At 38.2% G+C, this 72,089-nt stretch overlaps 1 protein-coding gene and 1 pseudogene across 2 annotated transcripts; both read right to left on the reverse strand.

Annotated features, from left to right (window-relative positions):
- Positions 1 to 6,872: 6,872 nt before the first annotated feature.
- On the reverse strand, positions 6,873 to 40,154 carry Sepsecs (Sep (O-phosphoserine) tRNA:Sec (selenocysteine) tRNA synthase). Of its 2 annotated transcripts, none has more exons than XM_071614195.1 (11): positions 39,956 to 40,154; positions 38,870 to 38,992; positions 36,991 to 37,132; positions 36,294 to 36,452; positions 35,310 to 35,463; positions 31,403 to 31,505; positions 22,351 to 22,480; positions 22,128 to 22,219; positions 10,487 to 10,580; positions 8,866 to 8,956; positions 6,873 to 7,489 (listed from the first exon to the last, which is right to left on the reverse strand). In XM_071614195.1, exons 1-11 carry the CDS (start codon positions 40,067 to 40,069, stop codon positions 7,183 to 7,185), a joined length of 1,509 nt encoding a protein of 502 aa, XP_071470296.1. In that variant the 5' UTR covers positions 40,070 to 40,154; the 3' UTR covers positions 6,873 to 7,182. The 2 variants fall into 2 exon arrangements, with proteins under 2 accessions (XP_071470296.1, XP_027801334.2); XM_027945533.2 differs by lacking the exon at positions 38,870 to 38,992 and adding an exon at positions 39,043 to 39,197 and having other exon boundaries at positions 36,991 to 37,109.
- Positions 40,155 to 53,931: 13,777 nt separating this feature from the next.
- On the reverse strand, positions 53,932 to 54,083 carry LOC114100897 (U2 spliceosomal RNA; annotated as a pseudogene).
- Between the last annotated feature and the right edge of the window lie 18,006 nt (positions 54,084 to 72,089).

Genomic DNA, 72,089 nt, shown 5'->3' on the forward strand with positions numbered 1-72,089 from the left:
AGCCCCCCAAGTGAAGCTGCCTGCTGAAGGACACTGCCTTCGTGACACCTGCCCCCTAGCCTGACTCAGAAACTGGCTGAAAAGCATAACTTTGGCTCAGACAGGAGGGTGTCAGCGGAGCGGCTGGGAGCAAGGCTTCCTTGCAGGGAGATCTTTGTGTCTGCCACCTCAAGGAAAATTTTTGGAGAGAGATGGAAAATTACTGAATAGTTTCAATTACACACGATGGGATTTCATACGTAGCTATATAAATATTTAACAATACCTACTGAATCATTCATAAAAGTATTTGAGAATGCGTCGTGTGGCAGGTGAAGTTTAGGTGCTTGGGATACATGCGTAGAAGACTCTGCTTTGATGGATCTTCTGGTCTAGCATGGGGGACACACCAGGTGACATAATGAATATGTAAATTGCATAGCATGTTGGACCTCTGGTCCCCAGTGTGGTCCATGAGGCCCATAAATAATAGTACAGGTATCACCTAAGGATTTACTAAAAATGCTGGCCCTACCCCAGACCTACTGAATTCCAACCTGAATTTAAATCAGAATACTGAAACGGAGTCCTCACCGTCAATTAGGGTTATGGTTTGGATATGAGGTGTCCACCAGAAGCTCACCTGTGAGACCATGCAGGTTTGGAGGAGAAATGATTGGGCTGGAGCCTTAACCTAATCAGTGAATTCCCTGATGGGATGAACTGCGTGGTAACTGGAGGCAGGTGGGTGTGGCTGGGGGAGGTGATTCATTGGGGGCGTGGCTATGGGTATATATTTGTACCTGGTGAGTGGAGTCTCTGCTTCCTGGCCATCACGTGAGCTTCCTCCCTCTGATACACTCTTCTGCCATGATGTTCAGTCTCACTTGAGCCTGGAGGAATGGAGTCTACTGTTTATGGATTGAGACCCCTGAAACCATGAGCCCCCCAATTTTTTTCCTTCTCTGCAGTTGTTCTAGTTGGGTCATTAAGTCACAACAGTGAAAAAGCTGAATTTGAAACAGTGTTAAGGTCAGGGAGACAGCTACAGTATTTAAAAGGGTAGTCTTTGAAAAGGAGGAAATTTAATAAAAACTGCAAAGGAAGTGAGTTAGCCAGGCATGTGGGTTAAGAGGCCCAGGGAACAGCCAGGGCTGAGGCTCTCCAGGTGTCCTGGAGCTGAAAAGGTGGCTGAAGCCGAGGGGCAGGAGTGAGACGAGTCGGCAGGATGAGGGACTGGGTAGCACGGGTGGTTGCACTGAGAAGAGACCGCACAAGGGCCAAGGTAGAGGCAGGGAGACCTTTTGTGGGGGGAGGAAGAAGGCACTAAGCCACATAACCAAGGAACACTGGTGGTTCAGAGCTGGCTGGTTACAGGAAGGAGAAAGGGCTTGACCCTGGGTACAATTCCAAGGCAAATATGACACGACTACTTGATCAGATGTAGAGTGGAGGATAATTCCCAGGTTTGGGGCCTAAGCAGTGGAAAGATCAGGAGCATGAACAGCTGGCATCCAAGAGACGGTGATTAGGCAGTTGCGTACAAGCAGAGGGATCAGGAAAAAAGGTCTGTTCGAGATATAAATTTAGAGCCCCGACCAGCTGTCCTACCTAAAGTTCTGGAAGAACAAGGCTAAAGATACCGAACAACTGTTATGCTTATAAGTCTACTGACTCCAACAAAATCCTTGCTGCCAGATAACACAATCCCCGCGGCACCACTGTGATACGAACTTGTTCTGTGTATCTCTCCAGGGTTCAGATTTGAAGTTTCAGGTGCATAGTTGTTGCACTTTAAAAGTGTAAGTGTGTATGTGTATGTTTTCATCCTCAAATTTAAATGCAAAACCAAAGGAAACTCATAAAAACAAAGTAGGAAAACCCTGAAAGTTACATTTTTTTAAAAAAGGTCATCTGAAGTCAACTATCAATTTTTGAAATTTATTTCCACTGGAGTATGGACAACATTCATCGACGACTTCCCTCAAAAAAGTTCTCTGGAATAAACAGATGATAAAGAAGACATTTTTACTTAGATCTAACACTGCTTAGCAGAGTATCACAGCAGTCAACAGTACTGACTCCCACACTGAGTTAATCACTCCAAGTGTTATTTCACTCAACCCTCAATCCTATAAGGCGGTGTGCACTTCACATATCATTGATGGGAATGAGATTCAGAGGGGTCATATGTGAGCTCGCGTGGTAAGTACCAGTACAGAGATGTGACTCCCAAAGACACCACCTCCATAATTCGAAAAGCAAAAGAGGTGGTGGCTCAGCAGTAGAGCGCTCGCCTAACATGTGCAAGGCGCTGGGTTCGATCCTCAGCGTCACGTAAAAATAAATAAATAAAGGTACTGTATCCTACTAAACTAAAAAAATTATATATTAAAAAAAAAGAAATCTGAAGAAGTTACACTAATTAGTTTATTTTATTTTCAAATAAAAATATTTCTTTTAGAAAGGTTAGATACTATTAAGTGTCCAACTTTATATAGTCAATCAGCCCTTTGCAAAATGTCATCTCCTTCCTTTTAAAAAAATAATTCAAGCTGGGTGTGACAAATGCCAGTAATCTTGGCAACTCAGGAGGCTGAGGCAGGAGGATCACAAGTTCAAGGCCAGCCTCAGCAACTTGGTGAGGCCCTAAGCAAATTAGCGAGACCCTGTCTCTGATAAAAATAAAAAATGGGAACATAGTTCAGTGATTAAGTACCCCTGGGTTCAAACCCTACTACCAATCATCATCAAAATAATTCAGATCCCAGCCGTATATCAGTAGAGGTCTAACTTTTCTTGCTGATTTCTGGGCAAGTTGATACTGATGACAAAATCAAACAACAGGCAAGTAATTTAGTGTCAGTTATTTGTACTTTTATGTTTTATCTGTAATAATGACTAGGTAGAATAATATGAGGTACTATTAGTGTTTATTAAAAATTAATTTCATGTAATAAATTATACAATTCAATTTTATATTTAAACAGTCTACACCAAAAATATCCCAGGAAACATTTTCTTCCCTTTGATAAGACATACAGTTAGCAGGCTGACATCAGCTTCACATTCTCATGGCTAAAACTGCTCCCAGTTGTACAGTGGAACATCACCTTTCCTCACACTGCTCCAGAAGCCCATGTTGACAGCACCTGACACAACAGAAGAACATTTCCAAGTTCTGCTGAAGGCCTCAGTTTGAAATGTAGAATATGAGGTGGAAAGTGACAAAGGCATTCATTAGCCCTCGACTCACCATCTTACACTGTACATAATGGACAGAATGAAAGTAAAAAGCAAGGCACAAGAGGACAAAGTAGGTAAGTCAGACCCTGGACTAGACTAGACCACAGGAGTCACAAAGCAACCTGACAAAGGGAAGACTGCTGCAGGGACTCTTAAAAAACAAACAATAACAACAACAAAAAAAAACCTGTAACAACATATTCAATCAATTCTTATCATCAAACTTTTCGGAGGTCTGAAATGATTTCTAATGAATTCAAAACTGGATTTTTCTAAAATTGCAAAAATAACCTCAGGCTCATGAATGTAAAACATAACAAAACCACGTGAGAGCTTGGCAGAAATTAGAACAAGTTAGTGGGAAAAGTAAATCCAATTTTTATGTGCAGCAAAATGTGTGTGTATTCCAAAAACTTCTCTTGAGTATAAGAGATTCGTGGATTCTTTTTTATTGCTGTTGCTATTGTTTTCAATTGTTGATTATGAAGGGACACAGAATTTAACTCTCAGAATGAGCTAATTCATTATTAAAGCAACATCACCAGTAAAACAACAGCGGCAACAAAAACACCTTTGTTTAATTTAAATTTCACTAAAATCTATGGAAACCACAGGCAAAGTCTAAAAATAAAAGCACATCTAAGCTCGGGTCTCAATGACAGTTCTTATTATGAGTTGTTAAAGAGAACCACTGCAGAATTATGTAAATTAGAATTTAATTTATATTTACCATTCTGTTCATCAAGTGCCTATTGGCTAAACAGAATTGCATTCAATAATTCATATCCTGCAACTTAATTCAACTAACACAAAAAGCTTAGGAAGATTTATAGTTGAACATGGGGTTCCTGAGGCTGGAATCACATATCATCCCCTTATAGAAAGACTCATCTGCAAAGGATCGAGAGCCAAAGTAAGAGCATGATTTAAAGCCCCTCTCCCTGCTCTGTAAGTGACCAAAACAAGAGTTCATGTTATTCCATTTTCTTTTCTGGGCAGACTCCTCCAATACAGCTCAGTGACTTTAAAACCCCAACTCCCAAATTTTAACCTGATGGCCTTGTTAATAAGGGACCACAAAGACAGGAGATAGAAAATTCTTCCCTATTGGCCCTGACACAGTTCAAGGTAACAGATTATGAGGCTAGCAATTTATAGAAAGTTATGTATACACTTTTTAAGACTTTTATGTAGGTAGAAATGGGAGAGGGAGGAAGATGACCCTGGGGTGGGGGCAAAGGAAGCCTGAAGAGACAGAAGCAACATCATCCCTTCAAACACTTGGTGAGTTCTGTGACCTCAGGGTCCATGTGAAGTCAGCTGGACCAGACCTGGAATTTCAAAAACACTTGACAAGGGAGGGGGCGGTTACAGTAAAAATTGCAGTTGATTTTGTGCATCAGGAACAAAATGTTTTAGCCTATCTATCACTCACCCATGGGTTCATGTAATTTATCTTCAATTAGTTATTATCTATTCAGCAGCTGAAGCCTAAGAACTGCTGATGCACTGCAGATGAAGAGATGTGCTCGACCCTTGACTCTGGCCTTTCTTAATCTAAATGATGACCACACGGTATAGATCACTCGCTCTACAAAGCAGTTTTGGCTCACACGCAGGGCATGCTGCACTGCCAGCACTTACATCTGCAGCATCGCTCTGGTCCCATCTCGGACTCCAAGGGTTGGTTTGTGCCTGGTTCATCTTTGTTGGTTCTACAATTTAGTCCCAAATTCACACAGAAAACATTATGTAACTTTGCAACCCAGTATTTACTCCTTTGGAATGAGTTCTTGTAATTGAAATGCGTGAAACCCCCAAATATTATAGATTTTAAAATAACCTTTATAATATTTATATGAGCTAAGTATTTCATCTAAACCCAGTTTTGACTTTTAAGGCTATCAAACCAGTGTCTGAAGCATTCTGACTTAGACATTAAAGGGAGTGGCCTCTGCCCAAGTTCGTGTTTAAAAGGATCTAAGATAATGCACACATCACCAACATACCAGGAAACTTTCTCGAACAGTTGACATCACCAAATCAGGAAAACTACAACCTGTGAGTCAACACAGTGTCTCCCACTGTAGTTTGAATGTATGCTGAAGGGGATGTTAATAAGTAGTATCTTACTTTAAAAACAGGTTTCTCTTTGGATTAGGACATAGTCAAACTGAATTAATCTTTACTAAAGGAGTTTTCTAGAGCTTTCAATATGCCATGAGCAGGTCTACAAAAGTGTTTCCCAAATTATTTGTCTACAGGACCTTCCCCCCTCCACGTCCCCCCATACACACCACCCCCCCAGCATCTCTCAATTGAAAAAATGCTTCACAGAACAGGTTTTGGGAAACATGGCCTTGGCAAGGTAGTGTATTCAGAGGCTTCATCAACTCCTTAGGCTTTGAGACATTAGTCAATTTCTTAAAATTAATAAAAATCATTGTTAAGTCAATAAACCTGGAATTTTAGACTCAGAATATGAGCATATGGGCACAGAAAAGAGTAATACATCCATTTATCATACAACATAACTTTTACCTCCCTAGCAAAAATATGTTACAAAATACCCTTGGTTAGCCAATCTTGATGGTGGCTGAGCACACACCTGAGCAAACTAATCAATATACAAGTTTGTTTAAAGCAAAAACAGCAAGTGAAATAAAGTTTTCACTTGCCCAAATGGAAAAATGTGCAAGTTCCATAAAGAACAATTTATAATGACATGTTTAGAACTCGTTACCCTAGTTATCACTTAAGGTTCTCTATGCAGTATAGTTGATAAAATTTCTAGAGCTAGCTTCTTGGAGGACAGTCATGTGTTGCTTAATGATGGAGATGTGGTCTGAGATCATTAGTGGAGCTGTTAAGTGAACATGAAAGTAATAGTTACACAAACCAAGATGGCTGTGGGCTTGGTGGAATACTCTTGTAATCCCAGTGACTCAGGAGGCTGAGGCAGGAGGATCACAAGTTCAAGGCCATCTCCAACAATTTAGTGAACCCGTTTCAAAATTAAAAATGAAAAGGACTGGGGATGTAGCTCAGTGGAAAAGTGCCTCTGGGCTCAATCCTCAGTACCACCAAAAAAAAAAACCCCAAATGGATATGATGTCACTAGGTAATATAATCTTATGGAACTACTATCTAACATGTAGTCCCTTGCTGTCGTCATGCAGCACATGACTGTAACTACTGCATAACTAAGGTTGTTATGGAAAACTCCTCTACATTTGAGGATTTCATGGATTTCAGAGTATTGTGTCTCAACTTCAGCATCACTGACATCTTAGACTGGTTAATTCTGTTCCAGGAATTGATGCATTCATTACAGGATGCTGAGCAGCACCCATGGCCTCTCCCACCAAATGTCAATAATATCCCACCAGCTGCAACAACCAAAAATGTCCCTAAACATTGCTTAGATATAAGCAAATCATCCCCAGTTGAGAACCGCTGCTCTGGCATCTAAATAGAAGTTTACGTCTTGCCTCTGCTCCTTTGATAAGGTCTCTTACAGGCACGCTGTGACACCTGAGGGAAGGTTCAATAACAGCAGCATTAGAGATTCTGTATGATCAGAAATATAAGTGATTTGTGAATACTGGAGAATGGTTAGGAAGAAGCACTCTACGTTTCAAAGAGAATTAGAGGTGATTTTACAGTGATTATATTTCTATGAATTATCTGAACCATGATGCTTAATTGACAAATATTCTAACAATTAGAAAAATGCTAATTGCATATTTTAACCTGTCAAGAATCAAAAAGATTGAGGCAGTCTAAAAATAAAAAACAGCAACCATCAAGAGCTAACTCAGACCACAGTCTAGTCCTCAACTGAATATTCTCTATAAAATTCTCAATTCAAAAATTTCAGTTCCTTTCTTTAAACTGCCTTTATGTACTGTAGCCATACCATTTCTTTCAAATTATCAAAAAGAAACATCTCACACATCATGAAGAAGTATCCTGATACGTATCAAGAAGTACATTATCTAGTTTTAAAGCCATTTCTTCAATATCCACATCTTTAGTTTTGTCATAATTGTCAACTACAGATACATCGCTGTCCTTCTTTCCTTCTTTCCTTAGTGTCTTTAAACATCTGTCAAGTCTTTTTATGAACAAGTCCACATCCTGTATCTTCATTCCGATGGCTGCTGCAGCATTGAGGTAAGCACAAGGGTAATTATCTGTATGGGACATAAAGCCACTGAAAGTGTAGCCACTCACAGTTTGCACAGACCCAAGAGGCACAACCCTGAAAGGGAAAAGATTTATCAATTTAATGTCTGGTGATGTTAACAGAATGTCACCCATGAACAAGATATTTGTCTTACTAAGCCGTTCATCTATTAAGAGGCTTAAAAACAGCAATAAATCATGGCCTATGCAAATGGATTGTCAGCCTTAAAATGAAATTATATAATACACTGCTATTTTACATTAAAAAGTCCTGCCTGATGATTACTATTTATTTATCATCTATAAAAGAACAACAAGCTCTAGGAATCTCAAACATTTTTACATCTTCAAAGTAGAAAAAGAAAGCAAATTGTTTTTGTGCCAAATCTGGAATCTGAATTCATACATAGACACTTTACGTCAAACCACTTTAACTGTAGTGTGTCCCCTCAAAAAATCAACAAACTAAAATTCTAACTATCTGATCAGTGCTATGCAATACAAAGCTTTACAGCAATGAGCCAGAAGAAATGATGTAACCACTTACAATGGGGTGCAGATCAGCAAACTGCAATACTGAGCTCTGGCCCATGCATTTACTAAGCTTGACTTCACAGGCATACGAAGATAAAAGCAGATTTCTAATCTTTTACCTTTTTTTTTTTTTAAGAAGTCAATAAATTAAGATCAACCTAAATATAAAGACAAATACCAGCAATACTGAAAGTCAGGTCAAGAAAAACATTTTGGAAAAAGCATTTGTCAAAACTGTATTGCATACAGATAAGAGTTTATCAAAGTATAAGCTAAATTAATCTAAGATTTTCTTCTTTCAAAAAAGCTGTCCTTTGATGTGAAATTTCTACCCTCTGGTAGAGTGAAATTCTTTAACAGAAGTATGTGAAGAAAAGCATTTAGAGCAAGATACTTATTTTCAAGACATTTTTCTCTGACTTCAACAAATTTATCATGCTAAATGAGATTCATTTTCATGCTAAGTATATATTAGAGGAAAAAAGTACATGTTTCCAAGGCAGTACTTAGGCAAGAATTCCATAACCCTTTTTAGTTTAGGAAACAGCCATTTCTTTAGCAAAATTTCACTTGAACTTAGTAATGACTTATTTCTAATATCATATATGATATCAATGAAAAATCATCTAACAAAGGAAATAGGCAAAAAACTGTAGAGAGAAGAATGAAACTGTTTCTATATACTATTAAACAAGATTCATATCTTTCTGGGACTATTTCAAGTCTAGAAAGTCTTCAGGTGCAACTACTCTTCTTACAGATTCTCTATCTCATCATTCTTTGAGTACACAATGAATTCTCAGGCATAGTTTAGCATATATTTAGGAGGGGGGGGGCTACTGTAGAAGAAAAGTATTTTATTAGACTTAACTTGGAAAGCCATTAAATATCCTAAGTATCTTTTAAAATTACTCTTACCTGGCTCCAGAAACCTGTCTGGTAAAAAGCATTGAGCCAAGCTGAGTGACAGCTCTATCCTGGTGTTCATCTAGTGTCTTAAGTGTCACAGCTGAAAAAGAAAAAAAATATCCCTGTAAGCTCTGGTTTACTAGCACCAAAAAAAAAGATACTTCTTATTCAGTGTCTGTCAAGTGGCACATCACTTTAAAATGCACTTAATAAGGGATTTGTTTGAATATCATACAAACACAGTTTTATGTGAATTAATATGGTCACAACCAGGAACAGAATTTCCACATTGCCTTCCCCAAAAGTGAGTTTTTCCAACTCAATAGATGATGCAATGACAAGATTAGTAATGGTTGTTTATTCAAACTCATCCAAGTTTTAATAACTTGTAAAATGAGAATATGGGAGATTGTTTAGTACATATTTAAGACTGTAAGATCAACTTCTTATGGAAATGATCCTTCTGAGAGTATGGGGGTAAACTGTGGACATGCCTGAAGGCTGACTTACTAGATACTTTACAAACATAACCTCGACCAATTTTAACAATTTTGCATGTGAGGGATAATTATCTCTATTTTAGAGATAGGGGAAAAACTGATGAGAGGCTAGCACACAGCAGAATTGATATTCTGATATCCCAAACCAGCTTCTGCCTACCAGCAAGGGATTGGGATAATATTACGTTGGTGCCCACAAAGGTTTTCCATAGAAGCCTATTCTTAAAAAGGCTGCAGTTGCAAATGATTCACTTTCCATACTACTATGCTATATAAATATACATATATATTCACCAATTAAAGGGGTAATTATGAAGTTTGTTAGTTAAATGCATAATTCTATATTACCATTTTCTCTTTATACAGATTAAGCTGGGCATGGCGGCACAGCCTGTAATCCTAGCAGCTCGGGGGGCTGAGGCCTGAGAAGGATTGCGAGTTTAAAGTCAGCCTCAGTAACTTAGCAAGACCCCAAGCAACACAGTGAGACCCTGTCTCTAAATAAAGAAGATCTAGGGATGTGACTTAGTGGTAAAGTGCCTCTGGGTTCAATCTCTGGTACAAAAAATAGATAGATGGATGGATAGATACAAACACACACACGCGCGCACTATGTAAGCTAAATACAGATTTCTCTTAAGTAATAACATTTTTAAAATAATAAGAAAAACTTTAATTTCTGATATGTTGATATTGCTAAGTGGAGAGAGTTTTACTTATTTATTTAAGTCTGTGGTACTGGGGATCAAACTCAAGGATTCTGTTATACTAGACAAGTGTTTCACCACTGAGCTTCACCCCCAATCCTGGAGAAAGTGTTAATTATTTAGAGTTATTACTAGTGACCAAGGTATTTTGGTTAGAAGCAAGACTTAAATTATTACTTTATGTTTATTCACTATAAGTATCATAGTGAAAAAAAGGATTCACTGATCCTGATTCAGTGGATAGATTTTATTTTTGAAATAATTAAAGCATTTCTAAAGGTTAAATTTTTTAAATTTACGAATTAATACTGCAATAAATTCAAAATAGCATGTAGACAAAAAGAGTTCTTTTGCTGTAAAGACCGATTTCTTCCTAAGGAAGGATAAGAAGTAGGGATTTTCTTTTTGTAAGGAAAAAATTACCTAATGAAATGGGATTGTGAGGTGTCTGCAATAATCTTTCACTGTAGGCTTCTGACAACTTCTTTAGTTGACTGGACAAATATGAAAACATTTCCTGCAATAACAAAACGTCACATTTAAAACAAATCGAATAAATATTGCAACTCATTAGTTGTATTAATACGAAATCTGAGTGTATGAAGTGTGTGCTATAAATTACTTCATTATGTGCCCTCCTTTGCCACATATAATGAGATTCAAAGCTGCCATAACCATCAGAAACCATAGGATTTAGGTAAAGGCAAAAAAAAAAAAAAAAAAAAAAAAAATCCCAGCCCCCTTCCTGCCCATACCAAATCCATCTCTTCAGAACCTCCAGAGGTACCCACTCTAGTCTAGGACCCAATCAACTCCACCCCTTGACATGGCAGAAGAGTCCATGTGGTTTCTCTGCTTACTCCTCTGCCCCCCACAATCTTCTCTATACACAGCCAGAGTGGCTTTCAAATGCATAAACTAGTTCCCACCACTCCTCTCATGACTTTCTCCTGTAATCATAAAAACACCACTCTCAACTCCAAGGCCCCACATGATGTAACCCAGCAACATAACCAACCCAGTGACTGTCATCCCCCACTCCACTGTCCACCATCCTCCTTTGCAACCCTTTCCTGTCTGACCTTTATTATTTGCTTCCCCCACATTTCCCAGATAACTCCTTAAGTGGCCCAAAACCTTTTGTCACATCCTAAGGAGACCTTCCTTTGTTACTTCTTTATTAAAATAGCTCGACTTTCCCCACCCTCAATTCCCAATCTCCCTCTAATACTATTATCTATTTTGTTTTCTTCACTATACTTACTACAATCTAAAATTATCTCATTTATTTGCTTATTTGAATATTGCCTATTACTACCTATCAGAATGGAAAAACTCCTTGGAAGTACGAGCTTTTTCCACCATTTCCCCAATACCAAGTGAAATATGCCAGGCTGTAGTATGCAAGTTAAGAGGTAAGTGAAGTGAGGTTACCATGGTGGTGTTGGTGGTGGGTTGTTTTTTTGTTTGTTGTTTTTGTGGTGCTAGGGATTGAACCCAAGGCCTCAGACACACTAGGCAAGTGTTCTACCACTGAACTATATCCTCAGCCTTAAAAGTATTTCCTTTAAATCACATAAAGTTAAAAATTGTCCTAGTCCAAAGTAAACTGATATCCTATAGCTGAAAATATAATAAAAATGTCTGTCTTGTTAGTGTAAAATGTCCCATATAAAGTGGGACAAATACTTAAAAATAAATTTTAAGTTGGCAATTATTTGAACCAAAATTTTACTCTGCTTTCTTCATATGGCCTTGGGATGGGTGTTCAAATGAAAACCTGCCCAAGTATATCTGCAGGTGAATCAACCCATTTGCATTGGTCCTCCATCCACAGTTAAATCATATAAACTTGAAAGATATACCAAACAGCCAAAGCCAACAGAGTACCCAAGTAGAGACAGCAGGAAATCACACCTCTGCAACCTCAAAGGCCATAAGAACTTCTTCTGTTTGAACTCTTATCTAAGAGTTAGATACTCTAGCTGGGCCCCAAAAGGCCTTTTTCATGTCTAAAGCACCTGGATGACTAACTCCATCTTTTATTAGGTAAAAATTAAAAGAACAGGAAAATTCCTTCCAATTATTAGTCTATTTATGACCACAAACATTTTACCCTTGTCAAGAGTGTACATTTTATATTCTCACCTAAAATACATTAAGACAAAAATCATTCTTAAATTTTAGGATACTTTATAAAGATTAATTCTAAAACAGGTTAACATATACAACTGCCACACTTAATGAAGCTATCAGTAATTATTACTATTACATGTGATAAGACTTTCTCTTTTGCCATTAAGAAAAATATAGAGAAATATTTAAGGAGGCAAATATTATTTTCAGAAATGGGAAAAAAATGTTATAGGCATCTCTTCTTAGATAAAGATTTCTTGGTTCCATCTTACACCAATATTCCAAACTCCTTCAGAAGGTGAAATATAAAATATTTAAATGGAAACAATATGTCAACAGTTTTTAAAGCAATTGGAACAATTCATAATTTTTCAGTACCATGTGAGTCTTAACAAAAGGTAGAATTCCTGGGTTTCACTTATATATTTTCAATTACTATAAAGTACCTAGGTCACTAATTTAAGTGCTCTGTATATTTTTTTTAACACTGTCACATGTTTTCATTTAGCTATTAAATGCTGATCTTATTCATCTATTATTATTCACTGAAGTCTTAATCTGCATCTAATTCTCCCTTACTCTCAAATTCATCAATCTCTCTTAAGCAGAAACAAATCTGACAGCTGGGAAATACCCTTTTCAGACCACTGTGTGTGTCCCTTCCAACACCAAAACCACCTCCGCCTTTCATTTATCCTTAAGCATTTATGAATGAAGCAAAGTTTTCTCCAGTTTATATATTTTAGTGGTAAAGACCAATTTAAAATATCATTCTATCTGGCTAGGTTACCACATTAAACACCAATGTGGTCACATTTGTAAATTAAGAGGAAGTTAATGAGTACTTAGTTTGTATTGAATTAGCTATTTCTGAAAAAAATAGGAACTGTTTCCTTAGTAACCCCCTAGAGTGTGCTTTTAAACTTACTGATGCATACATGACTATTAAAAAACTGAATTTGCCCAATGTTCAATTTCTAATACTCTAATAAATTAATTTTAGCCAGTTCCATCAATTGATAATACTGCCAAAATTCAATTTTAACTATAACTAATATTACAATTCTTTAGACTACAAAGATAACATTGAGGTAACCAAATCATACTAGTATGAGAGTAATTAGATTTAAAAAGAAGAGCATTTTCAAATCAAGTTTACATTCAACAGAAAATATTTATAGTATCTCTACACTGTGTAAAGGGTTATGATCGGCAAACCAATAAACAAAGAAGCTTTAAATATTTTAAAGGTACAATGCATTGAATTCTACAATATTCCATGTACTAAGGTCCTAAATGCTCTCCTATTAATATCACTACATGTAAAAAATATCTTTTAGGAAATTGTACTATTCTACTACACTAATACTTAGCTAAGCAGTTTTTTACCTGATATATTAAAGGTACTACAGAACCTGCACTATTTTTTGCTACGATTAAATCCATAACTGACATTTATTACAAAATACTTCTATAAAGGAAGAAATTTATAAGCAACCCAAGCAAATGTATATAGAAGGATCTTACTTAAAAGAAATGAAATATTATTGATTTTCTATGTCCTTTGTGCTGTATATAACAATTTTAAAAGACTTTCACTAGAGATAAACTGAACTGTATGCCTAAATGCTAATGTCAGCTATATTTCTAGAATAAAAATACAAAACTTACACCATAGTTCAAGATGTTAATGGAAAATAAGTTGAATTATATTAAGCATTATCTTTCATATGGCCTTTTGCAAGCTGATTTGCAGTCATGAAACCCGACATCCAGACTATCCCTCCCCATAATCCAAAGATGTGCATAACAGCTAAATATTAAAGGAAAGGGTCTCAAGTGATGATGTCTTTTGAAACATACTGTTTCATATTCTAGGATAAAATAAAAATGGTACTTCAGATATTATTTCATTATCTTCTAGAACGGATAATAAATCAAAACAGAAACTTGACGTGTAGTCTAACATCTCGTTGATGACCTGAACACATGGATGGAAGACACTGCAGGTACATTTTCACACACACTGATGTCCACATTTGAGGCAAACAGTACTAAATATGATGTACTGTTGTCCATGGCTGGCCAGTGCCAAGGATCCGCAAGGGCTTGCCTCTGAGGCAAAAACACTGCTCAAATGGTTGAGGCTTCATATCCAGGCCTGAAATCTGACACTTTTGGATATTTAACTGTACTACTTTTAGAGCTGCAAATTTACTCATGTTTCCAAATTTTGCTCTGTTACAGGACACTGAGGTTGTATCTGGTGCTCCCTTAGAACTTAGTTTGTCCTCCAAGCTTCAGCTCACAAATTCTAGCCTCTGAAGCAGCCATTCAGCTGTCATTCTTCTGTACTTGGCCAATTCAGCAGATGTTTGCAACAATAAATGATTACCTGCCTGCCCTGTTCAGCAAAGCACTTTTATAAAAGGAAAGCTAAGCAGAATAATGGTTTTCTCTGGAAGCAAAACAAAGTGAGGATAAACTTCTAAGCCAGATCTTTCTTTTTGCATAGAAAAACTCAAAAGAAACAGTCTCTTAAATTTTAACCTCTTTCCTTAAAGTTGTCTTTTCCATTAAAACTCCTGGTCATCTCTCCCCTCAATGAAGCAGATGTGCTGCTCAGGAAGGGCCTAAGGGCAAAGAGGCTCAATTCGCACACAAAGTCCCACTTTCTCTGATCCTTTCACCCTTCAAAAAGGAAAGCTTGAGAAGAAATGGCTTCAAGCTGAGTTCTTGTCTGTCTCTACTGTGAAAAAGATAAAGCCTTTCCTGAAGAGAGATAGCTAGATGAAATAACCTCTAAAAATATCATTGTGGTGAATAAGGGCACAGAATAAAAAGAAATGCGAAGTTTTCCTTTAACACTCCTTTTTTTAGTAGGCATAACACCAATAATATAAAAAGGAGCTCACGGTGATGGTATATAAATAGCTCTGGCTGGAGCAAAATAGCTTTGCCTCAGCTTCTCCAGAGCTGAACCAATAAACTATCACGATTAAATTTTCACAGTTCAAAACCAAGTCCATTTATACACAAAGAGGTTTTATTTCTGCAACAAATCCAATAAAGAAACAATATTTATGCTACATATATGCAATTATGGTTTATGGAGGACATCCACATTTTTCAACAGAAAGACCTACCTACTGAATGAAGTTGTTAAAGAGCTAAGTTTTATTTATAACAACAGTTCTCAAACAAGTATTTTAACACTTAGAAAACTACTCTTATAGATAATCCGTTCTAAATAAATTCTACACATAGAAGTTTAAATAAAACCAATTATTACATTAGAGAGGCTTTGAGGCTTTTTTATACCTCCACTAGACAGAGTAGGAAGGTCACAAGATCAATCATCATCTTATGGCTCAATACCTTGCTTGGAGTGATCGATCACTCCCTGGGCACTGAACAGGTGACTGCAATTGGGAGAAGACAGTATTGAGAAAGCAAGCGCGAGGGCTGGTGCATCACCAGACCTTGGTCTCCACAGCAGGTCTGGTACTCAGCTCTGTGCTCAGTCCCTGGGCAAGTGCTGAACCCCTCTAGCCACAATTTCATGTATAAAATGGGGATAGTCTTACCTCAATAAATTGTGGTGGAAATAACGAATATAATCAACCTAGCACAGTTGCTGACATACAGCAGACATTCATACAAACCTCAGTTCTCTGCCCACCTACTTTTACCTTAGTCTCAAGAGCTTTCAGGATAAAAACAAAAACTGGGGCTGCGATGATGCTCAGTGGTAGAGCACATGGTTAAGAGGCATGAGAACATGGGTTCAATCCCCAGCACCAAACCCACAACCCTAACATTACCTGGCAGATCTCCTCTAGATATGTGCTAACACACAGGAGTGACAGTGATGTTCTTGTCCTGTCCCTATTTATTCTACTCTACTACCTGTATCTAGATAAAAGGAAAAGAACAAAGCTCTGAGTGTTACAAAGAGGTTACCTCTTGACATCTGAGATGAAGCCATCCAATCCATGAATACCACTTGAACATGAAATCCCTCCCATAGTGTTTACTCAACGATAACAAAGAAGAAAGTCCACGAAAAGCTGAACTGCGATGCCTGCTGGGTCCCTCAGTAGCTGAGCTACATATTCTTGCAGGTCCTTCTCAAAGCAAGAGCATTTTCACTCATGCTAAGCAAACTGTACACACACTGGGTACCACTGAATAGCTGAATGTTTAAAAGTCAAACCCTAAATATGAAAAGACAAAAGAACCAAGACATAAAAGAAATTCTTACGGTTTCAAGAAGGTGACAGAACATCCCTAACACATCAACAATTCTAAAATCCTGAAATGAGAAAAGTAGGCAGGAGATACTATGCCCAGAGGTACAATGCCTGTTAAACACCATTTAACTCATTTCTTTCAAGCAATTTACCTAGGTCCATATAAGCAATGAAATACTTCCTCTATGTAAAACAAGGGACAACTAAGAAATATTCCACTCAGGTGTCCCAAAAACTCTTTGCCAGTTCACTTAACAAGCATCTACTTGTTATTAAGCATCTGATGAGCATCTACTATATATCACATAAAGGATACTAAGAACAGAGGGACAAATGGCAAACTCCATGGTGGCACTAGTCTACCAGATCACCTGGATTGCTTGATGAGTAACCAAGTTAGGCATTTCATTTCAGATAATGGCAGATTTTTAGACGTGTGCACTCAAACTATCACTTTAATGTGCTAATTAAATAATTTTAATACAAAATTACTCAAGGTTTATATATATTACACAAATATTTCATACTATTATTATTCACAATTTAAATTCAAGAACAAAAGCAAGAAATACTAAACAGCATGCATATTTAGCATTTTAAAATGACAGCATGTAAAAGTCATTTTAAGGATTTTTAAAGATTTTTAAAGCTATCTATATGATAAAGTGTATTTTAAAAATGATTAAAACTGTAAAATGTTCTTATCAGGAAAAATATATTCCACTTATTTCGTTTGAAAATGGATCTTAGCAAAATTTGCCAAATAATCAATATAAAACAAAAAGTAACTAAGAAAAAATACTGTAGAAGATAAAACAGATAACAAGTTACATTTTCAAGCTTTGATATTTAGGATAATTAAGTGGTCTATCTAAAATGCCATAAACTATTATCTATATAAGTATTAAAATGCTGTGACACTGCGTGTTTCCAAGTTTCTATTATACATACAAATGACCTGTGTATGCCCTAAAACAACAGGTTTATAATTTGGGTGTGTATCACAGGAGGGAAATCTGTTTAAAATGCAGCTGTCTGAGCCCTACTCCAGACCTACTGAATCTGAATCTACCCTAAAAGAAAACTAATATTTACAAAGTGATCCAAAACATCAACCCTCTGGTGGGTGCACAATACTTTGCTTTCTAGTCACAGTTTAAAATACCCTTTCAAGTTCTACAGTTGTGCTGGCCAACAATGCTAGCTTACGAACACAACATGAATATTAATAAATAAATGTACAAACTGATTTTTTTTTTTTTTTTTTTGGTACCAGGGACGTTTAACCACTGAGCCACATCCCCAGCTGTTTTGAGACACAGTCTCACTAAATTGCTGAAGCTGGCTTTGAACTTGCAATCCTCCTGCCTGAGCCTCCTGAGCCACTGGATTACCAGTGTGTGCCACCACACCCAGCACAAATTGCACTTTTGCAGAATAGATATCACCTCTTCGGAGAGGTCTTCCAGAGTTGCTTTGCAATGGATGTTCTCATATATGCTGCTTTTCCTTTCAAAATTCTCATCAGATCTATAATTGTTCATTTAATATCCAGACTTCCCCTAAACTATAATTTCCATGAGAGTATAAACTGTTTCAGTTTTGTCTGTGAGTTTAACCTTAGGGTCTATGCATAAATGTTTGAATTAATAAATGCATAAGCAGGGCCAATACTGCTAAAGAAATGTGGGATCAAATTATAAACAGTCAGGATGGCAGGCTAAGGAGTCTGACTTCTGTCTTACAAATAACAGAAAACTGAAAGCAGAGTAACTTGAAGAAAACTATATTTTAGAATATTAATCTGGTATCACTCTACAATATGACATGTAGTCATACTGCAAATTAAAGTCAACATGACAAATCAGCCACAACTGAGGATCAGGAGAAGAGTTAGCAGGCCATTGTAGCCATCCTGCCAGGATAGTGTAAGGGTGTAAGTGAGGGAGTAACAACAGCAGAAAGGGACAAGATGTGACATGTTGAAATCATTACAAATGGCTTAATGACACAAGGAGTTGAGGATATAGGAAGAATCAAAATATCAGTGTTGGAAATCTAGTTTAAAACAGAAAAGGGAACTTATTGGTTCATCTAACAACTGTCTACAGGAAGGTATGGCTGGATCCACAGTCTCAAATGCTTCACTTCTCTTTTTCCCTCTCATGTTCTCTAGTCTCAAGAAATCTCTTTTGGCACAGCCAAAATCATGGCAGCTGATAACCATAAAACCATCCTTAAAACTTGCTATGTGCAAAGCAAGAGGCCCTTTATCCCTGGAGGATCCATAAAACTTACTGGCAGGACTCATCTTCCACATACCTACTGATGAACCAAGCTAGCCGCATCACATGCCCACAGCTATGAAAGAGAAGGAAGGAACACTGTGACTGATCCACCAAGACTACCTGCATCAGTGGGAGCTGCTGCCCAAGCATAGCAATTCTACATGCGCAAATAACATATATTCCCTCTAAAATATAACTGTACTTTATTTTGGCTGGAATAGCTAAATTTATTCATTGTTTTTGCCTCCTTTAGATTTTAGTAGACCTAACTCTTCAGAGTCATAGCTATATGTAGCTACACAGCTACCAGCTAGCAGGCTAGACTATGCAAAAAGGTAGTAGAGTCTAAAGGTTAATATGGAGAATAAGAGGCCCAACTGCCTAGATTAAATCTAATTTCACAATTTATCTCACTCATGGTACTTCTCTGTCCCATTTCCTGAGAAAATGAGGGTGATAATAAAACTTACCTCACAGAGATATTGTAAGGATTAAATGAAGACGTGAAAATGCACTTAGAAGAGTGCTTGCCACATAGTAAATGCTCAGTACTAGGTGTCAGTATTTCATATGCCCATAATGTATGTGCACATATAGATATTCACAGAGATAATATAACCCTGCACCAAGTTACACTAAGAAGGATGTTACGAGAAACTTTTCTAACAAATGGTCAAATCTTAATCTCACCCTAACTGACTGGATCCATGGTATTAGTTTCCTCCTGGAAATCCTCCCTTCACTTGGCTTCTAGAACTCCATGCTCTTAGGTGGTTTTACTAATCAACTGACAGCTCCTTCTCAATCCCCTCTGCTGTTCCCTTTTCTCTTCCCAGATCTTTTAATGTCAGAGTCACCAGAGCTCTGTTTTATTTCTACAGCACTATTCACCTTCAAGTAAACCTTAGAGTTTGTGCTTTTATGTTGTTTGCTCATTGCTAATCACCCCATGTGCAACATGTGCTCCAAAAGAGCAGGCTCTCTTGGTCAGTGAATTAAGTATTTACTCAATGAAACACCCCACACTCAACTTCACTGACAAAATTTCAAGAAACATTTCACAGAAACATTTGTCCATACTTTAGACCATGCTATAAGTGGGCTTGTCACTGGGGCAAGGAGGCCTGAGATGGATGGAAATGAATATGAGGCTCCATCATCTTAAAAAGAAAAATTTCAAACTTAGAAAATGTCTAATTTCTAAATTACCAATGTGCCTTATACTGACTGACTTAATTAGACCATCTCCCATGATTATAATGTCCAAAGCATTTTCCTAATGACTCCTTAGTATCTTTATATTTTAATAAACATTCTAAATTATTTTAGAAATAAAAGTGGCCTGATATATCGATATTTCTTTTATAAATAAGGAAACAAAACCTAGAAGTTCAAGTAACTTTTCCAAGGTTAAACAACTAATTTATATGATAGCTAAAACCCTTGGCATCTGAAACAACCAAACTCTCAGACAAACCAATAAGTGTAACACATACATAAACAAGAGTTGTCATCTGATGTATGGAGAAATTTCCTTGAAAGATCTGAGCTTTTCTCTTGGCTACAACAATCTATGACTATGATGTTCCTTTTTGTAGTTATTAAAACCACAGTTTTATTCTTACTGTATAAAAATTTGGTCAAATTTATTGAAGTATAATTTAAATAAAGTAAAATTTCAGGTGTCCATTTCTATGAATTTTAACAAATACACAGAGCCATGAAACTCACTCTCAAGATACAAGACATTTCATCACGCCAAAAAATCCCCTCCTTAATCCCTAACCTTTGGTAACCACAGATCTTTTTTCTGTCCCTATATTTTCTTACCTTTTCCAGGACAGAATATAAAGAAACCATACAAAATGCAGTATTTTGAGTATGGCTTCTTTCTTTTATCATAATGGTTTTCAGAGTCATAATTTTGTTGCATTATCAGTAGTTCATTCCTTTTTATTGCTCAGTATGGATATACCAGTTTGTTTATCTACTGATCAGATGATATTTCAGTTGTTTCAGGTTTGGGCAATTACAAACAGAATAGCTATACAAAAGTCTATACATGAATGTGTTTATAGTGATTCTGGTCAGAAATAGCCAAATCTGAAAACAGGTTCCATTTCTCTTGAGAGAAATATGTAGAAGACGGCTGGATTATATGCTAAGTTTATGTTTCACTTTGTAAGAAATGCCAGAGTTTCTTCTGAGTTGCTGTATTACTTTTCATTCTTACCAGCAATGTCTAAGAGATGTATTTGCTCATGATCTTTGTCAGCATTTGTACTGTCAGGTTTATTTTACATTAGCTGTGTAGTAGTATCTTACTGTTCAATCTGCATTTTCCTAATGACTCCTGAGTATCTTTTCCTCTTTCAAGATATACCTTAAGAAATGTCCTCACAATAAAAAGTAAACAACTTGCCCATGGACTGAATGAGTGGGAAAAAGATGACTAAAGTAAAACAGGGCATAAAATTTTTAAACTTCTGTTATTAATTCATCATAATACTGTTAGAAGACGTTGGAGATTACAGACATGTATATAAATGTTTTAAATTATGTAAAGTATTAATATAAATCTAAGGGACTACAATAGCTAATAAGTGCTAGAAAGTTAAATATACTCAAAACCTGTACCAGGACCTTTAAGCTCTCCCAAATGGAAGGTGAACAGAACACCTTAATCTGACCTGCTCTGCCAACACTGTCTGGTTCTGGAGTTGTCCTAAATAAAGCTAGTTTTTGGTACTGAAGACAAAGCCCAGTTTTTAAACATAAGTGTCACTTTTCTTCTCACAGCTGACATAGTCCAATGAGTTCAGCATTCCAAAAATGGCAAGAGAGAAATTTATTATTTTAGTATGAGAAGCTGGCCAACTTCTGACCTGGTTCTTCCTCCTGAGATTAACATCTATAACCTAAACTGTCTTCTAAAAAGAAGACTTTCCTATTTTTCCTTTAATAACCTCTATCTTTAAGTGATAAATAAAATTCATTTTACTAAATAAGATCCCCCTTGTAAAGTTTTTCTAAAATAAATAAATAATAAAAGTAAAACCACTTGTCTAATATTCCTCAGACTATCAGGATAGACCAGATGACATGGCTAATTGAAAACCACCTACAGTGGATCTAGATAAGAGTATATTCCCATATCATATATCTAAACTCCCAATGGAATGAACCAATAGGCAAAAACACCAATGGTTTGGAACACTGTTCTAGTGAATAGTTCACACACACACACACACACACACACACACACACATCAATCACAGATTCTCCAACATTTTTATGATGGATGTACAACAGAAGTTGTTCAATTTTGGTGCCCTATTTTATTCTAGTCATCCTTTTCCCTCCAGTTCACCTAAAGGGAAAGCTCACCTTTCTTTCTTTTAACAGCCTCTTATAGCCATTTGATCCAAGTGATAACAAAGTAATAAGGACATCTAAAGAAGGTGAAGCTGAAGCTCTTCCTAAAATAAGAATGGACAAAACATTAAAGAGGGTATAGAGGAAGCTTTAGAGATTAATATTTATTACAGCAGTATATATACAAATGGGTTTCTGCTTGTTAGTTACCTTTTCTGAAGAATAACTTATTTACCTGGATACATCTTGCTGATTTCCTGTATGAAGGTATCATTAAAGCCAGCAATTATAGCGCCACCTACTGGGACCATAAAATTTTTGTCCAAGCTCTGAACGAAAGCATCTATTCTACCAACCCGAGCACCCTAGAATAAATAACATTTAATATTACATATTAGTTGCTAGGACAAACAACAACTATCAACGAATAATCACCACAACAAAAAATGTTAAGTAGGTGAGGTGACAGCTATGTTAATTAATATGATTTAACCACTTCATAACACATACATATTTTAAAATATTATACACCATAAATAAATACAATTATACCTTAATTAAAAAATACAAAATTAAAACAATGCATAGAAATAAAAAACAGGTCAGAGACTTTTATTATTTTTGTAACAGTGCCAGTAAAATGTTTTTAAGTCTTAAACCAAATTTTTAAATGGTGTTCTTTTTAAAGCAGTATTTTAGACTTTACATATTAATCATTCAATTCTCACAAAAACCTTGTGAAGTTGGCAGGTTTTCATTATTAGTTCAGGTGGGAATTTTACTGAAATAGAGCTCTACACCTTAAAACTGGATTCTTCCCATGCTTCTTATCTGCAATCCTTTATTTGACAATAAATGTCTACAGTGAGTCTTGCAACAATGAAGCAGTTTTAAACACCTGTTGTGAGTTCAAGAGCTGCCACTGTAACCTAATGGATTACAGCTACCCAAGCTGTCAAACAGTTAGACAGCTGAGTGTCTCTTTTTGAAGCAAGGACAATCTTATACCTTTGTAACCATTTTAAGCAACAAATTCTGCTCCCACTGCCATTCAGAAACAAGAGAGAAGCCAAATTTTAACTATCTTTTATATGTATACTCTTGGAAATTTAACAAGCAATGTTTCTACGTAATGCATGTTGCCTAATATTATAATCTTAGATAATATCATTCCACTGCAAAATGAACTTCAAATGAAAATCTAGAAAAACTGAATATTTATTTACCTACTAGAAATATAAAACTAAGTTCTGGTTCCCATCCAACATAGTCTGTGACCTTCTGTCTAATATGCTTCAAGTCTCTCCTCTTAAAAGTAAAGATACTATCTAAATTTCAACTAAGATCGTTTTTTTCTTCTTTATCTGTAGGCACAGATTTTCAATCTGTATTTGCAATCTACATTCCTATTAATATTATAACCACATTTGACCTTCATTTTCACACCTCCTCTCCATCTCCATATCTCAGGGAGAATGGAAGGTGCAGATAGCTGGCCTAATCAGAGAGACCAGATCCAGGCAAAAGGGAGAGGCAGCAAAAGCAGGAAAAGGGAGCAAACTAGACATAGAACTATCACGGGACTGTTTAAATCTTAACTTCCCGTTACACCTCTAATTCCCCAACAAACTGTAATTAAAGAGAACGCCACTGTATCCTAGGAAAACAGAGGGAAGCATGTAAGACCAATAGAATAATGGAAAAATACTCCAAGTTGCAGCATGTAAGAATAAAATGGCACAGAGATGCCTTTTTATTACCATTTAATTGCTGCCCAAGGCTTCCTGAAACATGAACCTCAGCCGGGAGCAGGTGTACGAGAGGAATCAGTGCACCAGACTTAGCTAGAACCCTTTATCACTAAAGTGCAGGATTCAAATGACAGCACTCTCAGAGGCAAGAAAACAGGCAGGCCAGACCCAATCTCAAGAATGGCCTAAGGACCCTATTCCCCCATTAATGATGGATGGAAAAAACACTGGGAGGATGAACTGTTGAAGCAGAGTAAGGAACACTAGAATACAGCCTATGAGGTAAAGAGCTGCCATTTATTAGTTCACTCATTTATTCATAAAGCAAATGTGTGAACACCTATCACACGGCAGACACTATTCCAGTTAACATATTAATCATTAATATTTTATTTAATTTTATTCCTGCTATCCCCAGAACCTATTCCTATAAAACAAATAATTGTTCACAAAATAACAACTGCCAGATTTACAGAGTGCTTAGTGCGTGTCAGACACTGCTCCAAGCACTTTACATTCAATACACACTTAACCTGCACAATAACATATGAGGTAGATGCTACTATAATGCCTATTTTACAGATGACAAAATTAAGCATAATGAACTTAAAGTGACATGCCCAAGATCCACTATGATTCAAATCCTGGCAGCTAAAGCTCCTTACTGAAGGTTACCCAAGCAATCAATGCCCAGCAGGATCAGAATCTAGACGAAGAGGCCCTGTTTAAAAGAAAGAATATTATCCTATAGCATTTCCTCTCTTCCAGCCACTCAGACCAAAAGCCTAGAAGCCCTGAATTCTCATTTTCTCACATCCTACATATAATTCACCAGCATATTTTATAAAATCTATTCTAGAAATATGTCTGAATCCAATAATTTCCTATCACCTGCACAGAGAATACTCTGGCCCCAGCCACCAACATATTTCACGTGGGCTGCTACGACAGCCTTCTATGCTCGCCATCCTACATTCTGCTCACCACATTCTACATCACTCTCCTGCTCCAAACCTTCCAAACAGCCATACCCCAAGTAAAATCCCAAATCCTTAGTACATCTCAAATCTCTACCACCACTATTCCCCTCATGATGATGATCTAGCCATTCTGGCCTCCTTGCTAGTCTCACACTTGCTGTAATTTTCTGTCTGGAATCTCTCTCTCTCCCTTCTTTCTCTCTCTCACTCTCTCTTTGCTTTTTCATATCATTCAGGGCTCCAGTTGAAGGTTACTTTTTGAAGAGGTCTCTGGATCATTCCATATAATTCGACTCTCTTCCAAATACCAGAGTATTTCTCAATATCTGCCTACTGCCTGCTTCCAAAATCAGAATGCTTCAAGAAGGAAGGATTTCCATGTATTCACAACTGCAGCACCAGCACACGCCCTAGGGCCTGGCCCATCAGTGGGAACCTAGCAAACATCTGCTGAAAAACAAACAACCAGGTCTGTGAGTGAGTGGCAGTGACATACTTCAAACTTGTAGTAAGTTGCTGCTTCCCACACTTTGGGAGGTTTACGATCCATTTGACTAAAATAATTAATCCTGTATGTGTATTTGATGCAGTACTGTATGCCATCATCCATATTCCATGAGACTCAAATCAGTCACTTTAGCAAATATAAACAGAAATGTATTTCTTGATCTGCTCAGAATTAAGTCATTCTGGGGAATTCCCTAAAAATACTTTAAGAAATTCTTTTTTTTTTTTTTTTTTTAAAGAGAGAGTGAGGGGGGAGAGAAAGAGAGAGAGAGAATTTTAATATTTTATTTTTTAGTTTTCGGCAGACACAACATCTTTGTTTGTATGTGGTGCTGAGGATCAAACCCGGACCGCACGTATGCCAGATGGGCGCGCTACCGCTTGAGCCACATCCCCAGCCCTAAGAAATTCTTAAAATAGTTATAGCTCGCACTTCATTGATTGCCTTATTACTGCCATATTATTTTCTCAAGAAAAGACTTGCAGCTTTAGTACTTTGTTTTTTAAAGAAAAACATGGGGCTCTAGAGTCATACTGAGCTAGATGGGCTATTTTGCAGCTATGGGATCTTGAGCAAGTCACTTAAGCCCACTGAGTTTGTTTCTTCATGTAGAGAACAGGAACAAAAAAAAAAAAAGTACACCTTCAACTGTTAGGATTAGTTAAGAAACTTTAAAAGCCTGGCAGGATGCCTAAACACACATGGTGAGCAAGCAGTAAGTGGTATATACTGTCAGTAAGAGCTACTGGATGAATTAAAGTTGACGTTAATTACTTAGAATGTCATAAAAAATCAACCAGCACTCAATAAGACCCATGTATTTATTTGGGTTAAAGTAACAGTGCCACAGCCTTTTTTCATGAAAGCAAATTTGAGGAAAATAGAATGTTTATTTACTGCTTTTTATTTTTTTCTTTTAAAGATACATCAATTTTAAAGGTAACACAGTATCTAAAACAAAGCAATATCTGCATTTTAAAAATCCATCCACTCATCTCACAGTTTTATTCTTCTGGTTAAAATGTTAGTAAAATACCTCATAAATGCACAGAAATGATGACAAAGCAGGGCATTATGATGTACAGCTTTATGGAGCTCAGTTTCTTTTAAGGTCTTAATCTCAGGTATGCCACCAAATTTTCTAATATTCAGAAACAGACTGTGAATACTAAAACACTGGGCACTTCTTGACTAAGTAAATAACATTCAAGTAACTGTTAAGGAATGTTAAAGTGATCATTAATTACAAAAACTTTATAAGCATGTGAAGAGAAACACAACGCAAAATTTAAAATATTACTGTTGGGGCTGGACTTGTGGCTCAGTGGTAGAGTAACTGCCTAGTATGTGTGAGGCACTAGGTTCGATTCTTAGCACCACATATAAATAACTGAATAAAATAAAGGTCCACCAACATCTAAATAAATAAAATTTTAAAAATTCAATGTTAAATGTATATAATGACTATATGTAAAAAGTAATACATATAAAGAGAAAACATATACATAAAAATTATTAGTGGCATTTATAAAGGTAAGATGGTTATAAATGATCTTCTACTTTTTCTGTACTTTTCTAAATTTTAATGTCATATATTTGAATTTCAAAAGAACTGAGACTACTAAACATTAAAGAGAAGAAGAGGAAGGAGGAAAGAGAGGGGAGCAATACAAATGAGTAATTGAAACAAAATGTCTGCCAAGATTTCCAGTTTAGAAAACTGTACACCCTCCCCTTGCTTCCATACAAATTAGATATAATCTAGTCTAGAACTGTGAGAAAGCCTTAAAAAGTTAAGGAATAACAAAAATGACACCAAGCAAATGATAAAAAGAAAAATGGTGATCTGGGCTGGGATTGCAGCTCTGTGGAAGTGCTTGCCTAGCATATGGGAGGCACTGGGTTCCATTCTCAGCACTACATAAAATAAAAGTACATCAACAACTAAAAAAAAAGAAAAGAAAGAAAAAGAAAAATGGTGATCCTAGTAATGGTTTTAAGAAATCCTGACATATCATGGCTAAAACCCACTTCACCTTTGGGTTTAAGTTACCTACACTAATCCATTTCCTTATTGCTTAAGCCAACTGGAGCTTCTGCTACAGATGCCAATGACATCCCAACGGATATAAACTCTGAATAAAGAAATTAAGCAAATCAGCTACTACTATCATAATAACATGTTTCATCAAAGATGAAACTAGCAACTCAAAAATAGATCAAAGACCTAGGAATTAGACCAGAGACCCTATGCCTAACAGAAGAAAAAGTAGGCCCAAATCTTCATTATGTCAGATTATGCCCTGACTTCTTTAACAAGACTCCTAAAGTGCAAGAAACAAAATCAAGAATCAATAAGTGGGATGGATTCAAACTAAAAAGCTTCTTCTCAGCAAAAGAAACAATCAACGAAGTGAAGAGAGAGCCTACACTGTGGGAGCAAATTTTTGCCACACACGTGTCAAACAGAGCACTAATCTCCAGGATACATAAAGAACTCAAAAAACTTAACACCAAAAAAGCAAACCACCCAATCAATAAATGGGCCAAGGAGCTGAACAGACACTTCTCAGAAGAAAATATACAATCGATCAACAAACATGAAAAAATGTTTAATATCTCTAGCAATTACAGAAATACAAATAAAAACTAAGATTTCATCTCACTCCAGTTAAAATCGCAGTTATCAAGAATACAAGCAACAATAAGTGTTGGCAAGGATGTGGGGGGAAAGGCACACTTATACATTGCTGGTAAGACTACAAATTGGTGCAACCAATATGGAAAGCAGTATGGAGATTCCATAGAAAACTTGGAATGGAACCATGATTTGATCCAGCTATCCCACTCCTAAAGACTTAAAAACAGCATACTACAGTAATGCAGCCACTTCAATGTTTATAGCAATACAATTCATAATTGCTAAACTGTGGAAGTAACCTAGATGCCCTTCAATAGATGAATGGATGAAGAAACTGTGGTACATATACACAATGAAACATTACTCAGCATTAAAAGAGAATAAAATTACAAAATTTGTAGGTAAATGGATAGAGTTGGAGAATATCATGCTAAGCAAAATGAGCCAATCTCAAAAAAACAGGGGCTGAATGTTTTCTCTGATAATTCATATGGGGGGTAGGAGGTGCATGCGATAAGTGGAGGATGGGGCAAAGGGGATTGGTGAAGGGAAAAGGGATAGGAAAGATGGTGGAATGAGATGTGCATCATTACTCTTGGTACATGTATGATTGCATGAATGATGTGACTCTACTTCATGTACAATCAGAGAAGTGAAAAATTCTGCTCTATTTGTGTACAATAAATTGAAGAGCTTTCTATTGTCATGTATAACTCATTAGAACCAATAAATAAGTAAATAAGAAAACATTAAAAAAAGATGAAACTAGTACATACAAAATTTAAAAACCAAAAAAAAAAAAAATACTAAATAGTATTTACTAGGCCTCAGTACATTCATTATGTTGGAAAAGGTCATAATTTTTGAATAACTTAAGTATACATAACACAAATCATATGTGTCAAAACTGAGTATGTGGTCAGGTGCAGTGGCGCACACCTGTAACCCCAGCAGCTTGGCAAGCTAAGGCAAGAGGTTCGTGAGTTCAAAGCCAGCCTCAGCAACTTAGTAAGGCACTTAGCAACTCAGCAAGACCCTGTCTCTAAATAAAATACAAAAAAGGGCTGGGGATGTGGCCTAGTGGTTAAGTGCCCCTGGGTTCAATCCCTGGTACCAAAAAAACTGAATGTGTGTATTAAAATCATTATCCACACAGGTAAATAAACATAATACCACTTCACTTATGCTTTCACTATGTTCAGTAGTCAGTTACTGTCAATTTTGTATTAGATACTAATTATTGTCCTAAATACACAGAAACTAACAGTAAACAAAATTCTAACCTTAACAAAACCTTAATTCTAACTACTATCAATTAATAAAAGTAAACATAGAAGAAGTGATTAAAAAAGCTATGGAGAAAAATAGCAAGAGGCCATCAATTTTAAGATTATTATCTTACTTATCACTATGTAAGACAAAATATTGATAATTTACGTCATAAGACATCACTGATCATAAGACATTCCAATTTCAGAGACATCACAATGTGGAACTTTGCCTCTTAAAATCAATGAATACAAAGCAGGCATGGTGGCGCACACCTATAATCCCAACAACTCAAGAGGCTGAGGTAGGAAGATCACAAGTACAAATCCAGCTTGGGCAACTTAGTGAGACCCTGTCTCAAAATAAAAAATAAAAAAGGCTAGGGATGTGGCTCAGTGGATCAATCCCCAGTAATAAACAAAAATAAAAACAAAACAAACAACAACAACAAAAAAACAATGAATGGATAAAAGAGGGAAAGGGCCATGGGAAATACTAGCAAGGAATAGAGGAGTGTTATTTTAGATAAGATATCTAAAAAAGTCTTATTAGCCTAAAGAAAAGTGAGAGGAGAAGCAATAAAAGTCAACAAAAGGAATCCAGGAAGAGGGATGAGCAGGAGCACAAGCCTGGAAGCAGGCACACCTGCGGCATGATGGAGGCACTGAAAGGCAACCACTGAAAGGCTCTGCGAGAGCAGAGCAGGTGACAGGCAAGTGGTCAGAAGGGCAGCAGAGGCCTGAACATGCAAAGTCCTGCAGGCCAGACCTCGGACTATTCTGAATGGGATGGGAAACAGGCATATTTTAAACTTAGAACCCAAGACAGATCATCAGGATCTAGCTGATGCTTATATTAAAAACAAAACAATGCTGGCCATGGTGGTCCACACTAGTAATCCCAGTGTTATGGTTTGGATGTGAAGTGTACCTCAAAAGCTCACGTGATAGAAAATGCAAGAAGGTTCAGAGGCGAAATGATTGGGTTGTGAGAACCTTGACCCAATTAGTGAATTAATCTCCTGCTAGGGATTAACGGAGTGGTAACTGAAAAGGCAGGGTGTGGCTGGAGGAGGTGGGGATTGGGGCGTGGCTTTGGGATATATATTTTGTACCTGGATATTTATTCTGTATCCCTTTCTCTCTGCTTCCTGATTCTGATGTGAGCTGCTTCCTTCTGCCACACTCTTCCTCTATGATGTTCAACCTTATCTTGAGCCCCAGGGATTGGAGTGGACCTTCTATGGACTAAGATTTCTGAATCCATGAGCTTCTAAATAAACTTTTCCTTCTTTACAGTTATTCTGGTTGGGTCCCTTTAGTCACAGCAGTGAAACAGCTGACTAAAACGCCCAGCAACACAGGAGCTGAGGCTAGAGGATCACAAGTTCCAGGCCAGCCGTAGCAACTTATGTAGAGATAAAAAATAAAGAAAAGGCAACACAGCTCAGTGGTAGAACCCCCTGGAGTCAATCCCTAGTACCATAAATAAAACCAAAAACAAAAAATACCCATAACTCGATAGTTTATGCTAAAATGTTTCTAAATGAAATAAAATCTAGAATAATAAGGTAAAATGATTCCTTAAATATAAAACATAATCATCAATTGTTTTTAAAATAGTACAGTTTTTAAAATACTATAAGGCAACTGTAATGAACCAATAGGAAATGTGAACAAAATACTATAAATTTCTAAAATACTATATTAGAAAAATGAGAATCCTGGTCATGAAATATTCTCAGAAAGTTAAAAACTACTGAAACACTTTCACACTGATTTGGGACTAACAAAAGTATTGTCCAAATACCACCATACTATCAAGGAATAAGGACTTCTACTGAGAGGATACTGAATGCAAGTTTCTAATGCACCCAATATTTAAGCAATATTAGAGAGTGCTACATAACTGTTTTTACTATTTAAGGTTGTAAGATAAAAATAACTATCCTGGTGAATGTTAAAATCTACTTTTATATATTTTTATTTTTCATTTGTCAATAGTCCTTTATTTTATTTATTCATATGAGGTGCTGAGAATTGAACCCAGTGCCTCACACATGCTAGGCAAGCACTCTTACTGAGCCACAAACCCGGCCCAATATCTACTTTTTTTAACATATCTTTTTAAACTCTTACCTGCTGAATAAGATGCATGCACTTTGAAGACTGCACTCCATAGGCATTGTTGACTATATGTGGAATGTCATAATTAGCACAAATCACAGCCAGCTCTTCTAATCTAAGCACAAATACACAACAGGAAGTCATACACTGTGCTTTATAAATTACAATGTGGAAACTTTTTTTAACTTAACAATCAACATTAATGTATACAGGGGGCAGGGGGACACTGAAATTTCTTCTGTACTCTCTCAGCATATATAATTCAGCAGTTTGGAAATACAAAGCAAGCACTTTAGAAAAGCCTAAAAAAACCTTTTAAATTAATGTTACCAATAAATAAGAAAAAATTATAAAAATTTACGTAGATAGTAACTTTTAAATCATTAAAAAAAATTCCTGTAAACAAAGCAAGAAGATTATTTATATTGACAACTCACAAAACGATATATTCTTTTTTAAATTCAACCAGTTGCTTACCATACCAATGCTAGTATCTGCAAAATAATTAACACATCTGGAAATCTTCAGAAAACTCACTTTAAACCATCATAAAAAATACATTTTCAAATAAGTTTAATGTATTAAAAGTACAGGATGTTGAAATGTTTCAGTACCAAAATAAGTGCCATTTTCTAATAACTTGTATACCAGCAGAATCTTTTAAATAATTGCTTAAATCTGTAATTATTCACTCACACTTTTTCATTTTACACCTCTCACATTAAGACAATTTCAATCTAACTTTAAATGAAGCTAATAAATCTCAGTACATAATAAAAAGGGTCCTTCACAAAACCAAATGCTATTTATGACTGAAGTCATCTGTAATAGAAATGTCTTCACTATGAAACTAAAACTAATTCCTATGGTTTAAGAAAATTATTTCTTTTAAAGCTTCCTTTCACATAAAAGAATTTGAAAGCAAAGTATCTTTATATAATAAAAATTTTCTCCTAAAAGGATATATTTCAAATATATATTATATATAATACATTTTATACATGATATTATACATTATACATGATACATTTTCTTTTTTAAGTAGATGTGTATTCATGTTTTCAAACTATAAATAGAAATAAGATTATTATGCTCAATAAAAATTTTCATTTTCAATTGTATCCCTGAATTTTATGAACTGAAAACTCATTTTAGCATCTATTTTCATAAACTTCACAAATCAATATAGAAATTATTTTGTTACTTAAAAGTAATCAGATGTTTTTAACAAATTAGACCTTCTGTGATTCATATATTCACAAGAGAAAAGGCACTTTCATATATATGTGATCTAATAAAAAAACATTCCCTAATAAAGAACTTCCTTGGGGCTGGGGATATAGTTGGTAGAGTGCTTGCCTCACATGAACAAGGCCATGGATTCAATCCCCAGCACCACAAAAAAAAAAAAAAAACTTCCTTGAAAATAATGTACCATAATAAAATCAAAATTATATTTTAAAAAGAATACAATCACTTGTGAGTATAGTTTTAAATAATCTGATCAAATGCATTAATAGGATTATGAAAATACATTAAATAAAAAGCAAGAAGCAGAAAAATAATTTCCATAGGGATCAGATAATCCAACTAATGTAAACTAATTTAAGGTGTTAATTAAAAGAAATGATACCCTTCTTTTAACATCTCTTTTAAGAATATTTCCCCTATAATATTCCAGTTATCTAATCAAAATAAAATATATGCCATACCATTAAAATGAGGTATTAAAGGAAGTACACTTGACATAAAGGAATCAAAATGTAATTGTAAAATTTAATAAAATCAGAAATTCAAACATATCACTAACTATACATCCCATTTTTTCCTGAACTTCCCTCTTAACAGAAACATTCATGGGGCTGGGGTTGTGGCTCAGCGGTATAGTGCTTGTCTAACACATGTAAGGCACTGGGTTTGATCCTCAGCACCACATAAAAATAATAAATAAAATAAAGGTGTTGTGTCCAACTACAAAAAAAAAAGAAAAGAAACATTCATTACATAACACTACTAAAAAGTGACAAATGAGAATTTTGCTGATTAAAAAAATTTAACATTTTTTTTCTAACAGAGATAACAGATGTAAAATATTCAACACTGCGCCATGCATACTGTAAACATTAGTCAAAATAAAAATAAAACTCTCCCCAAGGATAGATAATCCAACCAATGTAAATATCCACATGCTATTTTTATTTATTTATTTATTTTAGTTGCAGATGGACAATGGAAGGGTCACCTAACCATCGAGTTTAAGGTAAACTTTCCTGAAAATGGCTTTCTCTCTCCTGACAAACTTTCTTTGTTGGAAAAACTCCTATATCAGAGGAAGGAATTAGAAGAGACCGATGAAATGGATCTGGTAGAACTGATGGACTTCGATCCAAATCAGGAAAAATGATGCTATTATAATCGAGAAGCATATAAGGATGAAGAACATCAGCCCAGAGGTGGTGTTCAGTGTCAAACCTCTTAAGGGGGCCAGTAAATAACATTCACTGCAGGCATTTTATATGCAGTAGTGAATGAGTGAAGGACTATGATCATAATATGCTCACTACTTGCTATTGTTTTTGTTTTAAAAACAATATTCAATTATAGTAGTATTTTAAAAGTTAAATGAAGAATAAATAAATATAAAACCTCTGAAAAAATATTTCAATACAAATTTTAAATGCTTTTAAGTAAAGAATAAAAACCACTAAAGTGTACACAATATAATCAAAAACAGAATTCACAGGTTCATGAATGTAGCAAGGTAAATTTTCAAGAGCATGGTTTAAAAAGTCTCTCTCCAAATCTGTCTATAATACAAGTTAACATGCATTCATTACTGCCAAATAATGAGATTCTATGAAAGCCAGAGTGTAACTTATTAATAAGTCCAAAGTCAATATAGTTCTTACAAATTATTAGTACTTCTATTCAAAATATTAAAATGAAACAAAAACAACTACTTTCAAAAACAGAAATCTGTACTAACAAACTAAAGTGCTATTACATTTTCAGAATAAAAACTTGTGGCTATTCTTTAGAAAAGTAAATATTTATTTTTATTTCCTGTTTACTTTTATTTTCTTAAATATTTATACCATTGTCAAAATAAAGACAACCACTATAAACATTTAATAAACATCAGAATTTAATCTTCCAATTAAAAAAATCTCAAAGGAAAATAAATAATCCTAAAATATTCCATTTAAAATCTGTTAATACTAATAGTTCCTATATCTGAAAACTAACAATAAGGTCAAAGAAGTAAAGAGAGCAATGAAAACAACTAAACTCAACATTTAGCTTGGAAAAGAAATTTTTATTTAAAACAATGAGGAAATGAAAGTGCATAAATGCATTCTACTGTCATGTATAACTAACTAAAACAAATTTAAAAATTTTTTTAAATAAGGAAAAAGATGCTAAGAGACTGGAAATAGGATACACAGAAAGAAAGCAAGCTGGGAATATGGTGCAAACCTGTAAACCCAGGAACTCGGGAAGCTGAGGCAGGAGGATGACAAATTCAAGGACAGCCTAGGCAACTTAGCAAGACTGTCTCAAAATAAAAATAAAAAAGACTAGAGACAGCTCAGTGATAGAGGGCTTGCCTAGTGTGTACAAGGCCCTGGGTAGAATCCCTAGTACCACAAAAAACAAAAAAGGCAAGAAAATATATGGCCTGCTTCTATTCAGGTGACAAAGGGATCTTCTCCCCTGTACTAATTGTTTTTCCTTCTTCTACAGTAAATATTTATTTTCCCAAGCCATTATGTTATTTTTCCATAAGGTTAATCTAATCTCCTAGGACCATCCACTATTTACCACCAAATGTTATTTAAGCATATTTTAGAATTAGTATATAACACTTTATTTAAGAGACTGACAAACACATAAAGGTCAATATCCACAAATCGTTTACCTATCAGGCACCCTTGGAGCAAAACAGGATGTAGTAGAATGAACACACAGAACACTATCAGGCCCAAGTTCCTGGACTTTAGCCTCCACGGCTTTCAGGTCTGTGCGCAGCTCATCACCCTCCAACACGTTTTCTATCACCACCGGCTCAAAACCTAACCAAGCCAACCAGAAATCTAAATGTTAGGGTGAACGAAAATAAAGTCAGATCTTGGAACTCGACACGGCAGTGCTGTTCCATGTAAGAACTCTAAATATTTTGATTGATGAGCCTTCCTCTAGTAATAAAACCTGGCACAATGCTCACATTAGTCAAAGCCAGGTCAAACTGATGTGAAAGACTAGATAATTAGGATCACAAACCTTTTTAACACTTTGATGTGACAAAAAAAAAAAAAAGAATAACTTTGGAAAATAATAAAAATTAAAATTAAATAGAATCTACAGAAGTAATAACAGATATTGATAACAAAAAGGATCACTAGTCCAAGTCCGCTCATTTTCTGGCAATATTTCAGTTTTAATTTACAGCTCACTTTATTTCAGAGATGGACATAAATAATAATATAAATTCAAGGACTGAAACAAATCACAAACATCAAAGTTTCACCTTTAAAGAAAACTGTAATTGATTTCATTAGCTTGAGGATCACTGGCCCATCTCAACTCACAAGAGCCTTCTGTGATCAAAACATAAAATTTTTGTTTAAATTTTCAATGGAAAGAGTATATTTAACTAGCAATCAATAGGTCCCACAAATAATAATTACATAAACTTTAATGGTAAACATTTAGTATCTATAAACCTAAAAGTTGTATAAGCAATATATCCACTATATTTTACATCATGTACATTTTATCACATTAAAAAAAGAAATACGGAACAGATTTAGTTAATTTTTCATTTATCTATCTGTACATAAAAATTCCGTATTTTCTCATTAGGATATTTAAAACACTATATAGGCCAATTCTCTTTTTTTACCTGCGGTGATCATGGATTTAAAACAGGATTTCTGGTCTATTCGTGGCCATATGATATACTTTGCCTTTGGTCTTCTGTGTCGTAATGTTAAGAAACACAGAGTTAGACTCATACCAGTTGCCATAGGAACTACAAAGCAATTGGCCACTGTGTGCACACCTACAAATAAGAAGTAAAACAAAAATTAGTTACCATTGAAAACCTAACATCCTTTTTAAAGAAATGATATATTTCTTTTTTCAAATAAGTAAGAGTCATAGCCTGAGTATTTGTTTTTCTGTACTTACTCCCAGAAAGGTCACTGTCAAATTCATCCTCTGGGGTTATGACTGATTTTCTATCTTATTCAGTAACACTTCTTATATGTGTGTCCTTTTAAAAGCCTGTTATGCTGGGCACAGGTGCAAGCCTGTAATCCCAGCGGCTTAGGAGGCTGAAACAGGAGGATCATGAGTTCAAAGTCAGCCTCAGCAATTTAGTGAGGCCCTAAGCAACTTGGGGAGACCCTGTCTCTAAACAAAATATAAAAAGGGCTGAGATGTAGCTCAGTGGTTAAGGGACCCTGGGTTCATTCCCCCATACCCCCCCCAAAAAAAAGCCAGTTATATTCTTTTTAGAAGGAGGCACTAATAAAATAAATTAGGTAAAGGTATACACCCTTGGTCACCAAATGTCTTATGATTACTACAGTACATACCAGCCAACTTTATGATGTCCAGGACCAAAGAATTAGTAATCTTGTTCAAAAGGCTAGAGCCTGCAGCTTTTGGTTGCACAGCAGAAATATCCCCCGATCGTCCAATCCCATGAATGAGCCTGAGCAAAAAATGGGGCAAAGACTGGACAAATACACTCAGTATTTTAAGTGATTCAATACACAAGTATTCAATCACAATAACCAAAAAAGAACAGAGGCAATATTCAGCTATTGAATATATATGTCATCAACTATATTTAACAGAGTGAAAATATCCTATTTAAATTGAAATAATTTCATCAATTTTGTGATGGTATCTAGTCTCCAAAGATGGCTACCATTAATTTCTTTTTTCCCTGCCCACACCAGGTGATGAAGTCTAATTTCCCCTCCATCTGAATCCAGGTTAGCTTTAGTGATTTGCCTACCCAGTAAGCGTTTAGCAGAAATGACTGTCTGGAACCTCTAAGCTAGTTCATAAGAGGCCCTACCTACAGTTTCACCAGGATTCTTTTTTTTTAATTTTTAATTTTTTTTAGTTGTAGTTGGACACAATAACTTTATTTTATTTATTTTTATGTGGTGCTGAGGATCGAACCCAGGGCCTCAAACATGCTAGGTGAGTGCTTTGCCACTGAGCTACAACCCCAGCCCACCACCAGGATCCTTAAACAGCTCACTCTTAGGGTGTCCTCTCTCCAAATCAAGTTGCCATGCTGGGAGGAACCCAAGTCAAAGAGAGGCCATCGGAGTTCCCATATAATGTGAGTAAGTTATCTTGAATAAAATGCCCATTTGAACCTTCAGATGACTAAACTGGCTGCCAACATCTGACCACAACTGTACCAAAGAGGCAAAACAAACAATCATCATTCTGCTAAGTCCAGTTAACACAGAGAACTATGAGAAATAATAATGTATAACTATTTCAAGCCGTTAAGTTTTGGCATGGTTAGGCAACAACAGAAAACTACACTATATAACCAGAGAAGTGGAGTAAGTTCTAATGGCAATGAACTTTTCAAAAATTGTCCTAATTTTAAAAGACATATATGCTTCTTAAAAATAACAGTGACAATCCACTGACTTTAAACTATATGACATTATACATCTTAAAAAAATGTCTCTAAATACTTTTTAAAATAAAAAATCTATTTGTAATCTGAAATAATTTGTAATTTATAGTTAAGCAGATCAGAAATTCTGTGTAATGGGATTATCACAGAACACAGTGTTGCACTTCCTTACCATCAAAACCTCATAAACAAAGCATTTATTACTTACCAACTATGTTATAAACAAATTGTTAAAAATGAAATCTTCATTCAATTCATGCATTCATGATCATTAGTTCTGACTTCAACAGTTTAGCTTAAAAAGATCCTATTACGCCCAGGAAAATTTCATCATGATTTAAAATCATGGAAGACAGGAGTTTTTAAGAGAGTTTATATTTATCTTCCAGAAAGGTTGAAAAACAGAAAGAAATGATCATATTTAAAATCACTATCACTTCATAATTTCATGATTATCAGAACTGAAGAAAAGCTTTCTGAAATAATGAATAAAAGTGAATTAATAATCCAATACACTTTTTCCTATTTCTTTGCAACAAAAACAAATATTCATAAAATGGGACTCAGCTTAGATACAGATGGACAATGTTTTAAAGTTCTAACTATAAATCATTCTCCAACAAAACTTGCAATGTTAAAAGAGAAATGGAAATCTATAAACAACCTTAAAGTATTTAAAACCCTTACAACCACAAGATCAAACATTCTTTTCAGAACGTTTAGGTTGTGCTGTTAACAACCCAGAACCTGACAGGGGAAACACCAGATATTACTACTTCTAATCTTTTGTCTTCGAAAAGCACCTGCTCAGATAAACTGTTTCCATCTCCTTGTTGAATCTGGATTCCAAGCCCGTTTGAACAATAAAGTGGTTTGCCAATGGACAATTTTATAAGCCGAATGCTGCCACCATTATGTTTACCATCCTTCAAAAAGAAAAAAAAAAATGATTTCACATCTACTTAAAAAAACATACCTGTAATGACGACGAGCAACTAACGCAGATGCCACTCTCCCTTCCCTTTCTCCCACACCACAATTGCCCAAGAAATTGTTGCTATCCATGACAGCAAGCTCATGTAAAAAGAGTTCAAGAGTACTTTCATCCCAACCATCTTCTGGACACTTGCCCTTAAAAAAAAAAAAAAAAAAAAAACAACTAGTAATTATATTCAAGTAAACCATCGTTCTCAAGACGATGTAAACCCTACATCAATGTATTTTAAACTTTTTAAATGTGTATTTTGCCACGCTCCTTGCTCCTAAAATTGAGATAAAATTCAGCACTATGAAGAAACCTCAAATTGGCACAACATTCCTATTACACTTGATTGCGACTATCTGCAAATTGCGAGAAGTGATGACAAACGCGTATCCTGGGGTATAAGTTTCAGTAAGTCAGAGTGAGTGGGAACCAAAACACCGTGTTGTCAGCGAAGACGACTCCAACCAGGGGCTATAATTAGGGCTGTCGAACTAGTGAAATTAAAGTTCAGGCACGTGGGGGGGGGGGGGTGGCGGGGTGAGACCCCGAGTCCCGAGCTGGCTCGTGGTGGACCAGTGTCCCCGGGAGCGCGAAAGACTCGGACTTTGCCCTTTCCGCAAACAAAGGGAAACGAGCTGGGCTGGAACCACTCGGTTCGGAGAGCGGAGATGAGGTCTCCAAGCCCCGACCCCTCAGCCCCGCAGGCCAGGCTCCGGGTTCGCAGGCTGCGGCGAGGCTGGGAAGGACCTGAGCGCAGCGAGCAGCGCGGGGCGAGCCGAACTGCGACCGTCCGGGAAGGACTCCACCCGGCAGCCTGCTAGCAGGACCCGGCACGGACCGGGGCGCGGGGCGGGGCCGGAGCCTCGCGGGCGCGCGGCTGGGGAGGGGACCGACACCTCGGTACCTTCTCCAGAAGCAGCCGTATGAGGTGCTCGTGAGAGTGGCGGGCCTCACAGCCCTGCCGCACGTAAGCCGGTGACACCAGCCGCTCGCCCGCCGCGAAAGTCTCGCGGTTCATGACGCCCTTGGCGTCGGAGACGGGTAGACTGAAGTACAGTTCCCCACACACCGGCCACCGACGGAAACAGAATGCAACTCGCCGCCTGGACGGTACGGCAGGACCTTGGGACAAAAACAGATAGCGACCAGCAACGCCCCCTCGTGCGCATGCGCAAACCTGTAGCCGGAACTCCAGGATTTGGGAGTATTTGCGCATGCGCAAGGGAGTCCTCACATTTAGCCGGCTTCAGGCGGAGATGGGAGGAGTCAGTGTTAAAATTCGGACTGCGAGCATCTGATTGGTCTAGTTAAACCCTAGTGTTTCTGAGACTAAGACTAGAACTTTAGAAAGGACTTTGCACTTGGATGAACTGCTGAGCATACAGAAGTGCAATTGCATGGGCATCATAAAAAAAAAAAAAAGGCGTTCCATTGTATTCCAACCTTGTTGGTTGATTAAAATCTGCGCAGAGTCAACCTTATGAACACTGTCAGGTTCCAAGACATTCACAACTGCCTCACCACCCCATATGAAATGGCAATGCTCCACTCCTGTTCTTTGGCACTACAGAACTTTTAGCCATAACGTTTGTTTCCTCATCACCGGACACACAGACATGTGTCTACATAGCCCCTCAATAAATGTAAACGCTCTTAAGGCAGAGCCTTGACTTTTGCTGCAGTGCTCCTTCTCCCCCTAGTACCTAAAACAATGTCCAGAATATAGGAGGGGGGAAAAAATCAATGAACTACTTTGGCTCTTGAATAACCTACAAGTGCTGAAGACATAAATAAAAAGGATCCCTGCCTTCAGTTTCCTCCTCATCTTCATCTTAGGTAAGCCTATAGTAATCCCTGGCATTGTCCTCACTCAGTAGTGTACTAGAGCCCATTTACACTGTTTCACACTTGATTGTGAAAGCTGCTTGTTAAATGTTCAGTATTTTTGTGAGCTAGTCTTTAAATAGATACTCCTAAAATTAAATTATATGAGCTTACACAGAATGACATTAAAAGCAAAATACTCAAAATTCACCACTTTCTAGTTATGTTACTATATTTATTATCTATGCTTCTCAGATTACTTTCATCCATTGTATCTGTGTGATGGAAACACAATAATAATGGTGCACTTTTGCATATCTTTTTCAACTCCCATTCAAAAGTTGGTGCCTTGAAATTAGACACGGTGAGAGCATTTACACCACAGAAATCAGCAAAAACTACTAACCACAAGTACACAACAAAGGGATTATTTCATAGAGTTCCAGAGGACACTCCATTCATAAGCAAGTTGTGTCCTGGTTTGAATGGACTAAGTGGTAACTGTAGGCAGGTGGGGCAAAACTGAAGGAGGTGGTGACTGGCCTATGCGCAGGGAGGGTTCACCTTACCTGCTGGCCCTGCCCCTCTCCTGTCTCTCTCTGCTTCTTCACCTTCCCATAAGTTGAGCACCTTTCTTGCACTGGGTCCTTCTACCTTGACAGTGTCTAGTCCCTGATTTTGAAAAGAAAGAATAGGGAAATCTGATTGTTCTGCATGAAATTACATTTCTTCATGGAAATACTCATCGTAGTGTAAACCAATTGGTTACTATCCCAAATCAGCATTAGTTGTGAAACTTTAAAAAAGACAGTAAGGTTATTTTGAAGTCATGTGTTACCTGTCAACAGTATATCCCTGGAAAATCTGTGAAAGGGAGGTAGGGCCTGGAACAAGACTAAAGAGTTTGTTTGTTTTAACCACTATCAAACCAATTTTTAAAATGTATTTTATTTACTGTGTATCTATTTTCAGGGTGGCCCATGGCACTTCCTTGCCAAAAAGCTACATCCCTTACAGTTTCTAAAAGTTACTTGATTTTATGTTTCCAACCTGAGGAAAAACAACTTTTATATAAAGTGACCGAGGCACACATTTTATGTGAACACTGTTAAGTCATTACCCTTTTCTCAATTGTGAAATTATTATAAAGAATCTATAATCTTCTTCCAAAAGTACACCATCCTTACAACCCAAAATCTTCTGGAGAGGTTGAAAGAATCAATGGCATATTTACATTTAGATTAACAAAACCTTGTGAACCATTTGAGTCTCCTTGATTGAACATATTCCCATTCCAATAACCTTTACGGCCGGGTGATCCAGTCTTGGAAGGCCCAGACATTTAGAGTTTCCACCGCTGATAGCAGACTCAGTCCTACTGCACATAGACAAGTCACAATATTGCAAGAGATTCATGCACTATACTCAGTCCTAACACCAAAATCACTATGCTGTTAGTCCCACATCCTCCTAAACAGCCTCTTCATAATCTCCAACAAGGAAATGTTATCTATTGGAAGAGATATCCAAGAGGAACTATTCTTGAACTTCATTGCAAGGAGCCTTATCTGTATAATTAACAATGAATACAACAGTGAAATCCTGAGGAGCCAATCTCTGGGCTCACATTTCAGAACTAAAAAAGCAATTTTGAATTCTGTACAACTGAAAAGCAAATCCAACAAGGTGCTTCAAACTGAGGATTCTCAGATACCTTCCAGAAACAGCCAGTCTTCTGAAGCTGTCAGCCAATCCAAGACCTTCAGAACAAGCCAATGACCTCAAATAGGACAGTTTTTTCCCAAGGCTTTAGGCTAAGATCCCTGCCTAACTCTCGTTGTTGTTTAATCTGCTTGCTTATTTTATATGGGGACCTCTAGCTTTTGTCTTTCCATAATGGCCTCTTTCCCTTTTATTCCAGATAATTGTTAATCTGGAACATACTCATTCTAATGACATTCTTGGGTTATCCCCAACAATAGCCACTTCCCTCAGTCTTACTGACTGCTGAATGTATCATCCATCACCATATCCCCATGATAAAAATCTCTGAACAATTCCAATCTCATTAAACAAGACCTTAGGGAATCACAACCAATGATGTTTCCGCTTGCAATTACATGGACAAATGATCTTAAGCGAATCAACCTGTAACTTTGCTAGTGTCCCTCTCTCCTTGAAAAGGAACCAATTATTAGAGTATTGATCAGACCCTGTGTATTTCTAAATTTAAATTCAACAACCCTAATAGGATGATGATCCAAATACTTGCCTCCTAAATGAGGCTAATTGCAATCCAAATATGTATCCCAGCTAATGTAAAGCTTGGGTTTTCACCTCATGTCATGAGTAACTCTTCTTTCCTATATCTCCAGGAGTCCCTGCTGAATACAACTTCCTTCAGCCCAGGACATCTAATTCTGTTTGCCTCAGACTAATGCCTCACATGCTTTAGAAATCCCCACCGTACATGAACTCCAAAACCAGGCCAGTCATAATTATTCCAGCACTCTCCCTGGGGGAATTACTGATTCATTGTTCATGCTGGTGAGAGTGATGCAGATAGCAAAGACTGCAAGAGACATCATTAGCTCAAGCAGAAGTTGCAACGAAGCCGCCCTGCACTTAGTGGAATACAAATCAGTTGCACTTCCTCTGCATGAGCAGTGATGGACAATCACATTGCTCTAAATTTCTTCTTGGTCAGTCACAGGGGCATCTGTGCCATCGCTAAAATGCTTTGCTATACGTGGATCAATGAGAAAGGCCAGGTAGAAAAGGCATTAATGGAGACTTTAAGGGAAAGCTGTTCTGCTGTCTTAAGTTGATTCTCATGAGCTGTGAGATTTGTTCTCTGGGCTTGAGTTGGGCAGTTTGGTTCCTGGTTCCGAAGCCTCCTAAAGAAACTGTTACTTGATCTTGTTTTGTCATAATTTTAATGATGCTGGTCATTTGCATTCCATCCAGAAACTTAAATTCTGATTGAACCTGGGCTTGTGCATGCCAGGCGAGTGCTCCTGCACTGAGTTAGACCCCCAGCCCTTGGAATTCTTCTTTTTTTTAAATATTTTTTTAGTTGAACTTGGACACAATACCTTTATTTTATTTATTTATTTTTATGTGTGCTGAGGCTCGAACCCAGCGCCTTGCATGTGCTAGACGAGCATTCTACCACTGAGCCAGAACCCCAGCCCAGCAGCCCTTGGAGTTCTGACCATCGATTCTCTCATCAGATTATCACTGTGATGGTAAAATAACATATATGTCCAAAAGATGTCACAGTAAAATGGACCATGGAGACAACTGAACAGTCCCCAAGAGGTAAGGATCCGGATCCCTAGCCTTCTCTAAATTGGTCAACCTCTTTCAAGAAAGAGAATGACAGAAAGAAAGAAAGAAAAAAAGGACTGAGAGACTGAATATATAAGCCTAGAAATTAGGAAAATGGAAAATGGCTTAGTCCCTTATGAGCTGCTATAACAATATATCACAAAATGGCTTAAAACAAGAGCAACTCATTGCTCACAGTTCTGGATGCTGAGAAGTCCAAGATCAAGGTCCTGGCACGTCCAGTGCCTGCTGAGGGCCTGCTCTGTGGTTCATAGATGGGTGGCCTGCTCTGGCTGTACCCTCATGTGGCAGAAAGGGTGATGGATCTCTCTGGAGGTCGCTTCTCAAGGGCAGAAAGCCCTTCTGAAAGCTGTGCTCTCAGGATCTCCCAAAAGACACACCCCCAACACCAGGACCTTGAGAGGCAAGATTTCAACTTATTGGGGGGGGGGGGGGTTTAGAGGGACACAAACATTCAGTTTATAGAAGAAAACAGAAGATGAGCAAAACCAGAAGTGGATTCTGTGAAAAGACTAAGAGGAAGGAGCGAGGGGGGGCCCTGTCCCAGAGGCCATGGAAACTGCAGGACTGGGGAGGCCCAGCAGAGGGTGTACCAAGAGGAAAGGGGCCAGATTTTCAATAGGGATTTTGAGCTGGGGCACTGAGCACTCCCAAGGAAACCTCATCCTCCTTCTCCCCCTGAGATACTTGGTAAAGTCTCCTTTCTTATTAGTCCACTTGTGGGGTTGGATCTACTTAGAAGATGCCTTGAGACACTAAACCCTGCTGTAAGGATGGGTGTAGAATGAAATCAGGTGGCTCAGAAGTACCTGGTCCCCACTGATTCACACCGCTAAGGACTAACACTGAGCCAGCCGCATTCTGAGGACTTTACCGGCAGCAGCTCATCCAGCCCTCCCAGCAACTCAGTGAAACCCGAGCCACATCTGCACCCCATTTTACAACCGAAGAAGCCAAGCCGCAGAGACGCCAGATGGACTTGCACCATTAGACCAGAGAACAAGTCAGGGTTTGAGCCAGGCTGCCTGGCTCTGGAGACTGTGTCCTTAACCACCACAGTACTGTCAGAGCCCAGAGGCATCCATGGTCCAGGCTGTAGGCAGGTAACTGTGCAGCCTCAGGGTTCTATCCACTGGAATGTGGATGGACTAACAAGACATGACCAGAGGGGAGAGAGGATAGGTTGTCAAGATTCATAAGGCCGTTAGCCTCCGTGGCCAGAAAAGCCCCCTCCGCCATATTGGTGCAGGATCCCATGACACTGAGCCCCAGCATCACTGGAAAAAAACACTCAGCATCAGTGACCCCTCCACTTCCCCACCACTCACATCCCACCCACACCTCTCTCCAACTCTTCCTCGCCTAGTCCATGCTGGGCAGCCTCAGTAGCTGCTGTCCTCCGATTTCCTCCTCTCCCCTTTGTCCCAGTCCAGTCCCCACTCAGTCATGGCAATTACTCCAAGTGGGCAGCCCATCCCTCCCCTTGAACCCTTTCCTGTCACACTGAGCACATAATCCCAAGTTCTTACCTCGCCCTACCAGGTCCTAAAGGTCTGGTCCACGGACCCTGAGTCCGCTCCTCCCTCTGGCCAGGGGGACTCCTTGTAGATCCTGAAATGCAGACGCTTTCCTTTCCTCACTCGGCACCTTCCCACGTGCTGTACCTGCTCTCCTCTGTTTTCCCCTTCTTCATTCTACACGGCAGCCTCCTACTTTCCACTCGACATAAATGTTGCCGCCTTTGGGAAGCCTTCCCTGACTACTTAAGTAGGAACCTGGTTTGGAGAAATTGGTTGCTTGTGTAATGTCTGCCTTGGAAGCTTCTGGAAACATGGACTATTTATTCACCAACTCTTCTGAGCACTTAGCACAGTGCCTGGAAAGGATTCACAAATATTTTAGAATGAATGAGCAAGAATGGGTCCCAAAGGTGGCCTATCATTTAATGGTTGCTGAATGAACCCCGGTGTAGAGAGAGGAAAGCAAGCAGGGACCAGGCACAAATAGGGGACAACTTGTGTCCTGAGGGCATTTTAAACTGAGGAGGTGTTTTCCAATGGCACATGCAAATAGACAAGCGATGGCCACACTGCTTTACCATTCCGTTCAGGAGCGTTTTAAAATGTTTGCGGGAGGGGACCTGGTGATTCTCTTAAGAGGCGTGGTAGGATCCGTCAGTTGCCAACTTCGCTAATGAGGCCTCTTAAAAATTTGAAGCAAATCCACGTCCACACCAAGGCCAAGCTCCAAGGAACAGTTGGAAGGGAGAGGAGGAGTGGAAGAATGGGCGGCTGGGCTGCCGGGAGAAGCCTCCTGTGATTCCAGGAAGAAAACAAAGTGGAGCCATTACATTTTGCTGAGACTGAGAAAAATTCGTAAAGCAAGGTCTTGCCTTCATCTTCCCTATTTCTGTTGGAAAGGGATGGAAAAAAGCAGAAGTGGATGTAACAGAGGCCATTTCAGACCTTCCCTGGGATCAGTGAAGCAGTCCTCTCTCCAGAGGGAAGAGAGTTAGCAGAGAAAGCTTCCCCTGAGCACTAAGACTGCAGAGATGGGTCCTGTTCCCTATAAAAGCAGGAGCCAGAGAAAAGCTGCAGGAGACCTGTCAGGAGCCTGTGAACAGCCCCGGAGCCTGGGGCTTGCTGACACTTGAAACAGAGTGAGGGAGAGTTTCGGAGCCTGCGACTTCAGGTGGCGAGGCAGTGATGAAGAGCAGGGTACGGTGGCCAAGGACGGCTGGGGAGTGTGTCTCTGCAATCAGGCAGATGGAGTTCAGTGCCACTCCCCTCCTCACAAATATGTGTGCAAATCACCCAAGGCCTCTAGTTCACTCTTCTGTGGAAGGGGGTGATGACAACAGGGAAGGGGACAGCCATGTCCCCGGGACAGTGACTGTGCTGCTTGATATTAGGTGCGTGGAAAAGCAGACCCCTCCCTGGATCTTCCCTCCAGGGCCTGGAAACCAACAAATACATTCTCGAGGCTCACTCTTACCTAGTGTCTCAGAAGCCGGTTAAGTTTGGCCAATCAGACTGTACGGTCAGTTTCCCATATCTGCAAAGATGAACCAAAAGTATTCAGAATAGAAATTGTGTCTGTGTGAGCATGTACTGACTTCTCCTTGTCATTATTCCCTAAAGAGTCCAATATAGCAGCTGTTTAGATAGAATTGATGTTGTGTTGGGTATCATAAGTCACCCAGAGATGATCTAAAGTGGAAGGAGGATGTGTGGGGGTTTTATTCAAATATGCCATTTTACATAAGGCAACAGGCACCAAGGACTTTGGTATCCACAAGGGTCCTGGATCCAGTGCTTTTGGGGACAACTGTATCACCTGAGCCTGGGAGGCAGCTCCAGCAGAGGACAGTCCATTCAACCTTTTCTTGTCGTTGGCAAACAAGGTAGTAGACACATAGGCTTTGGGCCTTTGGGCGAATGTTCTACAGCCTTCTGAGTGTCCACAGGCAGTGTGAGTTGGCAGTGTGGCTTCCTGACAACCCGGTCTCAGCAGAGGGCTCTTGAAACCAGCAGCCCTAGAGGTGGCCTCCAAGGTAGAGCTCCCCAGGGAGGTGTTCCTATAGTGCCCTAGGAGTCTTTCTAGCCACCCGGCCTAGAGCCCACAGCACAAGACCTTCCGACAACTTTTTAAATTCCCCATCCCCTGCATTAGAGTTCAAAGTTCAAGTATCTAAGATTGTGCCTGTTTCCTGCACTCAATCCTGACCCTTCCACTGAGTGTGTGCACTGCTCCTACTCACAGTCTCAACTGAGGACCATATTTTTCATACGTGAAAATATTTTTTTTAGAAAAGGAATCATTCACCACACTTGGTTGTGTTATTATTTTCCCTGCATTATTGACGTCAAGAGAAAGACTGACCAGCCACCCCATGTGTAGGTAACTAAGCTGAAGTCATTGACCTCTCCTGAGACCAGGCTGCCCACACTACAACAGCAATGCCAGGAAGGGAAGAACAGATGCCACAATCCCAAACCAATAAAGTGAAGCCCAATATTGATGTTTTTATGGAATATCCAGAATGGAAAGTTGAGGGAGAAGAATTTTTCCAGCAACATCCAAGAGAGTTGGAGCCTTGGTGACTCACCATGAGTCTCTTGTTGGCTTGGCAGAGTAAGCCTTTCATCAAGAGTGACTCACAGGACTCATTGGGGACCGTGTTCCTTAAAAATAACAGCTCCCTGTGCAACGGTCTCAAATCCCTTTTGGAAGGAGCAGGAAGTAACCTCACCCTGCAACCTTCTCATCTTCCCTCAGTTTCCCTATTGATTAAAGATGGTTGTGGCCATCCGACAATTGTGCTGATGTGGGAGTCCCTTCTCTATCTCCACAGAGCCTAAGTATCTCGTGACATGGGTTATAATGGTTCAGTTCAACAAAGACTGTTGATCTCTAAGAGAACTGAGAATAATTTGTGAATCTATAGATCTAAGTCCAAAATCTGAAGCTGAGAAGAGAAACTCATTAACCTTGATGTCTTCTACCCCCAGAGCCTGACACTTACAGTCTAACAAGTGCACGATCACATCCATCCTGGTCACTTCTTAATATCTGCATGTGGCTTATTCATGAGCACTACTTTCCATTCTATTAGGAGATGAGTGGAAAAGGACAGGATCCTGAGTTTAAGAGACAGGAGTTAAAATCCTGGCTCTGAGGCTTCCTAGCTCTGTGATCTTGGTCAAGTAACTTTAGTTCTCTTGTGCTTTAGTTTCCTATTCTGTAAAAAGGAATCACTAAGACTGCCTATATTTTTATGGGATTTAAAATATATAAAGTAATTGGTATAAATAAGTAATAGCAATTGATATTTGTTGCATGATAGAGGAATGCAAAAATGAACACAGCCCTTTAGAAATATCTGATGGAACAGAGGATGCATGCTACACACCAGTAACTATAATTGTTTGAATTAAATGTGTTTTGTAACTAACAACCTCATCCAATTTAGATATCAAGCTTACAAAGGAGCTAGTTATTGAAAATGAACTGGGGCTGTATCCAAAGATAAATACAAAGAAGATTCCAATAAGAAAGAAGTGAAAGAGCAATCCTGTGGGGTAAAAATAAGCCAACAAGGCCTTTCTGGGATTGGCCTTAAAGGTCAACTTGAACTTGAATAGTCCAATTTCAAAAGCAATCACAAATGCTTCCCCTCCCAGTGTCCACACCTTTGGGCAATTCTGTTCCACCCTGGAGTGGATGCTGCCAGTCACTTGGATCAATGGGATAGAAGGTAGTAGATGTGATTTAGATGTGTGCAGCTTGCCTCCTTCAGTGCTGCACCAGCAATGAGCACAACCAAATGTGTAGGAAGGAGTTTTCACCTTGGGCTCACCCTAATGTATTTCTGCCACCATAGGTACAAACCCGCTCTGGGAAGTTGGAGGATGGGAAATGTGTGACTCAGTCCCCTGCAATGTTCCAGTCAATGCCAGCACCACCTGAGGAACAGCTCTCCAGCTCCTCACAGATGGCCAGATGCACAGGTAAGCCCTGTAAAGATTGGTAATGTGGCCCAGTGGAACCCAGTCCAGGACTATGACCAAAATAAATGGTGGTGGTTTTAAACCATTGCACTTTAGAGTGGCCTGTGAAAGACTCCAAAGCTTGTTGATAATGGGGTCATTGGAAGGTAGGGGCATGTGAGTCACATGAGCAACCTGTCCAAGTGGGGGTATACTTAGAGAATTGTACATTCGTCAGAAATATAAGATTAATCAAAACAATTGTTAGCATAAATTTGCTTCAAAATAATAGATCGATGAGTGATTATTGAGAGCAAAGGGTAGTAATTTCCGATCTCATACAGGCTTGACACTAGAGATGTCTGGGGACCAGGGTCATCAGTATCACCTGAAGCTTTCAGGAATATGGAAGTCATGCCCCACTCCATTCAGATCTAAGGCTCCTGATAAGAATTCCAACATCAGGCTCTTCTTCAACACTATTAAAGCTTTGAGCAGCAATATCCCATCTCCCCAATAGAAGCAGAATCCACGTGGCCCACTCACCTTACCTCATCCTCATATTTTGATCAGATTTCCTTACTTCTTTAGTTGCTTCAATATCCCTTCCCCTCTACCTGTTCCCTACCAGAGACAAACAAACAAAACAGTCATCTTCATCCTTTGAAGTTTCATTATAAAAAACAAAAGCTCTGTGTGTGTGTGTGTGTGTGTGTGTGTCTGTCTGTCTGTCTGTCTATGTATTTTCTTAGGCACTTTGAGTGAGGCCCAATAAATACAAGTGTTTTGCCCATGCAGGTTTTGAACCAATTAAGAAATAAGATACATAGAGCCCAAGATATCATCTTTATCACTGATAAAGTCTACATTAGAGATGTTGCCAAATGAGCTCCCCTTGCGGTGTCTAGAACTGGCCAGACACACCTGTGATCAGGGCTGACCCAGGGCAGTCTCCCCCTCCCACTGGCAGGGCAGCTGCCTTCTCTAAAGAAAGGAAGCAGAAAGGCCTGGCTGTGTGGAGAGATGGAAGCAGATGAGGGGCTGGCAGGAGCTGGGAGAGTTGCTGCTACAGGAGAGGAGGAGAGGACAGGATGGACGAAGGCTTGGGGGGCGGGGGGGCTGGTTCACAAAACTTGACCATCACAGTTGTTCAGAAGTAGCTTAAGAACCAAATGCTTATATATATATATATATATATATATATATATATATATATATATATATATTTGTTGTAGTTGGACATTTATTTATTTATTTTTAAGTGGTGCTGAGTGAACCCAGTGCCTCGCACGTGCTAGACAAGTGCTCTACTGCTGAGCCACAACCCTAGCCCCAAGAACCAAATTCTTTAGCAATGTTCTTTAGTGATGTCTGACAAATGGTATTATCTTTGGTTAAAATGAAAACATGCATATTTTAATTTATGATTATTTTGAAAATGAGATTAGAGTTGAGATTCATAATTAAGGATAATTGCTACAGCTTAAAAGTCCCCATTTAAAAAAAAAAAAACTCTTTGAAATTGAATCCTTGCTGTGAGCTATTAAGAGGTGGGACCAAGTGGGACCTCTAAGAAGTGATTATGTGAATTCTGAGGTCATGAATGGATTAATCCATTTCAGGATAAATGGGTTATCTTGAGAGTAGATCTCTTGTGGAACTAATTTGTCTACCTCCTCCAGACAGTGCAGTGAATCCCCCAAAGCAAGAAGATATATGGCCCCAAGACCTTGAACCTCCCAGCCTCCAGAACCATGATCTGAAATCAACCTTTCTCATTTATAAAGTACCCCAGTCTTGGGTATTGTGCTATACTAACAGGAAATGGACTGAGCCAATAACAAAGAACATGTTCAAAAGTTCATGAACAGAAACAATGAGTGCCACCCCCCACACCAGCCCCCACAAAATGCTTGCCAGACAGAAAATGTTTCTTGGACTCTTCTGTGAGTAAAAAAATAAACTTCTATTATGTTTCAGCCATTATACAAATATTTCTCTTATGATACAGAACAGATAATGCTGAAAACCACACACTCAGCAAAATTATACATTAAAAAGAATGCATTTAGGAATTTTAGGATTATAGTCAAACCACTAAAAATTTATGCAACTTTGTAACTCGAGTGCTAACAAAAACAGTAATTGGTATCTTGAGAGACAACTTGGACAATCTAAGCAGGAAGCTCAGCATGATTGGAGGTTGCCTCAAGGCTAGTAAAACACTATTAAAAATGATTTTGTGAAATTGAAGAGACAGAATAGATTAGTCACTGCTAGAGCCAGGAGTGGGGATGACAGGGGCTGGGCACAGCTACGAAGGGTCCCTGTAGTAATAGACCAGAGCTGCAGCTTAGTTTTGTGGTCATACTAATGTACACATGTAATAAAATCACAAGGAATAACACACACACACACACACACACACACACCCGCAGTGCCTGTAAAATAGGTGAAATCTGGATAAGCCCTGTGGATTGTTCCAATGACAACTGTCAATTTCCTGGTTTTGATGTTGTACTATAGTTGTGACAGATGTTACCATTGAGGAATCTGGGTTGCGGGGTGTAAGGGACCTCTGTATACACAATTTTTTGTGTTTTTGATTTTTTTTGCAATTTCCTGCACATCTATAATTATTTCAAAATCACAAGTTTAAAAAAAAAAAGATTTAAGCAGAAATGCTGTCTGTGGTTGGAGGAATGATACAGATGTAAATGGAGCTCTGGGCCATTGGGACGGCATCTCAGCAGCCAGAGATATAGACTGCCCTGAGCAGCCCTGGGAATCCACCTGTCTAGGAAGAAGGCTCCAGGTAGTGCCCTCGTTTTCATTTTATTAATATAAAGCAGAAAATGTTCTTGCCTGTCTATCAGCTGAGCTGAGGGCTTTTTTTTTTCCTTTCTGTTGAAGGTTATACAGAATTCTTCTCCCACTATTCAAACTCCTCTTCTTTCAATGTATGTTAACATTTTGAACTTGATTTGTCTTCTTTGTTCAGGATCTACCTCGTCATTTAGGATGGTATCACTCAATTGCCAAGTGGGACATTTTCCAAATATGACCCATAATATATTTAAGGTTGGAGGTTTTTCTGGGAAGATTTGAATCATAGGAATGTGCCTCCCCTTTGTGGAGATACTCAGGTATGTTTCTGGGAATGAGCTTCTGCAGATGGTTGATGACCCCTTGTGGAAATGAAGACACAAAGCTCTACAAAGGCGTGGATGGTGACTGCAGAAGCCCTCGATTCAGAGATTTTAATACCAGCGCATAGGAATCCTAAGGCTCATTTGTTTGAAATGCAGATTGCAGACTGGAGAAGTGGCTTCATGGTAGAGCATTTGTCCAGCATGTGTGAGGTCCCCAGCAGAACACACACACACACACACACACGGAGATTATCTAATCTGTTCCCAGAATTTCTGAATCTGTTGGTCTGGGGATGAGATCCAGGAATCTGTGGTGTAGGGTGCACAGGTTCAGGGGGTCCAGGGGGTACAGATGCTGCCTCTCTGAAGGCTGCTCCTTAAAAAGCACACACTGAAGTCCAGAGCAAGGAGACGCCCTGCCCACTCACTTTTAGGTATTTAGCTGACTTCCTGCTGAAACAGTGCAATTTGGCCTAACAGTGAGCTGTGGAAGAGATGAGTTGAGCGATGCTTCAAAGACATGCTGAGCAAACTGAAAAGCAAGGGAAAGCACCGTGACATGGCTTCCAAAAGCTGGGGATTGACAGCCGCTGACGGTTGTGCTGGTACCCGTGTCACCTTTGAATACAAAGAACGGAGGGTATTTTGACTTATTTCAGCAGGGATAAAACGTGAGGGAGGAAAAAATTCCCCTGACTAACTTCCTCCTCGGAAGCATCAATGTAGAATAGTAATGCCTTAGACTCATGTATCAGCTTCCCAATCACCAACTTATCACAAGAGAGAGTGTTGAAATCATCTGCTCCTAGGCAAATGGCGCACTTCTTGAAATTCTGTGAATGTTGGAAAATGTACATTTGAAAACTACACTCCAAGTTCTTTAGGGCTTAGAAACATTTCTTTCTCAGGTTGTTAAGAGAAGTCCAGTTGAACAAGTGAACACAGACAAAGGCAGAGGATGAAGACATCAAGGAAAATCCCATGCCCATGTGACATGGTGTGGCATTCAAATGTTTTATTTATTTTTTTAACACATAAAAAACTGTGCCTATGCAAAGCTTATTATATATTAGATGCATAAAAACATTGTGTAATGTTCAAAGCAGGGTCAGCATTTCTGTCTTCTCAAAAATATTGTCCTTGGATAGAGGACATATTAGACATTAAACTTAAAGGTATACTGCACTTGATCTTAGCCAAAAGATTGAGAAGCTATTGCATTTGAATTTATAAAAATCATGAGGCCTGGGGTTTGACGACACTGTCCCAAATTCTCCCTGGAGGAGGACATCTGTCTTCTTACACTTTGGAAACACCAATGTCTACTCAGCTCATTTTTAGAATTTGAATTTGGAACTTTCTTGGCTTCTGTAAGACCATAGTTCATTGTTTTTGTATATTCGACATTGAGTGCATTATCCAACATGTGAAAGATATTCAGTAATATCAAAAGAATGGTCTCTTCTAGAATGCACGAACCAAGGGGAACCTGGAATGGAGGGGAAAGAGGGAAAGAAAAGTGTGTCTCCAGGTCCCTTTCTTTTTCTTGGCTTGTAATTCCAAGTACCTCATAATTTGTTCAAATCTAAAGAGCTAGCCAGACAGGAAGAGGCAGAGAAAACTGCAGAGAGCAAGAACCAACAGGTATTCCCCCAAAAGTCTGGCAATCTTCAACAAATAATGCCAGGGCAGGCAACTCTAAATAAGCATTTGAATCAAACAGAATGTAACCAGGTGCAGTGGTGCACGCCTGTAATCCCAGCAGCTCAGGAGGCTGAGGCAGGAGGATCACAAGTTCAAAGCCAGCCTCAGTAACTTAGCAAGGCCCTAAGCAACTTAGTGAAAACAGCCACATAAATAAAAAGGGCTGTGGATGTGGCTCAGTGGTTAAGCACCCCGGGTTCAATACCCGGTACCAAAAAAAAAAAAAAAATAGAATTTAAAGGTAAGAATAACAATACCAATAACTGCTGTACCATCTTTATTTGAATTATTCCATTTAGACCATACAACAATCCTGTGTGTGGAATTATTGTCTGTAAGGGACTTTGTTCACGCTATTCATCACTACATCCCTGCTACCTAGTGATTGTCCTAATAATAGTGTTTCAATAAACAAGGAATGATCGAATGAATCCTCCCCTTCACAGGTAAAGAAACTGAGGCACAGAGTGGAAAAGGAGCCGTATCTGAATAGCCAGATGTGTCAACAGGTGCAACACACACCAGTGGGTCATCTGTGCAACTGCAGGTTTCTGCATTCAGTGTTCTCTCCCCACACTGCCAACTGTGAATCTGAGCCACCAGTAGGTGGCGTCTCCATTTAATATTAATATTAATGCTCCCCACACTGTAGCTCCTTCCAAACTGAGTAAGACTGTTTTCAAGCACTTTAAAACAGTAATTTATAATTAAGGTAAAATGTCCATGAAACTTGGAATTGTACCCCAGTGGCTTTTTACAAATGTATTTAAAATGACTATTGGCTGTGGGTAGAGGGGTGAATCGTGCCCTCCCACTTCCAAGCTGTCCACATGGTAATCCCCAGAGGCTGTGAATGTGACCTTCTTTGGAAAAACAGTCTTTGCAGGTATAATTAAGCTAAGCAGCCCAAGATGAGGTCATTCGGGATTAGCCGGATAATTACCTAAATCCATGTGTTTTTGAAAGAGCAGAAGAGAAGGTCCTGCAATGTCAGAGCCCGAGACTGGAGTGAAGCAGTCACAAGCCAAGGGATGCCTGGAGCCCCAGAATCTGGAAGAGGCCAGGAAGGTTCTCCCCCAGAGCTTCCGGGGGAGTGCAGCTTGCCAACACTTGGACTGTGGGCTTATGCTTCCAGAACTGTGGGAGAAGTTCGTTTTCTTTAGGGCTCCCCAGGGTCATTTGTTACAGTAGCCCTAGGAAACTGATGCACAGTCCACAAAGTTCAAATAAATAAAACTGAATTAAAAGCAAAGCAAGATTGCTTAATAAAGCCATGAAGTTTCAAACTCAGGTATTTAACCAAAATGTTCAATCTACTAAAACATAGCTCTTCCATCCATAGATCAATCGAACATGAATGCTCATATCATTTGAGAGAAGTACACTGGAGACGTGTGTTTTGATTTCCCCAGAGATACTGAACCTTGTCTCTTTCCTAAGATCGTACCACTCCCATACATCATTCAGGAACAATGAGGTATTCAATTGTCCATGAAAATTTTTCCAAGTGCAGCATTAGAAGCAAAGCAGAGATTACATGGAGATAAATGCACGTTACAGTTGTCCCTGAATAAGCCTTCTTGTCTTACTTATTATGACCTTGCACAGGCATTCATTCAAATACAGGTGGCAAACCCTGCATCTAGTGGGTGCCAGGTGCTCTAGTAGATGTTGAACAATGACACATCAGATATAGTCCTTGCATTTTGGTTGAGACTATCAAAGTCAATGAAAAGAGACGTACAAAACAGGTACGGTGCGTGTGATGGGTGAACAAGCTCATGGGTGGTGGAGGCCCAAATAAGAGGTGCCCCTCACTCAGGGCAAGGAGGAAGAAATAAGGGGATGAATATTGAAAGCACAGTCAGGAGGTTAGGGGCTTGGTCACATTGTACGGGCGGAACATAGAGATCTGACAACCAACCAAAGGACTAGGAGTCCAGATTAGAAGATTATACTATGCAAAGGCTGGAGAAGCAAACGGGACCATGATGGTGAAGAATTTTGGTAAGGAAGAGGTCTGAATTTATCCTTAAAAAAACAGGGAGCTGGGGCTTGGGTTTTAGCTCAGTGGTAGACTGCTTGCCTAGCATTTGTGAGGCACTGGGTTTGATCTTCAGCACCACATAAAAATAAATAAAATAAAACAAAGGTATTGTGTCCATCCACAACTAACTTTTTTTTAGAGGAGCTATTAAAGGACTTCACATCAATCATTGTGTGAGAGGACCGTGTTGTTTTGAAGGATGGTGAATCTGTTGGTGTGTGATGCTGGATGAGAATGGGCAGGAAGCACTGGGGTGTGGCTCAGTGGTGGAGCACTTGAGTAGTGTGCACAAGGCCAGTGAACCAGGTAGGAAGCTGTCACTGCCAGCCACCCAGATCTTAGGAAAGGAGACCTCGGAAACAAGCATGAAGAGCTGGAGGAATTCCAGAGAGCGGGATTCAGGGCCTCGTTCTTAGCACTGGGTGTGGGAGCAGGGAAAGGAACAGCAGTACTCAAGAAAAATTCTCACTCGTTTGTGAGTGAAATCTCCTGAAAGATTAAGTGTGGTCTTTTCTTCATCGCTGTGCCAGCCCAACCACTGAACAACGTAAGTCCTCAATTTATTAGCAGTTTGATTGAATTTCCCAAGTTTCTATTAGAAACAGAGGCTCCAGGTACCTTCCGTGGTGTTCACGGGATACCCTTCACTTTCAAGTACATAAAGCTGCTATGAGACATAATTTAGGGCTCTCAGAAGGGCCTCCTGTTTTTGTTCATCTGTCCGTTTAGCAGCTTCTTGCTGGATTAATGGCCTGGTGCATGAATCACGATGACTATTCGCACAGGATTGAGGGCTGACGGCAGGGCTGACTATTCGCACAGCTCTCTCCTGGTTCCGAAGCTGCCCGAGCCCCAGGCAAAGGTCAGCCAGGGTTGAGGTTCCCCATCCCACCCACCCGGCCCCCAGGTCTCTCACAGGACGCTGTAGCATACATGTTTATACTCATTCTTCACAAAGGCCACTGTTCGTGTCTCTCTTGCTACAACCTCTAAAGAAATTCTTAGGGTATTATCGACTGAAACCTTTTAAAATCATTTTTGACCGAGTGGCTTAGCTCAGGAGGTGCCGTGTTCATGGATACAAAAGAGCAGACTCACTTCCTGGAGCCAAAGCACCTCCAGCATGCTTTGACAGACAGACTCACACACCAAGAAGAGAAGAGAAGCAGGGAGCGCAGGAGGACCATCTACAGAGAAGCGATGGAGGAGGTAATGGCAGGGAGTCAGTCAACAGGGAGAGATGATGGGGCCTGGCGGGTAGAGAAAGCCTCACAGAAGAGATGGCTTGGATTGGGGCTTGGTTTGGGTGTAGCTGACATGTTGGAGGAAGTGCTACTGGCACTGAGGGTGGAGTCATTCATTCGTTGGTTCGTTCATGGCATGATATTCAGCATCCCTGAATCCTGGCCACCACCAAGTGCCATTAGGGCCAAAGTACCAAACCCACCCCAGCCAACACACACACTTCAAATGATCCCTGGAAGACTGCTTCCCTGGGCGTGGGCCACTGATGGATAGCAGAGGCGAATGTGAGAGGTGACGCAGAAGGAGCCGCCCAGGATGTCAAGGGAAGCCCCAGAGGCTCATCTGGAGACCACTGATAGGATGGAGGTAGATGCACTAGGAAACAGCACCTCCATCAGCTAAAACTGGGGTGTGTCTCCAGGTGCTACTCACAACACACTCAAAGGACTCCAGAAGACCTTGTTATTCATGACAGACAGGTCCAACTGAGAAGTCAAAAGCATGTAGTGGATGGGATATGGGCTTGTATCCTGGCCTCAGCTGGAATATCAGAGTCACTGTTTCCCTGGGCAAGAAACTCTTGTTCTCTCAACCACCTCTGGCATCAGAATGAACACTTCCTCCAAGAGTTGGCATCAGGTATAAGAAGCACCAGATTCATGGTGGTTCTCAAATGATTGTTAAGAGCATCTGTGTTAATATTTTTTTTATTGGTTGTTCAAAACATTACAAAGCTCTTGACATATCATATTTCATACATTATATTCAAGTGGGTTGTGAACTCCCATTTTTACCCCAAATACAGATTAATTGAGGGATTTAGGCCGAGATGGATCTGTGGAAGGACCTACAAAATTTTTGGATGGTCTTGAATGAGCTACATTGTTCAACACCTACTATGTCCTAAATACTTATTTATCTCAACATCTCTGGGGCAGGCTTTAATTACTTTGCAGATGGTCAATGAGACTCAGAGAAGTTAAAAATTGACTAATATGCATAAAAAGTAACCACTCTGATCCCTCCATCACATTACTCAGATACTGAAACTTTATATAAATCATATACTCAACATAAAAGATAGAACTATAATGCTTCTAGGAAATAAGAGCAATTCCTTTGAAACCTTGGGTTAGGCAAAGATTTCTTAGAACAAACGCAGAAGCACTAACTCGTAAAGAAAAAAGTTGACGCACTAGACTCCATCAAAATGTAAAACTTCTGTTCATCAAATAATACTTTTAAGAAACTGATCCTTTTTAGACAGAATAAAAAAAAAACCCCATTAACTGTAAAAGAAAACCTGATATATTAGATTTCATCAATATACTGTACTTGTTATGCCTTAAAAGACACAAATAAGAAAGTGAAAAAGCAAGTGGAGAAAAATTCAGAAGACATAGATGTAGCTCAGAACTTATATCCACAATATGGGTTGACCTTCTATATATCAATAATAAAAATGACCAAAAGCTAAGCCAAAAGGTGAGCAAAAACTCAAACAGACACTTCACTAAGGAGTTATTCTTTGTAAGGTGTTCCTCAGGAAAATGCAAACTAAAACCACAACGAATATCATTTCACACCCACTAAAATAGCTAAAATTAAAAAGGGTGATAACTCAGACATTGGTGAGACTGCAGAGTAAATGACATTTTTTATATGTTGCTTTCATATATTGCTGAGTTCATTTGTAAGCCCAAGTGTAAAATGCTAGTCTTGCTTGAGACCATCTGTCAGCAGTTGTTAAGTTATACTTAAGTTCAGATCCAGTAGCTCTATGACTACATACCCACCCAAGAGCAAAGGAAGTATACATCTACAACAGTCCTGTACAGAAACATCAATTGCAGCTTCCTTTATAATAGCAAAAAAAAAAAAAAATCCATATGTCTTTCAGTAGGAAGATGGATAAATAAACTGTGGTAAATCCATGGAATAGAAGACTACTCAGCAATTTTTTAAATGACAAAAGAATGAATTAGTCATGTATCAAAGTAGATGAATCTCACTTTAGGTAAAGAAGCCAAACTCCAAAAAATTCATGCTGAGTGATTCCATTTATAGAAGCTAAAAAATGAACCCATGGAAATGGAAATTTGAAAACAGGTCTCCTGTGGGGCTAGGAATTAGCCAGGAAGGGAAGTGGAGGAGCTTCCTGCAGTGATGGGAACATTCTATACTTTATTTGGGCAGGGGTAACATTTGTTAAAACACTATGAAGTACACATTTAGAATCTATGCTTTTCACTATATGCAAAGTTTACTTCACTAAGAGATATAAATTGGGATGAGTTTGGAAGACCTCCATGTTGTACTAATTTCTTCCATGATCTTATCTAGTAGTCATGAGATGCATATACAGCACAGAGCATTCTAGAATGACTGGTAAATAATCCATGTGTCTTTTCCTGACCCTTTCAAGAATTACAAAGTGTGTTTAAGTGAAAAACTGAGTTCTGAATGTCTGTTTCCCAGGAAAGTAAATGATAAGATGTATCCACATAGTATTTGTTAACTTTACCACAATTGTCAGGGCCTTAATGATTTCTCTGATCATATGAGTAAGTATAAATTTTTGGAGAAACATCATTACCTACTTATAAAGTTAGGAATTATTTTAAGAAGTTTATGCCTAAAGTTGTCCATTGAACCTGTGTAACTGCCCAAGATGATTTAGCTCTCACTCTATGATGCGTGGCTTTTCCCTTAGATCAAAACAACATTCATACCTTTGTTCCTCCCTGGCCCCCTGTTTTTTCCCCTGTGTCTATAAAAAAAAGTGATAGAAGTAAATGTGAAGAAGAAAAATCTCACATGGGGAGTGGTGTCATTGCTTCACTGCCTTCAGCTGCTTGAAATGGGAAAGCAGTTCAACCCAATGATCATTCAGTGTTTTCCCCCCTGTTCCATAGAATCAAAGTGAAGCTTTTTGAAATGAGTCCTCTTGAAGGTTAGACATACAGAATTATTCTGAGTGTTATTCCACAATCAATTACAAATTCAGCAGTGAAGAAAGTGACTCATTTTGTGGTGATAATATGAACACAAATTTTTGATAAATTTGGTGTTTTTTAACCAAAGTAAGAGATCTTCTTGCAATTGAATATGGTGCACGTGTAATTTATAATCACATTCAAACTGTCCAACAATGATTATTTTAGTGCTAGGTTGTAGTTCAGTTGTAGAGCACTTGCCTAGCAATGTGTAAGGACCTGACTTCAATCTCTAGTGCTAAAAAATATTTTTTCAGCTACCAAAAAATAATCTGTAATTGCCTAGACTTACAAATATGTTAACATGTGCACAGAACGACTGAATTACAAAATCTTGTCACAATGCTGACACTGAGTGTCCAACCGTATTTCAATATAGAGCTGCATGTTTTCTTTTTTGCTGCCTGTCATCAATCTGATGTTTAAAAATGCCCGAGCTTCTGAATATCTATTCTGCAAACCAATGTAAGGATTCCACGTTGTATTTAGCTTTTGTAAACAAGTCCTCTAAATTTTGGTTGCATGTTGTTTAAAATTCATTGGAAACGGTGTCCTTTTTTGTTGTTGTTCATCAAAGTATTATTTATACTACCTTTTCGTGTCCAAGTAAATTTCAGAGATTGTATACCATCATTTAACCATCAACACAACCAAGAAACAGAACAATTGCTCAAACCAGAAAGTTTCCTCGTGTCTGTATATGTCTGCAATACATTGAATCTGGAATGTCACCCAAAGGCCCATGGGTTAAGTGACTGGTGTCCCCCCATCCCTGCTGGAGACCCTACTGGGAGGTGGAGAACCTTTAAGAGATGATGTCTACCAAGATATTTTAGGTCACTGGGAGCATGTCCCCACAGGGCATGATGGGACACCCATCTTCCTCTTCTCTCTTTCTTTCCCCCATATACTCTCTGCCATGATGGGCTGCCTTGCCAGAGGCCCAAAGCAAAAGGGCCAATCAATCATAGACCAAAACCTCCCAAACCATGAGCCAAAATATACTTCTCCTCTTTTTAAGCTGATTTATCTCGTGTATTTGTTACAGTGTCGAAAAGCTGACTAACTCGATGTTCTCACCATTTACATATTATAGAATTTCATGTAAGTGGACTTATGGTATGGAGTCTCTTGTGATTTGCTTCTCTTAGCATAATACTTTTGAGATGTAACCATGTCATTATCTTTACCAATGTTTCCTTTCTTTTTATTGGTGAGTAATTCTCCATGGTATGGATATACTGTCATCTGTTTTTTTTTTTTTTTTCATTTAATAGTGATGGACACTTGGATTGTTTTCAGTTGGGCCTGTTATGAATAATACTCCTGTGAACATTCACATACCTGTTTTTGTTTGAACCCATTTCCCTTAGGTAATGCTTGGAAGTAGAATCTAACTGTGTAAGGTAATGCCATATTGTAATTACCAGTTACTATATACATTGTGCATCCCCACCAGCAATGAATGAGAGCTCCAATTGCACCATATCTTTCCCAACACTTAGGATTGTGACTCTTCATGGCTTTATCTATTCTAGTGTGCAGTGATCTCTCAAGTAACTTTTAACTGATATTTTTTTTCTGATGAATAACAAAGTTTTTCATGTGATCATGAAAAATTTCAATTAAGTATTTATGAAATAAAGTGCCAAAATGCAGTTAGTAAAAACATGATTTTCCAAGCAAGGAAACTTAAAATTTATCCTTTCCTAGGCACTGGAGGTAGTGAACAAGTTAAACAATGATGCCTCAAATGATATACAATATTAATGTTGCAATTCTATAATTGCATTTGAGAATATCTCAACTTGCAGGATGAATCATTTGCTGAAGCACCTATTTTTAATTGGATAAATTTATGTTCTGTACTGGAATGAAATGAAATTGAGGAGGCCTATAATTATGTGGAATCATAAATAGAGACAACTTATTTGATGAAGTTTTGCTTATGAAATACTTGCTGGAGGGAGGTATTCTGAAGAAAGGCAAAAAAGACAGCATCTGTGAAATGTTTGGGCTGAAATATTTGCCCATCTCAACGTGCAAAAGCTTAAAGTTGTGAATATCCTTGAGTTCGTTTCCTGGAGCTATCATAAACAAACACCCCCTTGAGTGACTTAAGCAACAGAATTTATTTCTCACAGTTCCAGAGCTTGGAATTACAAGGTCAAGGTGTCAATAGGTTTGGTTTCCTCTGAGTCCAGAGAGCTCCCTGGTTTGCGGATGGGTACTCTTTCTCCTGCGTCCTCACGTGGCCTATCTTGGTGTATCCAAACTTTCCCCTAAAAATGCACCAGTCAGATTGGTTAGGGGCCGTGCAGATGGCCTCATCTTAAACACCTCTTTAAAGCCCTAAAGTACAGTCCCTTTATACAGAACTGGGGGTAAGGACTTCAAAATATGAATTTGGGGATACAATTCAGTCTGTCACAGCCCCCATTGAGCCCAGCAGTCTCTGACACCCTTTAACTTCCGAATAACAAAGGAGGAAATGTGGCCACCAACATCTAGCAAGCTGAGGCAGGTGGGCAGTGAGCACCCTCTGGCCAGCAGATGGGAATCACCTTTGTGCTCTGTTCTTTTTCACTCATCTGCCAGGCCCGAAGCCACCCACCGAGACAATAATACCCACCTGATCCTCTCACATTGCCATGTTTTGAAAAATAGGTTTTGTTTTCTGTTATAAAAGTAATATAAGCTTGTTAAAAGTAAAAACATCCAACACTTGTAAAATATATAAAGGAAATAGGTATCATTTCCAAAAACACACCTCTCATGATAGCTACGGTTATCACACTGGATTTATATTCATCAAAATGTTTTTTCTATGCAAACTCTTCTAATATAAACAATAGAATCACAATATATACCATTTTTCAGTCTTTTAAGTTGTGCATGTTTAAGATATGCACATGATGTTTTGATATAAATATACACAGTGAAATTATTGCTACATCAAGCAATTAATATATCCATCTCCTAATATATTTAACATTTTTTCTACTTAATATATCATGAACATCTTTCAATGAATAGATCATCTTAATCTGTTTTGTGTTGCTATAAAAAACTAGCGGAGGCTGGGTAATTGGTAAAGAAAGGAGGTTTAATCTCATAATTCTGGGGGTTTAAGAGCCTAGCTGAGGGCTGGGGATGTGGCTCAAGGGGTAGCACGCTCTCCTGGCATGCATGCGCCCCGGGTTTGATCCTCAGCACCACATACAAACAAAGATGTTATGTCCACCAAAAACTAAAAAAATAAATAAATAAATATTAAAAAATTCTCTCTCTCTCTCTCAAAAAAAAAAAAAAGGAGCCTAGCTGATAGTTGCTTGGTTCTCGTAAGGGCCTCATGGCAGATGGCATCACATAGCAGGAACACAGGTAGGAAGAGGAGTTTAGGGAGATGCCAGGTTCACTTGTAACAACCCACTCTCTCCAGAACTAATCCAGACCTAAGAGAGCTGACCAATTCCCATGAGCTAGCACTATCCCATTCATGAAGTTGGAGTCCCTGTGACATGGTTACCTGCCACAAGGGCACAATGATAAAGATGTCACCACCTCAACATCGACTAAGCTTCCAACACAAGGACCCCCAGGGACAAACCATATTCAAACCCCAGCATATATTAGGGCATGTTTAGATTCAGGCTCGCCACCTCCACACCAACTCTCAGGCCAGGATTTGCGAACATTCACTGCAGTGTGGTAGAAAGGTCAGGACCAAAGATACAAAGACCACTCAGTTCCAAACAGAGCCCAGCCATTAGCCAGACTGCCTCCAACCTTCTGCCTACATGTGGGGGGCTTAGATTGCCAAAAGGCTCTGAGCCCCAAGTTGGGGAAGCCTTCTCAGTGAGTGGAGAGGGCCTGGTGGGCCCTGGACTCCTGCAGTGTGTCTGTAGACCTCAGGGGTAGCCAGGGGAGCTCTTATTGACTTTCCTTCAGGCTGAAATCATGGATCTCGGTCACTCCCAATCACCAGTTCTTCTCCCCTTGAGGACACCGAGAGGCATCTTTCTGCCCAGTTCTCCAGGAGAAACACAGGAGCAGCCCAGCATAGCCGCCAAGGAGCAGGAACTGTCAGGAAAGGATTTACAAAGGTTGCACATCCTGCTCTGTTCTTTCAAATCCTCGGTTCATCTGCTGGGAATTGTGCCCACAAGTGAGAAGGAAAAAGAGATGCTTGTCCCAGACTGTTGATTCCAACCCAAAGAAAGGACAGAACTAGAGGACAAAGGGGTCATGCGCCAGCACCTACATCTTATTAAAGAAGAGCTGGGTTTTCCTTTAAAAAGAAAGGGACTGGGGTTGGGGCTTAGTGGGAGAATCTCATCTCGCATGTGTGAGGCAAAGGGTTCGATCCTCAGCCCCACATAAAAATAAATAAAATAAAGGTATGGTGTCCATCTACAACTAAAAAACATTACAAAAGAAAAACAAGAACTAGGTATTCCTAATAAAAACTGTATCATAACTTTGCTCCTATTGACAGATATTTTAGGTTGTTTCCAAATTTACTATATAGCACTTCAGAGCCATCTCATCTATACATTTCTTCACTCTTGCCTTAATATATCTCATTAGGATCTATTCCCAGAGGTGAGATTTATGGGTGAAGGATACGAACACTTAGAGCGACAGCAACAACTTCTAATCAGCTCCCCAGAAATGTTCCGTCAGCTCATATCATTTCAATATCCTGGGGTCTATGCTGCTTCTAGGAGTAAAGTTAATAGGGCGTCTGTTGAGCATACATTTAACTTCTAGAGTAACTTCCAGACCATTTTCCAGAGCAATTGTGCCATTTTATATCCCATCAAAAATGTCTGAGGTTCCCAATTTTTTTCACTTGTTGCCCTTTCAGATACAGCAATGTGCTGTGTTATCTCACTGTGATTTTTTTCTTGGTGTTTTTAGTTATACATGACAGTAGAATTTTTTTTTTTTTTTTTTGTACCTGGGATTGAACTCAGGGGCACTCGACCACTGAGCCACATCCCCAGCCCTACTTTGCATTTTATTTAGAGACAGGGTCTCACTGAGCTGCTTAGTGCCTCGCTTTTGTGGAGGTTGGCTTTGAACTCACGATCCTCCTGGTTCAGCCTCCTGAGCCTCTGGGATTACATGCCTGTGCCACCGCGCCTGGCTTCCATTTTGATATGATTATACAGGCATGGAATATAGCTTATTCTAATTAGGGCTCCATTCTTGTGGATGACATGATGGTGAGATTTACTGTGGTATATTAACGTACATACATAGGGAAATTACATCAGATTCATTCCACTCTCTTTCCTTTTCCTATCCTCCTTCTCTTCCATTTATTTCCTTTTGTCTAATCTAATGAACTTCTATTCTGTCATTCCCTACCCTCATTGTGAATTAGCATCCACATATCATAGAAAACATTCAACCTTAGGGTTTTGGTGGGGATTGATTTATTTCACTTAGCATGATAGTCTCCACATCCATTCGTTTAATGGCAAGTATCATAAATTCATTCTTCTTTATGGCTGAGTAATACTCCATTGTTTATATATACAAATGTTTCTTTATCCATTCATTTGTTGAAGGGCACCTAGGATGGCTTCATAATTAGCTATTGTGAATTGTGCTGCTATAAACATTGATGTGGCTGCATCGCTGTAGTATGATGATTTTAAGTTCTTTGGGAATAAGCCAAAGAATGGGATAACTGGGTCAAATGGTGGTTCCATTCCAAGTTTTCTAAGGAATCTCTGTACTGTTTTCCAGAGTGGTTGCACCAATTTGCAGTCCCACCAACAATGTGAGGAAACCTTTTTCCCCACATCCTTGCCAACATTTATTGTTATTTGTATTCTAGATAATTGCCATTCTGACTGGAGTGAGATGGAATCTCAGTGTAGTTTTAATTTGCATTTTTCTAATTGCTAGAGATGTTGATTTTTTCATATATTTGTTGGCCATTCATATTTCTTCTTTTAAGAAATGTCTGTTCAGTTCCTTTGCCCACTTATTGATGGGGTTATTTGGTTTTTGGTTAAGTTTTTTGAGTTTTTGTATATCCTGGAAAATAATGCCCTATCCGAGGTGCAGGTGGCAAAGATTTTCTCCTATCTGTAAGCTCTCTTCACGCTCTTGATCATTTCCTTTGCTGTGAAGAAGCTTTGTAGTTTGATGCCTTTTCATTTATTGATTTTTTTTAATTTTACTACCTGCACTTTTGATGTCTTGTTAAAGAAGTAAAAGTGGCTGAGCCAATATGTTGGAGTATTGGACCTATAATTTCTCCTAGTAGGGACAGGGTTTCTGGTCTAATTCCTAGGTCTTTGATCCACTTTGAGTTGGGTTTTGTGCAGGGTGAGAGGTAGGGGTTAAATTTCATTTTGCTACATATAGATTTCCAGTCTTCCTAGCACCATTTGTTGAAGAGGCTATTTTTTTCTCCAATGTAAGTTTTGATACCTTTATTTAGTATGAAATATTTATGTGGGTTTGTCTCTGTTTTCTGTTCTGTTCCTCTGGTCTTCATGCCTGTTGAGGTTCCAATACCATGCTGGTTTTGTTACTGTAGCTCTATAGTATAATTTAAGGTCTAGTTTTGTGATGCCTCCTGTTTCACTTTACTCACAAAGGATTGCTTTGGCTCTTGTGGGTCTCTTATTTTTCCAAATGAATTTCATGACTGCTTTTTCTGTTTCTATAAAGAACATCATTGGAATTTAATGGGAATTGCATTGGATCTGTATAGCAATTTTGGTAGTATGGCCATTTTGACAATATTAATTCTGCCTATCCCAGAATATGGGAGATCTTTCCATCTTCTAAGGTCTTCCTCAATTTTTTTTTCTTTAGTGTTGTGTAGTTTTCATTGTAGAGGTCCTTCACCTCTTTTGATAGATTGATTCCCAAGTTTTTGTTTGTTTGCTTTGATTTGGTTTTAAGCTATTGTGACTTGGATAGTTTCCTAATTTCTCTTTGGACTGATTCATCATTGGTGTATAGAAACACAATTGATTTACAAGTGTTAATTTTATAACTTGTTTCTTTGCTAAATTCATTTATAAGTTCTAGAAGTTTTCTGGTGGAGTATTTTGGGTCTTCTAAATATAAGATCATGTCATCCACAAATAGACAGTTTGAGCTCTCTTTTCCTATTTGCATTCCCTTAATTTCTTTCTTTCACCTAATTGCTTTGGCTAGAGTTTCAAGGACTGTGTTGAATAGGAGCAGTGACACAGGGCATCCCTGTCTTGTTACTGTTTTTAGAGGGAATACTTTCAATTTTTCTCCATTTAGAATGATGTTGGCCTTGGGCTTATTGTATTTAGCTTTTATAATGTTGAGTTATGTTCCTTTTATCCCTATTTTTTCTAGTGCTTTAAATATGAATGGATACTGTATTTTGTCAAATGCTTTTTCTGCATCTATTGAGATAATCATGTGATTCTTGCCTTTAAGTCTACTGATGTAGTGAATTAGCTTTATTGATTTCTATATGTTGAACCAAACTTGCATCCATGGGATGAATCCCACTTGATCATGATGCACTATCTTTTTAATATGGTTTTGTATATGATTTGCCAGAATTTCATTAAGAATTTTTGCATCTATGCTCATCAAAGATATTCGTCTGAAATTTTCTTTCCTTGATGTGTCTGTGTCTGGTTTTGGTACCAGGGTGATACTAGCTTCATAGAATGAATTTGGAAGACTTCCCTCCTTTTCTATTTCATGAAATAATTTAAGGATTAGTATCAATTGTTCTTTAAAGGTTTGGTAGAACTCAGTTGAGAATCCATCTGGTCCTGGGATTTTCTTTGCTCATAGGCTTTTAAAATGGTTTCTTAAACTTCATTACTTGAAATTGATCTGTTTAATTTGTTTTATATCCTCCTGGTTCAATCTGGGGAGGTCATTTGTCTCTAGGAATTTGTTGATGTCTTCAAGATTTTCTAGCTTATTGGAGTATCAATTTTCAAAATATTGATTACCCTCTGTATTTCAATAGTGTTTGTGGTGATATTAATCAATTTTGTCTATTCTTTCAAAAAATCAACTTTTTATCTTGTTGATTTTTTGAATTTTTTTGTTTAAATTTCATCTCTGATGATGATGATGATGATGATGATGATGATTATTATTATTATACCAAGAATTGCACTCAGGGTACTTAACCACTGAGGCACATCTCCAGCCCCTTTTTATATTTATTAGAGACCGGGTCTCACTAAGTTGCTAAGTGCCTCATTAAGTTGCTAAGGCTGGCTTTGAACTCACAATCCAAGCTGCTGGGATTACAGGCATGTGCCACTGCACCAACCTAGCTTCTTTCTTTTCTTTTAATCTATGAACTCAATGCTATGAACTTTTCTCTATGAACCACCTTCATAGTGTCCTCAGTATTTTAATACATTTTATACTCTTTTACCTCTAAATAGTTTCTATTTCACCCCTGATTTCGTCTGCTATCCACTCACCATTCAATAACATATGCTTTAATCTCCAGGTGTTAGAGTGGTTACTATTTTTTATTTCATCATTAATTTTTAATTTTATTCTATTATGATTTGATGGAATGCAGGGTATTATCTTTTTTTTTTTTTTTTTTTTTTTTGCATTTGATGAGAATTGCTTTGTGGCCTAAAACATTGTCTATTTTAAAAAATGTACCATGTGCTTCTGAGAAGAAAGCATATTCAGTCATTGATGGATTAAATATTCTATATACATCTGTTAAGTCTAAATTATTAATTGTGATTTTTTTTGTTCTGTAACTTCTTTATTTAGTTTTTGTTTGGAAGATCTCCCTAGTAAAGAGAGAGGCATGTTAAAATCACCTAATATTATTGTGTTTTGATCTGTTTCATTCTTGATTTTGAGAAGGGTTTGTTTGATATATGTAGATGCTCCATTGTTTGGGGCATAAATATTTATTGTTGTTATTTCTTGATGTATGATTTTCTTAAGCAATATAAAATTACCTTCTTTCTTTATTCTGATTAATTTTGGCTTAAAGTCCACTTTATCTGATATGAGAATAGAAATCCTGCTTGTTTATAAGATCCAAGTGAATGATCTATGAGTTGAGTCTCCTGGAGACAGCATATTGTTGGGTCTTGTTTTTTAACCCAGTCTACCAGTCTATGTCTTTTGATTGATGAGTTTAGACCATTTATATTCACTATTATTATGGAGAGATTATTTTTATTTCCTGATTTTTTGACTTATTTTTAGTTTTTAAGTTGAATTAGATTTTCGTTTGATTGTCTATTTTTTTGCTGTAGTTCTTCTCTCAGCAGGTATTTTTTTAAAATATGTTTTTAATATATGATAGTGGAATACATTACAATTCATATTACACATATAGAGTACAGCTCTTCATATCTCTGGTTGTATACAAAGTATATTCACACCAATTTTTGTCTTCATACATGTACTTTGGATATTAATGTCTATCACATTCCACCATCAGCAGGTATTAATTTTTATTCTCCATTTTTACTTGATGAAATATTTTATTGAGTATGTTTTGTAGTGCAGGCTTTCTAGTTGTGAATTCTTTTTTATTGTGGAATGTTTTTACTTAATCTTCAATTCTGAAGCTTAATTTTGCTGGATATAGGATTCTTGGTTGGCATCCATTCCTGTCACAACTTGGTATTTTAGGGTCTGAGTTGAGAAATTGGGTGAGATCTGGATTGGTTTAAATGTGACCAATCATTTTTCTCAAGAAGCTTTTAAAATTCTATCCATATTCTGTATGTTAGGAATTTTCATAATAATGTGTGAGTCTGTTGTAATTTTGTACATTTGTAGTCCTATATGTCTCCTGTGTTTGATTTTTCCACTTCATTCTTAAGGTTTAGGAAAATTTCTGATATTATTTCATTGAAAAAATTGTGCATTCGTTTAGTTGGTACTTCAGAGCCTTCATCTATCCCAATGAATCAGATTTGACCTTTTGATGTTATCCCACATTTCTTGAAAATTCTGGTCATTGTCTTTTAACATCTTTTCTCCAGGATCAACTTTATTTTAAGATTATGTACTTTGTCTTTGTTGCCTGCGACTCTGTCTTCCAAGTGGTCTAGTCTATTGGTGATGCTTTCCATTGAATTTTTAATTGATTTATTGATTCCTTCATTTCAAGAATTTCCAATTGATTCTTCTTCAGAATCAATATCTTCTTATGGAATTGATTTTTCAATCGTATTTTCTCTCTTGCATCATATTTTACCTCATAGAGCAGTTTGACTATGAACTTTCTAAATTCCTTGTCTGATATTTCCACCACTGTGGTGTCAGTGCAGTGATGTTGAGGCAATCTGGGTTGTTTGGGATGGTTTGTTCCCTTTTTTTTTCCATATTGTTTGTGTGTCTACTCATTAATCCAAATGAATCTGAAGCAGCAGAGTTTCCACCCTATCAACTTATAGTGTCCCTCTCCATTTCCAATGCCTCACAGATTAGGGGAAGCCAAATAATAGCAACAACCTATGCAAACAATATTTAGCATTAAACTAAATACTTGGGTCCTACTATGACATCTACAATGTTAATTGGTAAAATAAACAGAAATTGCACTATCAGCAATTTCCACCAGTAAAAACAGTAAGTAATCATGTATTATGTCTAGCATAGAATCAAACATTAGGTGTTCTCTGACTTCTGCAGCATCAATAGTTGCTACAGCATTAGTGGTAGGAGGTGGCATTATATAAACCAATTAGTGCTAAAAGATGTTAAGAATAAAGTTAATTAAGAGGAAAGAAAAAGCAATAGATGGTAGAGAAGTGTGTGCAATTTCAAAACATGTACAGGGAAAATGCAGAAGAAATGTAGGATGTGATGGTTATGAGAAAGGAGGAGAAAAACAAGTAAAAAATCAAAGAGTGAAAGAGAAGAATAAAATTTGGCCAACAAGAGAAAGAGAAATAATGGAAACCTAATAGTGAAAAAATACAAAACAAACTCAAAATATACTAATCAAAAACCATAACCCTGAAAAGACAAAGCAAGGAAAAATACTATCTTCAAAAAATGTTAGAAATGTGGGGCTCGGGTTGTAGCTCAGTGTTAAAGTGCTTGCCTAGCATGTGTGAGGCACTGGGTTTGATTCTCAGCACTGCATATAAATAAATGAATAAAATAAAGCCCATCAACAACTAAAAATACATATAAAAATGCTAGAAATGAGAAAACAAAAACAAATACATATATGTATAGATGTCCATGAATC

The sequence above is a fragment of the Marmota flaviventris genome, chromosome 7 (assembly GCF_047511675.1).
Source record: "Marmota flaviventris isolate mMarFla1 chromosome 7, mMarFla1.hap1, whole genome shotgun sequence".
In the NCBI taxonomy this organism is placed as follows: Eukaryota; Metazoa; Chordata; class Mammalia; order Rodentia; family Sciuridae; genus Marmota; species Marmota flaviventris.

What these genes read in the sequence shown, in the direction of transcription:
- Sepsecs (XM_027945533.2), bottom strand. Translation starts at nt 40,069, where the DNA reads ATGAACCGCGAGACTTTCGCGGCGGGCGAGCGGCTGGTGTCACCGGCT. An exon ending in GCTCCAAGGGTGCCTGATAG is followed by an intron (nt 31,506 to 35,309) that starts GTAAACGATTTG and finishes ATTTGTGCTTAG; the next exon opens with ATTAGAAGAGCTGGCTGTGA. An exon ending in AATCAGCAAGATGTATCCAG is followed by an intron (nt 22,220 to 22,350) that starts GTAAATAAGTTA and finishes TTCTTATTTTAG; the next exon opens with GAAGAGCTTCAGCTTCACCT.